The sequence below is a fragment of the Oncorhynchus mykiss genome, chromosome Y, assembly GCF_013265735.2.
Source record: "Oncorhynchus mykiss isolate Arlee chromosome Y, USDA_OmykA_1.1, whole genome shotgun sequence".
Taxonomy (NCBI): Eukaryota; Metazoa; Chordata; class Actinopteri; order Salmoniformes; family Salmonidae; genus Oncorhynchus; species Oncorhynchus mykiss.
Genome location: NC_048593.1, coordinates 28,434,930 through 28,507,018, shown reverse-complemented (window position 1 = coordinate 28,507,018; position 72,089 = coordinate 28,434,930). Strand labels below are relative to the sequence as shown.

The 72,089-nt window shown below is 44.3% G+C and overlaps 1 protein-coding gene across 6 annotated transcripts; it reads right to left on the bottom strand.

The window, feature by feature from the left end:
- Positions 1–13,561: 13,561 nt before the first annotated feature.
- On the bottom strand, positions 13,562–66,942 carry LOC110509928 (lysine-specific demethylase 6B). Of its 6 annotated transcripts, XM_036968029.1 has the most exons (22): positions 66,804–66,942; positions 49,830–50,063; positions 47,654–47,861; positions 45,719–45,874; positions 31,923–32,045; positions 31,765–31,818; positions 31,445–31,667; positions 26,044–26,310; positions 23,348–23,503; positions 20,090–23,262; positions 18,377–18,503; positions 17,988–18,093; positions 17,670–17,875; positions 17,361–17,527; positions 17,176–17,244; positions 16,934–17,082; positions 16,729–16,843; positions 16,387–16,574; positions 16,076–16,217; positions 15,838–15,964; positions 15,384–15,560; positions 13,562–15,273 (listed from the first exon to the last, which is right to left on the bottom strand). In XM_036968029.1, the coding sequence occupies exons 5-22, from the start codon at positions 32,039–32,041 to the stop codon at positions 15,250–15,252; spliced, it is 5,589 nt and encodes a 1,862-aa protein (XP_036823924.1). In that variant the 5' UTR covers positions 32,042–32,045; positions 45,719–45,874; positions 47,654–47,861; positions 49,830–50,063; positions 66,804–66,942; the 3' UTR covers positions 13,562–15,249. The 6 variants fall into 6 exon arrangements, with proteins under 6 accessions (XP_036823924.1, XP_036823923.1, XP_036823922.1 ...); XM_036968028.1 differs by lacking the exon at positions 47,654–47,861 and having other exon boundaries at positions 45,719–45,877; XM_036968027.1 differs by lacking the exon at positions 47,654–47,861.
- Between the last annotated feature and the right edge of the window lie 5,147 nt (positions 66,943–72,089).

The window sequence follows — 72,089 nt, the reverse complement described above, 5'->3', positions numbered from 1 at the left end:
AACCACTACCTTCTGCTGTAGTCACAACAACAACTAACCACTACCTTCTGCTGCAGTCACTACAACCACTCACCACTACCTCCTGCTGCAGTTACTACAACTGTTAACCACAACCTTCTGCTGCAGTCACCATAACCACTAACCACTACCTTCTGCTGCAGTTACTATAACCGCTAACCAATACATTGTTTCACAGTCACTACAACCACTAACCTCTACCTTCTGCTGCAGTCACTACAACCACTAGCTAATACCTTCTGCTGCAGTTACTGCAACAACTACCTTCTGCTGCATTTACTACAACCACTAGCCACTACCTTCTGCTGCAGTCACTACAACCACTAACCACTACCTTCTGCTGCAGTTAGTACAATCACTGACCACTACCTTCTGCTGCAGTCACTACAACCACTCACCACTACCTCCTGCTGCAGTTAGTACAATCACTGACCACTACCTTCTGTTGCAGTCACTACAACCACTAGCTACTACCTTCTGCTGCAGTTACTATAACCACTAACCACTACCTTAAGCTACATTTACTACAACCACTAAACACTAACTTATGCTGCAGGTACTATAACCACCAACCACTACCTTCTGCTGCAGTCACTAACCACTCACCAGTACCTTCTGCTGCAGTCACTACAACCACTAACCACTACCTTCTGCTGCAGTCACTACAACCACTCAACACTACCTTCTGCTGCAGTCACTACAACCACTAACCACTACCTTCTGCTGCAGTCACTACAACCACTCAACACTACCTTCTGCTGCAGTCACTACAACCACTAACCACTACCTTCTGTTGTAGTCTCTACAACCACTAACCACTACCTTCTGCTGCAGTCACTACAACCACTAACCACTACCTTCTGCTGTAGTCACAACAACAACTAACCACTACCTTCTGCTGCAGTCACTACAACCACTCACCACTACCTCCTGCTGCAGTTACTACAACTGTTAACCACAACCTTCTGCTGCAGTCACCATAACCACTAACCACTACCTTCTGCTGCAGTTACTATAACCGCTAACCAATACATTGTTTCACAGTCACTACAACCACTAACCTCTACCTTCTGCTGCAGTCACTACAACCACTAGCTAATACCTTCTGCTGCAGTTACTGCAACAACTACCTTCTGCTGCATTTACTACAACCACTAGCCACTACCTTCTGCTGCAGTCACTACAACCACTAACCACTACCTTCTGCTGCAGTTACTAAAATTGCGAACCACTACATTCTGCTGCAATTTCTACAACCGCTAACCACTACATTATGCTGCAGTCACTACAACCACTAACCACTACCTTCTGTTGCAGTCACTAAAACCACTAACCAATACCTTCTGCTGCAGTCACTACAATCACTGACCACTACCTTCTGCTGTAGTCACTACAACCACTGACCACTACATTCTTTTGCTGTCACTACAACCACTAACCACTACCTTCTGCCTCAGTCACTAAAACCACTAGCTACTACCTTCTGCTGCAGTCACTACAACCATTAATCACAACCTTCTGCTGCAGTCACTACAACCACTAACCACTACCTTCTGCTGCAGTCACTACAACCACGGACAACTAACTTATGCTGTAGTTACTACAACCCCTAACCACTACCTTCTGCTGCAGTAACTACAACCACTAACCAATATCTCCTGCTGCAGTCACTACAACCACTAACCACTACCTTCTGCTATAGTCACTACAACGACTAACAACTACCTTCTGCTGGAGACACTACAACCACTACCTTCTGCCTCAGTCACTACAACCACTAGCTACTACCTTCTGCTGCAGTCACTGCAACCACTAACCACTACCTTCTGCTATAGTCACTACAACGACTAACAACTACCTTCTGCTGGAGACACTACAACCACTACCTTCTGCCTCAGTCACTACAACCACTAGCTACTACCTTCTGCTGCAGTCACTGCAACCACTACATTCTGCTGCAGTCACTATAACCACTAACCACTACCTTCTGCTGCAGTTAGTACAATCACTAACCACTACCTTCTGCTGCAGTCACTACAACACCTAGCTACTACATTCTGCTGCAGTCACTACAACCACTACCTTCTGCTGCAGTCACTACAACACCTAGCTACTACATTCTGCTTCAGTCACTACAACCACTCACCACTACCTTCTGCTGCAGTCACTACAACCACTAACCACTACCTTCTGCTGCAGTCACTACAACCACAGACCACTAACTTATGCTGTAGCTACTACAACCCCTAACCGCTACCTTCTGCTGCAGTCTCTACAACCACTCACCACTTCCTTCTGTTGCAGTCACTACAACCACTAACCACTTCCTTTTGCTGTAGTCTCTACAACCACTAACCACAACCTTCTGCTGCAGTCACTACAACCACTAAACACAACCTTCTGCTGTAGTCACAACAACAACTAACCACTTCCTTTTGCTCTAGTCACTACAACCACTAACAACTACCTTCTGCTGGAGTCACTACAACCACTACCTTCTGCTGAAGTCACTACAGTAACTGACCACTACCTTCTGCTGTAGTCACTACAACCACTGACCACTACATTCTTCCCCAGTCACTACAACCACTACCTTCTGTTGCAGTCACTACAACCACTAACCACTACCTTCTGTTCTAGTCACTACAACAACTAACCACTACCTTCTGCTGCAGTCACTACAACCACAGACAACTAGCTTATGCTGTAGTTACTACAACCTGTATCCACTACCTTCTGCTGCAGTTGCTGCAACCACTAACCAATATCTTCTGCCGCAGTCACTACAACCACTAACCACTACCTTCTGTTGCAGTCACTACAACCACTAACCACTACCTTCTGCTGCAGTCACTACAACCACTAGCTAATACCTTCTGCTGCAGTTACTGCAACAACTACCTTCTGCTGCATTTACTAAGCCCACTAGCCACTACCTTCTGCTGCAGTCACTACAACCACTAACCACTACCTTCTGCTGCAGTTACTAAAATTGCTAACCACTACATTCTGCTGCAGTTTCTACAACCGCTAACCACTACATTATGCTGCAGTCACTACAACCACTAACCACTACCTTCTGTTGCAGTCACTAAAACCACTAACCAATACCTTCTGCTGCAGTCACTACAATCACTGACCACTACCTTCTGCTGTAGTCACTACAACCACTGACCACTACATTATTTTGCTGTCACTACAACCACTAACCACTACCTTCTGCCTCAGTCACTAAAACCACTAGCTACTACCTTCTGCTGCAGTCACTACAACCATTAATCACAACCTTCTGCTGCAGTCACTACAACCACTAACCACTACCTTCTGCTGCAGTCACTACAACCACGGACAACTAACTTATGCTGTAGTTACTACAACCCCTAACCACTACCTTCTGCTGCAGTAACTACAACCACTAACCAATATCTCCTGCTGCAGTCACTACAACCACTAACCACTACCTTCTGTTGCAGTCACTGCAACCACTAACCACTACCTTCTGCTGTAGTCACAACAACAACTAACCACTTCCTTTTGCTGTAGTCTCTACAACCACTAACCACAACATTCTGCTGCAGTCACTACAACCACTCACATCTACCTTCTGCTATAGTCACTACAACGACTAACAACTACCTTCTGCTGGAGACACTACAACCACTACCTTCTGCCTCAGTCACTACAACCACTAGCTACTACCTTCTGCTGCAGTCACTGCAACCACTACATTCTGCTGCAGTCACTACAACCACTAACCACTACCTTCTGCTGCAGTTAGTACAATCACTAACCACTACCTTCTGCTGCAGTCACTACAACCACTAGCTACTACCTTCTGCTGCAGTCACTGCAACCACTACATTCTGCTGCAGTCACTACAACCACTAACCACTACCTTCTGCTGCAGTTAGTACAATCACTAACCACTACCTTCTGCTGCAGTCACTACAACACCTAGCTACTACATTCTGCTGCAGTCACTACAACCACTACCTTCTGCTGCAGTCACTACAACCACTCACCACTACCTTCTGCTTCAGTCACTACAACAACTCACCACTACCTTCTGCTGCAGTCACTACAACCACTAACCACTACCTTCTGCTGCAGTCACTACAACCACAGACCACTAACTTATGCTGTAGCTACTACAACCCCTAACCGCTACCTTCTGCTGCAGTCACTACAACCACTCACCACTACCTTCTGCTGCAGTCACTACAACCACTCACATCTACCTTCTGCTATAGTCACTACAACCACTAACCACTACCTTCTGCTGCAGTCACTACAACCACAGACAACTAACTTATGCTGTAGTTACTACAACCCCTAACCACTACCTTCTGCTGCAGTCACTACAACCACTAACCACAAACTTCTGCTGCAGTCACTACAACCATTAACCACTACCTTCTGCTGCAGTCACTACAACCACAGACAACTAACTTATGCTGTAGTTACTACAACCCCTAACCACTACCTTCTGCTGCAGTCTCTACAACCACTCACCACTTCCTTCTGTTGCAGTCACTACAACCACTAACCACTACCTTCTGCTGTAGTTACAACAACAACTAACCACTTCCTTTTGCTGTAGTCTCTACAACCACTAACCACAACCTTCTGCTGCAGTCACTACAACTACTAAACACAACCTTCTGCTGTAGTCACAACAACAACTAACCACTTCCTTTTGCTCTAGTCACTACAACCACTAACAACTACCTTCTGCTGGAGTCACTACAACCACTACCTTCTGCTGAAGTCACTACAATAACTGACCACTACCTTCTGCTGTAGTCACTACAACCACTGACCACTACATTTTTCCCCAGTCACTACAACCACTACCTTCTGTTGCAGTCACTACAACCACTAACCACTACCTTCTGTTGTAGTCACTACAACCACTAACCACTACCTTCTGCTGCAGTCACTACAACCACAGACAACTAACTTATGCTGTAGTTACTACAACCCGTATCCACTACCTTCTGCTGCAGTCACTACAACCACTAACCAATATCTTCTGTTGCAGTCACTACAACCACTAACCACTCCCTTCTGTTGCAGTCACTACAACCACTAACCACTACCTTCTGCTGTAGTCAAAACAACAACTAACCACTTCCTTTTGCTGCAGTCACTACAACCATAGACAACTAACTTATGCTGTAGTTACTACAACCCCTAACCACTACCTTCTGCTGCAGTCACTACAACCACTAACCAATATCTTCTGCTGCAGTCACTAGAACCACTAACCACTACCTTCTGCTACAGTCACTACAACCACTACCTTCTGCTGAAGTCACTACAATCACTGACCACTACCTTCTGCTGCAGTCACGACAACCACTGACCACTACATTCTTCCGCAGTCACTACAACCACTAACCACTACCTTCTGCTATAGTCACTACAACCACTAGCTACTGCTGAAGTCACTACAATCACTAACCACTACCTTCTGCTGCAGTTAGTACAATAACTAACCACTACCTTCTGCTGCAGTCACTATAACCACTAACCACTACCTTCTGCTACAGTCACTACAACCACTACCTTCTGCTGCAGTCACTACAACCACTCACCACTACCTTCTGCTAAAATCACTACAACCACTCACCACTACCTTCTGCTTCATTCACTACAACCACTAACCACAACCTTCTGCTGCAGTCACTACAACCACTCACCACTACCTTCTGCTGCAGTCACTACAACCACAGACCACTAACTTATGCTGTAGCTACTACAACCCCTAACCACTACCTTCTGCTGCAGTCCCTACAACCGCTAACCAATATCTTCTGCTGCAGTCACTACAACCACTAACCACTACCTTTTGCTGTAGTCACTACATCCACTGACCACTACATTCTGCTGCAGTCACTACAACCACTAACCACTACCTTCTGCTGCAGTTACTACAACCACAAGCTACTAACTTCGGCTGCAGTTACTGCAACCACTACCTTCTGCTGCATTTACTAAAACCACTAACCACTACATTTTGCTGTAGTCTCTACAACCACTCACCACTACCTTCTGCTGCAGTCACTTCAACCACTCACCACAACCTTCTGCTGCAGTCACTACAACCGCTAACCACTACCTTCTGCTGCAGTCACTACAACCGCTAACCACTACCTTCTGCTGTAGTCACTACAACCACAGACCACTAATTTATGCTGTAGTTACTACAACCCCTAACCAATACCTTCTGCTGTAGTCACAACAACAACTAACCACTTCCTTTTGCTGTAGTCTCTACAACCACTAACCACAACCTTCTGCTGCAGTCACTACAACCACTCACATCCACCTTCTGCTCTAGTCACTACAACCACTAACAACTACCTTCTGCTGGAGTCACTACAACCACTACCTTCTGCCTCAGTCACTACGACCACTAGCTACTACCTTCTGCTGCAGTCACTGCAACCACTACATTCTGCTGCAGTCACTACAACCACTCACCACTACCTTCTGCTGCAGTCACTACAACCACTAACCACTACCTTCTGCTGCAGTCACTACAACCACAGACAACCAACTTATGCTGTAGTTACTACAACCCCTAACCACTACCTTCTGCTGCAGTCACTACAACCATTAACCAATATCTTCTGCTGCAGTCACTACAACCACTAACCACTTCCTTTTGCTGTAGTCTCTACAACCACTAACCAGAACCTTCTGCTGCATTCACTACACCCATTCTCATCTACCTTCTGCTATAGTCACTACAACCACTACCTTCTGCTGTAGTCACTACAACCACTGACCACTACATTCTTCCGCAGTCACTACAAGCACTACATTCTGCTGCAGTCACTACAACCACTAACTACTACCTTCTGCTGCAGTTGCTGCAACCACTACCTTCTGCTGCATTTACTACAACCACTAACCACTACCTTCTGCTGCAGTCACTACAACCACTACCTTCTGCTGCAGTCACTACAACCACTAACCACTACCTTCTGCTGCAGTCACTACAACCACAGACCACTAACTTATGCTGTAGCTACTACAACCTCTAACCACTACCTTCTGCTGCAGTCACTACAACCACTAACCAATATCTTCTGCTGCAGTCACTACAACCACTAACCACTACCTTTTGCTGTAGTCTCTACAACCACTAACCACTACCTTCTGCTGCAGTCACTACAACCACTACCTTCTGCTGCAGTCACTACAACCACTAACCACTACCTTCTGCTGCAGTCACTACAACCACAGACCACTAACTTATGCTGTAGCTACTACAACCTCTAACCACTACCTTCTGCTGCAGTCACTACAACCACTAACCAATATCTTCTGCTGCAGTCACTACAACCACTAACCACTACCTTTTGCTGTAGTCTCTACAACCACTCACCACTACCTTCTGCTGCAGTCACTACAACCACTCACCACAACCTTCTGCTGCAGTCACTAAAACCACTAACCACTACCTTTTGCTGTAGTCTCTACAACCACTAACCACTACCTTCTGCTGCAGTCACTACAACCACTACCTTCTGCTGCAGTCACTACAACCACTAACCACTACCTTCTGCTGCAGTCACTACAACCACAGACCACTAACTTATGCTGTAGCTACTACAACCTCTAACCACTACCTTCTGCTGCAGTCACTACAACCACTAACCAATATCTTCTGCTGCAGTCACTACAACCACTAACCACTACCTTCTTTTGCAGTCACTACAACCACTAACCACTACCTTTTGCTGTCGTCACTACAACCACTAACAACTACCTTCTGCTGGAGTCACTACAACCACTACCTTCTGCTGCATTTACTACAACCACTAACCACTACCTTCTTCTGCAGTCACTACATCCACAAACTACTACCTTCTGCTGCAGTTGCTGCAACCACTACATTCTGCTGCATTTACTACAACCACTATCCACTACCTTCTGCTGCAGTCACTACAACCACTACCTTCTGCTGCAGTCACTACAACCACTAACCACTACCTTCTGCTGCAGTCATTACAACCACAGACCACTAACTTATGCTGTAGCTACTACAACCTCTAACCACTACCTTCTGCTGCAGTCACTACAACCACTAACCAATATCTTCTGCTGCAGTCACTACAACCACTAACCACTACCTTTTGCTGTAGTCTCTACAACCACTAACCACTACCTTCTGCTGCAGTCACTACAACCACTAATCACTTCATTTTGCTGTAGTCACTACAACCACTAACAACTACCTTCTGCTGGAGTCACTACAACCACTACCTTCTGCTGCATTTACTACAACCACTAACCACTACCTTCTGCTGTAGTCTCTACAACCACTCACCACTACCTTCTGCTGCAGTCACTACAACCACTCACCACAACCTTCTGCTGCAGTCACTACAACCACTAACCACTACCTTCTGCTGTAGTCTCTACAACCACTCACCCCTACCTTCTGTTGCAGTCACTACAACCACTAACCACTACCTTCTGCTGTAGTCACAACAACAACTAACCACTTCCTTTTGCTGTAGTCTCTACAACCACTAACAACTACCTTCTGCTGGAGTCACTACAACCACTACCTTCTGCTGAAGTCACTACAATCACTGACCACTACCTTCTGCTGTAGTCACTACAACCACTGACCACTACATTCTTCCGCAGTCACTACAAGCACTACATTCTGCTGCATTCACTACAACCACTAACCACTACCTTCTGCTGCAGTTAGTACAATAACTAACCACTACCTTCTGCTGCAGTCACTACAACACCTAGCTACTACCTTCTGCTGCAGTTGCTGCAACCACTACATTCTGCTGCATTTACTACAACCACTAACCACTACCTTCTGCTGCAGTCACTACAACCACTACCTTCTGCTGCAGTCACTACAACCACTAACCACTACCTTCTGCTGCAGTCACTACAACCACAGACCACTAACTTATGCTGTAGTCTCTACAACCACTAACCACTACCTTCTGCTGTAGTCTCTACAACCACTCACCACTACCTTCTGCTGTAGTCTCTACAACCACTCACCACTACCTTCTGCTGCAGTCACTACAACCACTAACCCATACCTTCTGCTGTAGTCACAACAACAACTAACCACTACCTTTTGCTGTAGTCACTTCAACCACTAACCACCAACTTCTGCTGCAGTCACTACAATCACTAACCACTACCTTCTGCTGCAGTCACTCCAACTATTAACGACTACCTTCTGCTGCAGTCACTACAACAACTAACCACTACTTTTTGCTGGAGTCACTACAACCACTACATTTTGCTGTAGTCACTACAACCACTAACCACTACACTCTTCCGCAGTCACTACAACCACTAACCAATAACTTCTGCTGCAGTTAGTACAATCACTAACCACTACCTTCTGCCTCAGTCACTACATCCACTAGCTACTACCTTCTGTTGCAGTCACTGCAACCACTACATTCTGCCACAGTCACTACAACCACTAACCACTACATTCTGCTGCAGTCACTACAACCACTCACCACCACCTTCTGCTGCAGTCACTACAACCACTAACCACTACCTTCTGCTGCAGTTACTGCAACCACTACCTTCTGCTGCATTTACTACAACCACTAACCACTACCTTCTGCTGCAGTCACTACAACCATTCATCACTACCTTCTGCTGGAGTCACTACAACCACTACCTTCTGCTGTAGTCACTACAACCATTGACCCCTACATTCTGCTGCAGTCACTACAACCACTCACCACTACCTTCTGCTGCAGTCACTACAACCACTAACCACTACCTTCTGCTGCAGTCACTACAACCGCTAACCACTACCTTCTGCTGCAGTCACTACAACCACTAACCACTACCTTCTGCTGCAGTTTCTATAACCACTAACCACTACATTCTGCTGCAGTCACTACAACTACTAACCACTAACTTCTGCTGCAGTTTCTACAACCGCTAACCACTACCTTCTGCTCCAGTCACTACAACTACTAACCAGTAACTTCTGCTGCAGTTTCTACAACCGCTAACCACTACATTCTGCTGCAGTCACTATAACCACTACCTTCTGCTGCAGTTACTACAACCACTAACCACTACCTTCTGCTGTAGTCACTACAACCACTAGCCACTACCTTCTGCTGTAGTCACCACGACCACTAGCCACTACCTTCTGCTGTAGTCACTACAACTACTAGCCACTACCTTCAGCTGCCGTTACTACATCCTCTAGCTACCACCTCATTCATAAAAGAAGAAGAATTGGATTATAAAATATGTCCTAAACACAAGAGTACAAACGGAGTGGAACATTCTGAACCTAAATGTTGGTAAATGTAAGCAATTCAAAGAATATTTTTGTAATATTGTGAGATGGTAATAAGATGGAAAGAGAAAGGGTACAGGATACCTAGTCAATTGTACAACTGAATGCATTCAACTGAAATATGTCTTCCACATTTAACCCAACCCCTCTGAATCAGAGAGGTGCGGGGGGCTGCCATTATCAACATCCATATCTAATAAACTGTCAGAAGGTTTTGTACTGTCTCTCCATTGCAAGATAAACCGATACAGAATGTGTATTTTATACTTGCTATACATTTTTTTATTTATTTGACCTTTATTTAACCAGGCAAGTCAGTTAAGAACAAATTCTTATTTTCAATGACAGCCTAGGAACAGTGGGTTAACTGCCTGTTCAGGGGCAGAATTACAGATTTGTACCTTGTCACCAAGGTGGTTTGAACTTGCAACATTCTGGTTACTAGTCCAACGCTCTAACCACTAGGCTATCCTGGCGCCCACATGTTCAGAACATGCATACATGTTTTCTGGGCTAGCTTCTTACATAAGACAGATCTGTACATTCCTATCTGATAATGAGTGAGATCTAGATGATGGGGAGTGAACACACTGACTGCACAAAGATAAGACACACACATTCCCATAGTGCTACAGCATACAGACCCCAAGGCACAACAGAACTGAACAAATGAAGAGAGAGCTGTGTAGAAAGTAGGGGCAGTGCCTGAGTCATTTAAGACATGGTTGTTTTAAAGGTCGAGAAGGAAAGGGGACTGGCCCTCCTGATGAAAAATAGAACACCAGGTTCAGAAAACAAAGTGGAAATGTGGATGGGGAGGAACAAAGTGATGTTGCGGGAGAAGGAGAAGTTCGCCAGACTGATAAGAGACCAGTGGGGGTTTGGTTCAAAGGGGGAAAATGTCTATTTTTTGTTTTTTTCCCCCCTGTTCTTTTATCACAGTCAGAGCAAGTGTGTTTATTTACTTATTTTTTAAAAGGGCAGATAGGCGTTCTCTCTGGAGATAGATGGGGTGATTGGATGAAGGAGTAGAAAGAGGGGTGATTAAAAAAGCCTTTAGGAGTGTGGAAGACCAGCCAGACCAGGAATGTAGGGGGAAATCCTGAGAGGATTCAGAGAATAATGGAGATATATGTTTTCCCTCTGTTCGATGTGTAGCTGCTATTACCTCAGTGCTGCAGCCCTCCTAGAGGTGTGTGTGTGTGTGTGTGTGTGTGACTGTGTCTGTGTCAGAGAGAGAGAGAGAGAGAGACTTACAGTGGGACTGAAATTATTGACACCCTTAATAAAGATGAGCAATAATGACTGTATAAAATAAATAATTTAAATACTGAGCTATATTGTATGCTATAAAAAATAACAGACAAGGGCCCCAGGACCAGTGAAAGCAAATAGCCCCATAACATCAAAGATCCACCACCATATTTTACAGTAGGTCTGTGGTTATTGTCTGCTCCTGTATTCTGATTTCGTGGCCAAAGAGCATAATAATCATGTCATCCAAAAAATCTAAATGCCTGGAGTCTGCTAAAAATGCATTGGCACAGATTGGAAACGGTGTGTTGGTCAGATGCCGTGAAAATACAGCTCTTCAGCGACACACACCAGTGGTGGGTTTGGCATTGAAATGAGAATGCATAAACAGTGAAGAACCCAATACACCTACTGTAAATGGTGGTGGATCTTTAATGTTATGGGGCGATTTTGGTTCCACTGGTCCTTGCTAAGGTAAATGTAATATTTGTGTTGTGGAGAAATGACCAGGCAGGAGACGGGAGTACAGTTAGTTTTCATTTAGTCAAAACCCCTCGTGCTCTACAGCTCCCGGCACCCCAGTGCGCATGTGCATTTCCTATTAGGTGTAGTAACGTAACACTGCCGTAATGCATTACTGCTTAGTAACGGCACAGTAACTAATATAAACAGATGTAGATCCCAGATACTACAGTAAACGCTTCTCACAGGAGGCTGAAATTTGGCCTCAAGTGGATCTTCCAGCAAGACAATAACCACAATGCACACATCAAAATCCACAAAGAAATGTTTAAATGGTCACAAAATCTAAATGTTACAATGGGAATCTCAGTCTCTGGACTTGAAACCCATTAAAAACACGTGGTTTGATTTTAAGAGGATGGTCCATAAGCACAGACAAAGGATATCAAGGACCTGGAAAGATTCTGTATGGAGGAATAGTCTAAGATCCATCCCAATGTGTTCTCCAAAAGGCTCAGTACTGTTATCCTCGGAAGGTGAGGTATTGAAAGGTATTGAAAGCAGGGGTGTCAATCATTTTTACCCTTATAGAACTTCGAAAAAATTAGATCACATGTTAAACAAAATATCTTTCTCTGAGTACAATTTGTGAGCATACAATATAGCTTAGTATTTAAGTTATTTATTTTATACTGTCATTTTTGCTCATCTTTATCAAGGGAGTTAATAATTTTGGACCCTACTGTATGTGTATGATGAAGAACTAGAGCAGGGGTGTCAAACTCATTCCATGATGGGCCTAGTGTCTGCAGGTTTTTGGCTTTTCCTTTCAATTAAGACGACCAGGTGTGGGGAGTTGTGACCTTAATTCATCAGTCAAGTGCAACAGAGGAATGAAAACCTGCTGACACCCGGCCCTCCGTGGAATGAGTTTGACACCTGTGGTTTAGAGGGTTGTTAGAGGAGGAAGGCCAGTCTTCCTATCCTTGGAACCAGGATATCCACTGCTCTATCCGTTTCTCTAGGATGAGGTGTCCCTGCATCCTCTTTAAACTAGAGGTGTTTTGTTCCCATGCCCGTAACAAATAAAAAAATGGACATTGGCAAAACACAGCAGGATTAGTGGGGGAGAGATAAATCTTTACCAGCATTTTAGTAACATTCTCTTCCTTAGTAACTGGGAATAAACCCTTTCAAGTTGCTCTAAATTCACCAGTAATCCAAACACTAACATTCTGTGTGTAATGGAGGACATTATGGTTGATGTACTGTAATAAAACAGGCAAAGTGCAGGAAGAGAAGAATGATATGACAGAAGAAATGATGGGTGGCTAGGCATTAACATCAGCAGGGAATGAAGAGTGGGGTAGATTCTAGGGATGAAATAAATCTCCCTCCATTGAAATGTTTCTCTAAGATAAGTTATCAGCTCAGACACAATACTCAAAAACTATCCAGGCCTCTCATCAAGGCAGCTACACAAATTCGATGACAATAAACATTTCTCAAAACATTTTATTGTATCAATAATACTCACAATAATGTCACAGAAAAATCACAGAGTGTTTAAGAAAGGTCTGGTCTATGTAGGATATTTTTTATTATGTTTTAAAACAGCACAGCTTCAAATAAAAACAGTCAGTGGATGAGGAGCAAGATTACAACCTTGAAATTATACTCATGAGGACAGAACACTGAAGGAACCCAAACCTCACTACACATCAGTCTCATTTAAATGTGGCTAAAACTACAACTACTGCCAATCACAAATGCTTCACAATTTTATGAATTTCGTACAATGCAAAAAAGTTGAAAAAGGTATTGTGTTTATCAGTTAGATACAGTACAAAGACATCATTCTATTAGTTTACCGGTAATTGTAATGACACGGTTCTAAGCACCAACCTGTCGGTTGAAGTTATATTCATTGACTTATATTCATAGATCATTTATACACAGTTAATGAGGAGGTGACGAGGCAAGAGGGGGTTGAGCACCATGAAAATCCAACCTCCCCCTGTTTGCTCTTCCCCGTCCACCCACAATAGGAAACCTTAAAAATATCTGGTGTCCCCAGAGAAGCACCATCAATATGCAATAAATACATTTAAGAAAACAAACATATACAAGTATAAATAAAGTCACAATTTACAATTCTTCATTTTCTCTGTAATCCAGAAAAGGAGATAGCAACCAAAAAAAGAGGTAAAAAACTGGGAGAATGATCCCATTAGAATAAGAATAAGATAAAGGGGATCTTCTTTAGGGCGAATTGTAGCAATCACATCTCTCTCTACCAAACATTATTTAGGATTATTATGCAAAAACTAAAATCACATTAAAACACACCAGATTTTCAACAAAGAGTGAAACCAGATTAGTCCTCTAGTTCTAGTTAACCCGTATTTCAGAGAAATTTTTACAATTTCTTAAATGAATATTCCTAATGCTTTAGAAAGTTGTGCCTGCATGTTTGATTTTCTAATTTCCTTTCATCTAAATACAGTTCACAAGGCCAATGTGGTGTACCTTTAGGCTGGTAAAACTTTAGAAATATCTAGGTCAGAATAAATACAATGGAAATAGCACCCCAAAGAGTATACAGACAGGAATGACAAATGTCAGAGTTCACCTGAATAGAAAACCAAACCAAAACAATGGGATTTCAATGAGACTATCAGCTACTTTGCTTGTGAAGCAATTCCCCTGCTGTTACCATAGCAACACGGTAAATTCATGGACATAGAATAACTAGATTGGTGTAAAAAAGTTCCATTGGATTTGCATAAAAGTACCTGAATTAATGCACCATATACCGGCTACTTGACGCTTTTGAATCACAGCAGTGTCCGTTTTAATTAAGACCTGATTTCCAGTGCTAACAATGTTCACATTTTCTGTAGTTGTCTGACATGTTTTATTAACAAATAGTAGTACCAGTCTAGTCATTCTATCTCAAGACTCAAGTCCAATCAGCAGCTGGTAGGAGGGGAAGACAACAGTGAGCTGGAATTCAATTGGCTGATGGCTGATGGCCAATATCTTATTGTGATGTAAACAATACTGAGTAAACATGGTTGGCTGTTCACCAAGTGTTAGCAGTAGTAGTATTCCTTGAAGACAACGTCTGTGCTGCCACTAAGTAGGAGCTTTGGTTATGGCTGCCAGACAACAGGGAGGATGCTTCACTTGGAGCAGGGTGATGGAGTCTGGAGAGAGAAAGAGGAAGAAAAAGGCAGACAGAAAGGGGGGTAAATATGATGGACATAACTTCATAGCACATAGAAAACCTGTGTGTGTGTGTGTGTGTATGTCTCACCACACAGATGCTGTCATAGGTTCTCATCAGCTCCTCCATGCAGTACTGCTCCAGCACCACTACTCCTGCCAGCGAAGGGCTTTTGGACACGGTCCGGGCACAGTCCTCACAGTGCACCATGTAGGTCTTCCTGCTGCCAGACTCACTAGTTACAAACAGCAGGTCAAACACCTCCACCTGCACACAGACACAACACAATCACTCACTGCAGAAATAACCAAAGGCATACACCAACACTCTGTTGGTAAGATGCTCGGGTCATGGTAGTTCATAGCAGGTCTGATACGGGCATACACCAACACTCTGTTGGTAAGATGCTCGGGTCATGGTAGTTCATAGCAGGTCTGATACAAGCATACATCCACAGGCTGTTGGTAAGATGCTCGGGTCATGGTAGTTCATAGCAGGTGGTTGGATACAAGCATACATCCACAGGCTGTTGAGAGGGACTTACGTCACACTCATTGCAGTAGTAGGCTGGTTCGTCCTTCACACGGCTCTGATAAGAGATCTTCTTCCCTGCAGCAACCAGCTGGTCTCTCAGAATCTGAATGTGCTTAATGGACTGTAGGAGACAATGTCTGAGAGAGATAGAGAGGTAAGGTGTAGCAAGAAACAGACATTCATACTAGATAGATGACGAGGGACATTTACACACACACACACACACACACACACACACACACACACACTTGACCATCTTGTAGGTTTCTTGGTCGGTGATCTTGATAGTGCGGGCTACATTCCAGGTGACATGGATCATCGGAACGATGGACTTGACCTTCTTGACCTCATTCCACTCAAAACGCTCCAGAGCCAGTTGATACTGGTATGCTGCAAGGGCAAAGACGACACACACATACTTTACAGTAGAAAAGCACACAAAAGGATTTTGATATGAATTTGACTGAGGTAAATGATAGTGTAGATTCAGTAGCTGCACTGTGCATGACCCAGCTCCCATTTCCTATCTATGTCCTGCTGGACACTGCTAGTAACTCACAGTTGAGAGGTCCCACGTTCCAGGCGATGTTGTTGCACCAGCCCACAGCCTGCACCCAGTGGACGGACCCTGCGTTGATCCACACCAGGTCCCCTGGTCTCTGGATGAAGCGGTACACTGGGATGTTGGAGCGGTACAGGTCCTCCAGAACAGGCCACCAGGACCCAGTCAGGTAGTCTACTCCATACCTGAAGGAGGGGGTAGAAATGGTAACAAAGTGGTGGTTGCTGGTTCAAATCCCCTTTGAGTCACTGTTGTTATGCCTTTCAATGAGCAGAACAGCTCAAAATGCTTAACTAATTTGAAAACAGACCCTCACACAAAAACAGAACCATGACTCACTTCTCACAGAAATTGTTGATGTGCTCCCAGTAGTGTTCATGGACTGCAAACCACTCACAATCTCCCGGCCCAATGTTGATGTTCACAGAGCAGAAGTTATTATTCTCCTGGTGGCCTGAAAACAGACATACAGATATATTTAAGCCAATGGACAGAGGCATGTAATATGCATATAAACACACACCAATATAACTCAGACACTGACCAGGTGTACGGCTGCCGGGGACCTTCATGTAGAGCTGGACGGTGTTCATGCCCAGGATGGTGTGTCCCACGTGGCTCAGCATGTTTCCATTGTACTCCACACGCATGAAGGCTGGTAGCTTCAGCAGCTCCTGCAGCTGGGGCTTCCACCTGGTAACACGTGTCAAACACTTAACACTTCCTCTCTAATGGTGTCCTTAGCCCTGTCTAAAACAATCAACCACATGTAAAAGCTAATCTCACCTCTTAGGATCAGAGATGTCGATGTTGGTGCCGAATTTGATAATCTTCCCAGTTGATTTCGCCTCCGGCCTATAGGAAAGAAGAAGTGTCTTTAATAACGGCAGAACATTGTTTTGATTAAACGTATTGTATTTGATTTCATAAGGAGTTGACTGCACAGTATGCTGTGGATACTATGAGGTGACCTGAGTGTGTTAGCAATAGGGGTAGGGCCAACTTTGGTAAGAGTTGCTTTGCTAGTAACCACAGTAGGGCTGGTTTTGCTGGTGCCAGATGCAGGGTTGGTTGATGGGTCAGAAGACGGAGTCTTCTTCTCTTCATCCTCATCCTCATCCTCACTGTCCTTCTCTTCCTGTAGACACATTTAGGCACATGAACTTAGCTGGGCAAAGAGAGGAAGTGGGGGGGGGGGGGGGGGGGTATAGGTAAGCATTATGTGTTTCTGTGTGTGATACTTGTGTGTGTGTGTGTGTGTGTGTGTGTTCATCCACAACCTGGAGGCTTTCCTGGAAGCTGGAGGCCTGGTACGCAGCGTACTTGAAGATGGTGGTGTGTGAGCGGCTGCTCTCGCAGGGCCAGGTCTGAGCTGAACCAGTAGCGTCCCAGTTCTCATCAGCAGGCTGCTGTACCTGGGTCCTCACCTCCACAGCATGCTCTGCATTGGCCTCCACCAGAGACTTAGTGGAGAACAGACCCAGGTCTGACAGAGAGGGAGGGAGAGGAAAGAGAGACAAAAGTATAGTGAGTAGATGATAAATTATGTTGATGTTTTAACTTTTAGCCCTGAGAAAAATTGAAATGTGCAAACTCACTGATTCGTAGTGATCCAGCCAGGCCTCTGATGACAGTGACAGGGTTCTTGGGGTCAGTACAGAATTGGAGGAGGACTGGGGAGAAGGCATCTCTCTTACTCTCCAACTGGACACAGACACACAGGACAACACAGGAATACATCAACTGGGCATTGCACAAATACAGAACTGATACATGAGTAATGGATATGAGAATGAAGAAGAAAAGAGGGGGGAAAAAGAAGAAGAAGATTACTTTATGGTCTATTGTCATAAGACAAAGAGCTGCATGTTTTTTTGTTGTTGCTTTAACACCCCCCCCCCCCCCCCCCCCCCCCCAAGAACACCCACACAGACAGGTTGGTGCATAGGGTCAGCCGCAGTGCAGCGCCCCCAGAGTGTGGACTCACATAGATGCTTGGTGTGGGGGGGTTGAGCTTCTCTCGTGGGATGGGTGTGTTGGTGCTAAGGACAGGCTTGACAGAGAAAGCAGGGAGCAGATAGGACTCCCGAAACTTCCCGTTCACCTTCGCCCCCCTAAACAAACAGAGAGAGACAGATGAAGTGGGAGAATTCAATAAGATTGAATTAAATACACTTTTCATTGTTTTGTGCCACAACCTCTCTTCCTCCAATGAAATGTCTTGGTAGTAAATATACAGTACCAGTCAAAAGTTTGGACACACCTAATCATTCAATGGTTTTTCTTGATTTTTTACTATTTTCTACATTTTAGAATAACACTGAAGACATCACAACTATGAAATAACAAATATGGAATCATGTAGTAACCAAAAAAGTGTTAAACAAATATATGTCAAAATATATTTTAGATTTTAGATACTTCAAAGTAGCCACCCTTTGCCTTGATGACAGCTTTGCACACTTGGCATTCTCACAACCAGCTTCATGAGGTAGTCACCTGGAATGCATGTCAATTAACAGGTGTGCCTTGTTAAAAGTTAATTTGTGTAATTTCTTTCCTTCTTAATGCGTTTGAGCCAATCTGTTGCGTTGTGACAAGGTAGGGGTAGTATTCAGAAGACAGCCCTACTTGGTAAAAGACAAAGTTCTATTATGGCAAGGACAGCTCAAATAAGCAAAGAGAAATGACAGTCCATCATTACTTTAAGACATGAAGGTCAGTCAATACGGAAAATTTCAAGAGCTTTGGAAGTTACTTCAAGTGCAGTCGCAAAAACCATCAAGCGCTATGATGAAACTGGCTCTCACGAGGACCGCCACAGGAAAGGAAGACCCAGAGTTACCTCTGCGGCAGAGGGTAAGTTCATTACAGTACGTAACTGCACCTCAGATTGCAGCCCAAATAAATGCTTCACAGAGTTTAAGTAGCAGACACATCTCAACATCAACTATTCAGAGGAGACTGCGTGAATCAGGCCTTCATTGTCAAATTGCTGCAAAGAAACCACTACTAAAGGACACCAATAATAAGAAGAGACTTGCTTGGGCCAAGAAACACTAGCAATGGACATTAGACTGGTGGAAATCTGTCCTTTGGTCTGATGAGTCATATTAGAGAGATTTTTGGTTTCAACCTCCGGGTTTTGTGAGACGCAGAGTAGGTGAATGGATGATCTCCGCATGTGTGGTTCCCACCGTGAAGCATGGAGGTGGTGGTGTGATGGTGCTTTGCTGGAGACACTCTCAGTGATTTATTTAGAATTCAAGGCGTACTTAACCAGCATGGCTACCACAGCATTCTGCAGCGATACGCCATCCCATCTGGTTTGCACTTAGTGGGACTATCATTTGTTTTTCAGCAGGACAATGACCCAAAACACACTTCCAGGCTGTGTAAGGGCTATTTGACCAAGAAGGAGAGTGATGGTGCTGCATCAGATGACCTGGTCTCCACAATCACCCGGCCTCAACCCTATTGAGATGGTTTGTGATGAGTTGGACCGAAGAGTGAAGGAAAAGCAGCCAACAAGTGCTCAGCATCTGTGGGAACTCCTTCAAGACTGTTGGAAAATCATTCCTCGTGAAGCTCGTTGGGAGAATTCCAAGAGTGTGCAAAGCTGTCATCAAGGCAAAGGGTGGCTACTTTGAAGAATCTAAAATCTAAATCTAAATCTACATCACATGTACCGTGTACTCACTTGCAGGACCTGACGACCTCGCTGGCTGTGTGTCTGATGCTGACCTCTCTTAGTGGGATCCTGCGCTCCTCGACCTCGGAGGCGATGAACATCTCTCGGTTTCCACTCTCCACCTTGATCAGACGGATCTTCAGCTCCTTGGGAGAGCCCATGGACAGAGCCTTCAGCTTGAGGAAATCAGCAGCAGCCAGGGGACAGGGGGTCCTCCTCACTGGGGCAGCAGAGGCAGCCGGGGTGGGGGAAGGGGAGGAGGTGTTGATAAAGCTGGTGGTGGATGCTGTTGCCAATATGTCTGGGTTGCTGCCTGGTGTGGACGTCTTGGTTTGAGGCTCACTGCGCCTCTCATTCTTCATCTCTGTTGATTGTGCCCCCTGCTCAGTGTTTCCTGTGTGCGTCTTGTCTTTCTGTCCCTGGATGTCTTTGCTCTGGAGGCCATGGTTCCCCTGAATGGGACGGCTCTTCTTAGTGTCTTTGTGCTGCTTGGCTAGGCGACTGGGGTGAGGTGTAGATGAGGACAGCGTTATAGAGGCTGACTTTCTGTCACACTTTTCTTCCACGTTCTTCTTTTCATTTCCTCCACTCCTCTGATGACTGCTGACGCTGTTATCTTGTTTTCTTCTCTTCCTCTTCCCTTCCCCATCTCGGTTTCCATCCGCACCGCTTGGCTCCGTCTTTCTGTCTGTCTGCCTGCGTGCCTCCCTCTGTCCTCGCTCCTCCTTGGTGGTGGCAGGCAGCCGGTGTGTGGTGGTCAGTCTAAACTCAGCGCTCAGAGACCCGGCCGTCTCCCCATTGTCTACACCCTTAGTCTTCTCTTTCTTTCTCTCATTCAGAATCTCCTCCAATCTCGCGTGCTTCTGTTTTGTGCGCTCCCCCACGGAGAGCTGTGGTTGGTCGAGGTTTAAAGGAGGGCGGGGTTTGGAAAGCGGATCTGAGGTAGTGTGAGTGGATGATTTGCTAGTGAGTCTTGGGGGCGTGGTGGAGTCAGATGTGGGGGAGGGGTTCTGCTGGTCCTGACAATTGGTTTCGGGATCCATGGCGAGGGATGAAGAGTACTTCACTCCTCCCATGGAGCTAGGAGGAGGACGCCCAAACGGACCGCCGCGATATGTGTACCTCTGGCCCCCCAGGAATGAGGCCAAAGACTTGAAGACATCAGCCACTCCTGTCTGGTGAAGGTGTGGCCGACGGGGAGGCAGAGAGCTGGGCGATGTGTCCCCACCACTGTCCTCCTCTTCCTCCTCCTCCTCTTCCTCCACTCCATTGGGAGTATCAGGCAAGCCATAGAGCTTGGCCAGGTCGCTATGGCGAAGGTCATCAGCACCCCTCCCCTCACCGACACCCTCGGCCTTCTCATTGAGCCCCTCTGAGTTCCCATGGGGGGGTGAGAGGGGCGGGCCGTGGGTTGGGCTGGGCTGCAGGACAGGTCTCCTCATCACTCCTCCCTCCTCTTCCTCTTCCTCACTCAGGGCTGATGCTGGGGAGCCTTGCCAACTGAGAACAGGGGGGCTGGCAGGGGGGTTGTCTCCCATCTCCTCCACACTGCCCACCCCCGCCGCAGGTTGGAGATCTGGGGCCCGCAGGACCCCACCTTTTGGACTAACACCCCATGTCTCTGTCTGGATCTGGATGGATCCCCCTGACCCAGCCATAGGGGGAGCTGCTGGGGTTTTGGATGAGAGTGTGGAGGGGGTCAAATCAGCCTTCCTCCCTGGGCTGCATTTAGAATATGTTGAAGGGCTGGTGGGCTGAGGACTGGTATTACGGGTCTTATTGTTCGTGTTGGTGCTGATGTTGTTGTTGTTGGTGGTAGTGTGAGTGGTAGTGAGTGGAGGACAGGCTGGTAGTGGTGAGTCCTTGACTGGGAATTTGGGTTGAGTTGGGTTTGACTTGTTCAGGGTCCCTCCCCTCTCTGACTTTTTGTGTTTGGATGGATGTGGGGAGGGTGTGGGTTGGCTGGGACGGGCTGCAGGCGGGCCAACAAGTGGGATTGTCTCTGAACTATTTGGAGAGCTGTGCTCATGGGACTTTCCACCTCTTTCTTGGGCCTTCTCCCTGTGTATGTGTTTGCCAGGGGTGGATGGTGTCTGGGAGGGTTGGCCTGGCTTACCTGGCGTCCCTGGAACCTTAGATCCAGACTTAGGGGAGGAAGGACATACTGACGGAGGGAGGGATGATTTACATAGGGACTTTGAGGATCCCCTCTCTGCTTTTTCCATATTTTTATCCCTAAGGCTCTTCTCCCTTTTCTCTGTCTTCCTCTCTTCCTCTTTCTTTTTCCTTTCCACTTTGTCCCTCCCTTCTTCACCTTTATGGGTTTTATTCTTCACCCCATCCCCACTTTTCTCTTCTTTTTCCTTTCTCCTTGTCCTCTCCTCCATCTTCCTCTTCTGTTCCCTCTTTCCCTCCTCACCTCTTTCTGCTCTCCTTTCCTTATGTTTCCTCTCTGTCTGTTTGTGTCTGTGAGGCTGCAGCTCTGGCCTGTTGCCAGTAGGTCTGTTGTTGTTGACAGTAGGAGAGCTGGGTGGGGTCTGAGGCTCTGAGGCCCTGCTAGGCTTCATCTCTAACCTCTGAGCGCTTGAGCCTAGCCATGTGGGGGAGGCAGAGAGAGGGGGAGGTGTGGGACTGGGCGAGGGTGTCCTTGGTCCCCGTTTGTGGGGTGTGTCAGTGCCAATGTCAGGGCTCCTCTGATTGGGAGGAGGATCTTTCTTCCCACTGGCCTTACTAGGAGTGGTGGAGCTGGAGAGGCCAGAGGGGATGGAGGAGCTCAGGGTGGTGCAGCATCCATCTCTGTGGTTGCTGTTGCGGTGGGGAGGCTCTGTAGCAGAGGGCTGGGAGGGGGTCTGATCCCTTTGCTGTCTGTGGGAGCGTGGAGCTGGGGGGCTGTGCTGAGGTACTGAGGGGGGTGATGTGGGATGCTGGTGGTGGAGGTGCTGGCTGTAAGGCACGCCGGTGCGGTCTGCTGGTGAGGAGGGGTGCTGGGACTGGCCATCCACCTCCACTCTGGATCCATGGTGGGGGGGTCTTCTGTTGCCACTGGGCTGGGCTGTAGAAGGGTGGCGGGCATAGGAGGAAGGAGGGGGGTCTTGACCATTGAAGAGGGCCTGGGGAACTGGAGAATGGGTAGAATGATGTGTTCTGTATTTGAGACTCCCTAATCCTGACTTGGTGGATTCCTGAAATAACGAGAGAGAGAGGATGGTTCATAGTCTTTAATAAAGCATGGCTTTCTTGAAGATCATTTGCTATTAACTGACTTACTTGTAACTCTATAGACAAGCTCCTCCTGTCAGCATGGGTGCGAGGACCAGGTCTGTCATATGATTGTTTCCAGAAGCCTTGTTCGGATGGGGGGTAGTGGGGTGGTGATTGGTGCTGGTCTGGGCCGGGTAGATACACTGATCCACGGTGAGAGGGCTGGTGAGAGAGAACAGTAATAACAGTCGGTATCCTGGTGATGTATATTTGAACCCTGCCAGAAGGTGGTGCTATTGTATAAATATCACTCAGAGTTGCTTCAAACCACTGTTCCAGGATCAGATAGATACAGTGGTGACACATCATTCAGGGCAGGTGGGGCAGATTTCTACTCCAAAATGCAGGTGTTTCAGCCTAGCTCAGTGCTTTTTGTGGTGGTGGGGCAGGCCAGCAGAAAATAGGAGTATTGCACCGTGATTGGCTCTGTTCACTCTGTTCTGTCACTCATGGGGACACTATGTCACCAGCCTTTAGTAAGGGTAGACATCGAAAATGTGAGCCCTTTGGGTCCTGCATAGACTTAGATTAGAAATCCCCTTCAAGAAGGATTGGCCACAGATTTGATTTATTTATTTATCCGTTATTTTACCAGGTAGGTTGACTGAGAACACGTTCTCATTTGCAGCAACAACCTGGGGAATAGTTACAGGGGAGAGGAGGGGGATGAATGAGCCAATTGTAAACTGGGGATTATTAGGTGACCATGATGGTTTGAGGGCCAGATTGGGAATTTAGCCAGGACACCGGGGTTAACACCCCTACTCTTACGATAAGTGCCATGGGATCTTTAATGACCTCAGAGAGTCAGGACACCCATTTAACGTCCCATCCGAAAGACGGCACCCTACACAGGGCAGTGTCCCCAATCACTGCCCTGGGGCATTGGGATATTTTTAGACCAGAGGAAAGAGTGCCTCCTACTGGCCCTCCAACACCACTTCCAGCAGCATCTGGTCTCCCATTGAGGGACTGACCAGGCCCAACCCTATTTAACGTCAGAAGCAAGCCAGCAGTGGTATGCAGGGTGGGATGGTGCTGGCAAGATAAAATGATGGCAGATAAAATGAGGTCAAATCACATGATATCTACAGTAGCTTTGATTGGACTGATCATGTCAACATCATACTTTCAAAATCTTAGCTAGCAGTCATCATCATAAATCAAGTAGACAAATCTATTAAATCCTTTTTAATCCTTGTCATGTGAAGAGAAATAATGAAGATAAATTATAGATAAAACGTGTCGGTGCTCATCGGCCATAAACATTACACAACAAGTTGGAAATCGTAAATTCAACAATGAGTTGTTTGGAAGGAATCGGTGACAGTGGCTAACCGCAAGCATTGCAGCTGGGAAGTCAGACTGGAAAAATACATTTTTAACGGTCATCCAACTTGGAATTGTAAATCTTTCTCTTATGACAAAATTTGCCAATGAAGTACGCACAACAAAGTGAGTCCAGAAATGTCTTATATTCTGCTGCATAAATTATGTAATATGCCATGGAGATATAGTCAGCCATTTCAGCTATGTTTTTAAAAAAGGCAGTAAACAAGGCTGAATTAACTGTTACGCTGCCAGACAAGGCTCCGCTGATAGCCAGGTGTAGCGGTGGTAAGGATTCACTCCATGGGGCTGAAAAGAAAGCTCTGCTGTTGGGACAGCTTTATGTAGGCCCTAACAGTTTGTGGGTACCGCTTGTCACCGTTGTAGTGCAATTAATGTATTGTTTAGTATTGTGATGTGTAGTGGCTTTGCTGGCATGCATCAACACATTTTGGGGGTGGGGGTGTGTGTGTGTGTGTGTGGGGGGGGGGGGGGGGGGATTTAGATGATATTACCCTAGTGGTTAAGGTTAGCAGTAGAGCCATCTGATCCTAGATCAGGTTAGAGAGAACATATTTCTCAAGCACTAATAGCAGAACCAGCTGTGGTGGGGGACCTTCCACTCCTGGAAAACACAGGCACAGGGAGAATGGCCTAGGAAGAGGTGTAATGTCATGATCACTAGTTCAGGTGGCGACTTATCTCCCCTGGGCAGATTCTGTGTGTAGACTGAAGAATCTGCCGAGACTCAATGGGATGCGTGAGATAACAAGCTGCAGTATTTTCGTTTTTTGTGTTTTTACTACTGGTTATATGGATGTATCAGGTTGGGCCAAGGAAGTGCTTATTAAACTGCTGCGCTTCGAGTGCTTTGCACGAGTACCCACATGGACCCCTTTTCCTCCCCAATGTCGATCTTGTCTCATCGGACTCAGGAGGCGAAAGTTGAGTCATGCGTCCTGGAAACATGACCTGCCAAACCGCGCTTCTTAACACCCGCCTGCTTAACCCAGAAGCCAGCCACACCAATGTGTCGGAGGAAACACTGTTCAACTGACGACCGAGTTCAGCCTGCATGTGCCCAGCCCGCCAGAAGGAGTCGCTAGAGCACGATGACCCAATTAATGCCCCCCTACCAAACCCTCCCTAACCCGGATGACTCTGGGCCAATTGTGCGCCGCCCTATGGGACTCCCGATCACTGCCGGTTGTGATACAGCCCGGGTTCGGCCATAGACCACTGCGCTACTCGGGAGGCCCAGAACTCTTGATTTCTAATACGTATAGACCAAGAAGTTAATCACACAGCTGACCAAATTAACATATTATGGAAGATTTTACTTCTGGGTTAACAGAGAATAGGTGGTGACTGACCTGCTCAGGACAAGAGCTCCTGCTCCTTTTGGCAGGGCAGTCTTCCCTGGGAGGGGGGGGATGCTTTGCGGGTGGGGAGCGGTGTGGAAGTTGGTCACGGTGGTGGTTGTGATGGTGGGAGGCCGCGCGCTTCCATGGTCCTAGTTCCTGGTCCATCATCCTGCCCGGGAAGGCCCTGGAGCGATCTGAAGGTGCCCACCTCTCTGCTGGGGAGCCCAGGTCTCTGCGGGGGTCTCTGGGCAGATGGTGCTGGTGGGGACCCCCATACTGGGAGAGACAATTCTCATTATTAAAGTCATGCAATCAATCATAAAAATGATCTAATATATTTAAGCAATAAGGCACGAGAGGGTGTGGTATATGGCCAATGTGCCATGGATAAGGGCTGTTCTTATGCATGACGCAACGAGGAGTGCCTGGATACAGCCCTTAGCCGTGGTTTATTGGCCATATACACCACAAACCCCTGAGGTTTCTTATTGCTATTATAAACTGGTTACCAACGTACACTACCGTTCAAAAGTTTGGGGTCACTTAAAATAACATCAAAATGATCAGAAATACAGTGTAGACATGGTTAATGTTGTAAATTACTATTGTAGCTGGAAACGGCTGATTTTTTAAAATGGAATATCTACATAGACGTACAGAGGCCCATTATCAGCAACCATCACTCCTGTGTTCCAATGGCACGTTGTGTTAGCTAATCCAAACGTATCATTTTAAAAGGCTAATTGATCATTAGAAAACCCTTTTGCAAATATGTTAGTACAGCTGAAAATGGTGTTCTGATTAAAGAAGCAATAAAACTAGCCTTCTTTAGACTAGTTGAGTATCTGGATCATTATAATTTGTGGGTTCGATTCCATGCTCAAAATGGTCAGAAACAAAGAACTTTCTTCTGAAACTCGTCAGTCTATTCAAGTTCTGAGAAATGAAGGCTACTCCATGTGAGAAATTGCCAAGAAACTGAAGAGCTCGTACAACGATGTGTACTACTCCCTTCACAGAACAGCTCAAATTGGCTCTAACCAGAATAGAAAGAGGACTGGGAGGCCCCGGAGCACAACTGAGCAAGAGGACAAGTATATTAGAGTGTCTAGTTTGAGAAACAGATGCCTCACAAGTCCTCAACTGGCAGCTTCATTAAATAGTACCCGCAAAACATCAACAGTGAAGAGGTGACTCTGGGATGCTGGCCTTCTAGGCAGAGTTGCAAAGAAAAAGCCCTATCTCAGACTGGCCAATAAAAATAAAATATTAAGATGGGCAAAAGAACACAGACACTGGACAGAGGAAGACTGGAAAAAAGTGTTATGGACAGACTAATCTAAGTTTGAGGTGTTCAGATCACAAAAAATAACATTTGTGAGATGCAGAAAAAATGAAAAGACGCAGTGGTGGGCCGTCAGGGCCAGCAAGGCCTTCTTTGCTGGCCTAAACATCATCAGAATATATATATTTTTTAAAATATATTTTCCCACAAATATGTATTAAATTGTTCCCCAGAGTAAGAGTTATACTCTTCATTTCATAGCTTTCCTCTTGGTTGCACTGCTTCCAGCCCCAGGTTGAGATTTGGAGGGCTAGGCCTTTATGTTAGATCTTTTATCCAATCATATTCAGCCATCATGTGTTGCCAGGGGTCTAAAATCTGCCCCCAGGCCTTCAGAATCAACAGTGCGGGCGCTTGTAGCTTAAAGTGAATGGAAATTAAAATTTTGTGTCAACCAATCAGCTTTAGAGTTAACTATTGTATGCCTGCTGGATGGCTCCAGTGTCACACAAGAGCCAGCTAGCAGGCGTAGTGCGTGCTCGTCTTTTCATTGGATTACCAATATTGAGAGGCAGGTCTATGCAGAACCTCAGAACTAGGAAACTGAATTTGATAAATGAATTAATTTGCGTACTACTAAGCTGTTTTTTCAACCCACAATGGCGGAAGGAGGAGAAGATATCGATTTGGTTGAGGATATAATTATAATGCCATTCTCAAGACGAACTTTTCAAGAAAAGTTAGACATTGTAAGGAGAGGTCGCCCGACGCCGACGCTACAAAGCCTGTCACAGGCGGGAAAGGGGTTCGTTCGCCACTTTCAAAGTTCCAACTACGAGCGCTATCAATGGCTCACAGGCTCCTAGAAGCACTGCAAACTGCACTGTTGGGAATGCCTATTATTACAATTGAGCGAGAGAGGCGCGGGTTCAGTCAAATCTACGATGACACAGCGCGCATCTCAAGTTCACCCAGCGCACGCAGAGGCCCAGCACAAGGAGACCCTCGCACATACTACCAACAACTCCACAGCAATATTCTGGACAACATTCTTTGCCAGATAGGAAACAGATTTCAAGACCACGAAAAATGTATGTTTCTCTCCCTCCTGGACCCCAAGCACTTTCAGACCTACCGGGAAAAAAATCCTGCAAACAGCCTTCTCCAGCATAACAGAGAGTCACGGAACACTGTTCGACCTATCCAAGCTAAAAACAGAACTGACTGTAATGTATGCTATGACTGATTTTGAAGGGAAACGTCCCTCTCATCTCCTTGATTTCCTTAAGCAGAAAAATCTGAATGAGGACATGGGGCAACTTTACACATTGGCATGTGTGACAGTGACTGTCCCTGTGTCCACGGCTTCTGTCAAGCAGTCATTCTCGGCCTTAAAGCGAATCAAAACGTATTCCAGAAATGCTACTGGACAGACTCAGCTTTCAGCATTAGCCTCCATGTCGATAGAAAAGGACTTATTGGTGGAACTAAAACGCACAGATAGACTGTACAACAGAGTCATTGAAGTCTTCTTGAGGAAAGAAAGGAGGATGGATATTGTGTTCAAATAATCAGTCTTTGGTGAGTAGGCATACAATGCATTTGATTTTTTATTAAATGTGTATGTATGTTTCGCATTTTATTTAGTTAATATTAAATAGCCTATATATTAACAAAATAAAATGGCAAATAGCCTATGTTGCAAATTATTTGTTTTATTTTTTATTTTCAGTGAATAGTTATGTGTCTTTATCATCACGGTGAAACTGCTTTGGGTGCGACGCAACGCCTGGTTATACTGCGTTTCTGTCTAAATGTATAGTGTCCAGAGCCATGGCATCATAATGATGGTAATAAGAGGTGGATTAATTCGGGTGGGACTGTGTAGGACCTCACTGAAGGCCCAGGCCCCAGGCCCACGGCACGCCACTGAAAAGACGCCATCTGTCAAGTATGGTCGAGGCAATGTGATGGTCTGGGGGTGCTTTGGTGGTGGTAAAGTGGGAGATTTGTACAGGGTAAAAGGGATCTTGAAGAAGGAAGGCTATCACTCCATTTTGCAACGCCATGCCATACCCTGTGGACAGCGCTTAATTGGAGCCAATTTCCTACTACAACAGGACAATGACCAAAGCACAGCGCCAAACTATGCAAGAACTATTTAGGGAATAAGCAGTCAGCTGCTATTCTGTCTATAATGGAGTGGCCAGCACAGTCACCGGATCTCAACCCTATTGAGCTGTCGTGGGAGCATCTTGACCGTATGGTAATGTCGTGTCTTTGGCTATGCCGGATTAAGTGATATGACATGCTATTCATATATATATATATATATTTTATATTGCCTGATTGAGCTAATCCTGTAAATGTAATTAACTAGAGATTCGACACCACAAAATAATATTTATAGAGCTGTTATCTTCCGAATAAACTCTTAAAGACCTAGTAATATTTTACATCAATAGCAGTCAATATTAATCGTCATCTTAATTCAGTCTCATCTGAAAGTTGTAAATTCTTGGTTATCTGCACGAACCCTGGCTAACAAGTTGAATCAGCAATACAAACATTTGGTTAAATTATTTATTTACTAAATACGTAACTAATCACACAGAATTACACATACACATAATTAAATCATAACTTGATTACAAATCACGTCATAAAGGAAAACGTCCCTAGCGGGCGGAACAGATATACCAGCTTGTTACACAAAGGAAAAGGGCTGGGTTTGAGTGAAAGAGCGGGAAGACTGAGGGACACAGGGAGAAGCTGTGCTATCGTAAATACAGTATCTTATGCATTCTAAATTACCGCCCATTTGGAAAAGGAAAATGCAATAAATATTTACTCTGAGCTGCGCTTCGGTAGGTTGGTGGTAGATGGAAGGCCGTGTTGCCAAACCGAGTCTTTGAAGAATGTCTCTGGTTGTCAATTGGATAGGTTGCAGTAACGTCGTTGGGTGATAGACGGGATACTCTGTCTGTTCCTTCCTAACCCTTGTTGCATCTGCTGTTGCTAACTCAACGGCTAGGAGGTGTCACTTCTGTAGTGAATAAGAGTTCAAAGTTCATACCATTCGCAACCAAAGCTCACGCTGATGTTGGCTTCGTTCTGTAGTTATTATCTGAACCATACTGGAAGTAACAGGAAGTTATATTGTCGTCAAGGGCTTATATAGGGCTTATATAGGAAGGGAGAGGAGGGCATGTTTGAAAAGTTTTATTGCCCATGTCCCTTCACAGGGTCGGGCCACTGATTGAGCAGCCCTATCTTATGAAAACCCAAATCTCACATTTTAGAAGCTAAAATCACATTTCATCTCATCACGAATAATTTCATATTCAAACATTTAAATTGAACAACAATTCCATGTGAATCCGATAACTCTGATGTGTAGACTTTCCACTGTAGAGTTTGTCATCTTATCATTGATGAGAACGTCTCAGATGACAACCGAACTGACATCATATTCATTAAGTACCACCGCATACGTTCAATTGATTGGATGACAGCTGATGTTCCCAGAATCTCTATGTTAACCAAGGGTTTTGCAAATGTAACCTCAGTAGGGTAGAGAGAGGAAAAAAGGGTGAAGAGGTATTTATGACTGTCATAAACCTACCGCCCAGGCCAACGTCATGACAGTAAGTAAGAAGTGCCCATCAAGCCAATCCAATTTGTGGGAGGTGCTTCAGGATGCTTGGGGTGAAATCTCTTCAGATTACCTCAACAAATTGACAACTAGAATGCCGAAGGTCTGCAAGGCTGTAACTGATGCAATGGAAGATTCTTTGACGAAAGCAAAGTTTGAAGGACACAATTATTATTTCAATTAAAAATCATTATTTATAACCATGTCAACGTCTTGACTATATTTCCTATTCATTTTGCAACTCATTTCATGTATGTTTTCATAGAAAACAAGGACATTTTGAAGTGACCCCAAACCTTTGAACGGTAGTCTAATTAGAGCAGTAAAAATAATTGTTTCATCATACCGGTGGTTTATGGTCTGATATATACAACGGCTGTCAGCCAATCAGCATTCAGGGCTCGAATCGCCCAGTTTATAAAAAGAGTTATGTACAGTATTTATAGAGTGCTGCCCTCTCCCCATCTCACCCTGGTAGGCTGGTTTTTGTAGGAGTCCCAGCTGGTGAAGGGTTCCTCAGGTCCTGCTTGGTTGCCCCCTTGGTTGCGACCATGGTTGTGAAATGACCGTGGGGAGTCCTGGTGCCAGCCATGGGTCTCATAAGCCTGGTCCTTCTGGTCCCAGGGTCGTGGTGCTAATCTCTGGTCCTGATGAGGGCCCCTGCCCTGGGCATGGAAAGGTGGCCTGCCCCCCCTATGTTCCAGAGAGAAAGAAGGAATCACTACATTAAGGTGACTGTGGACTTTCTACACACAATGTAAGATCTGAACGATTGAGATGTTTCCCTCACCTGACTGAATAAATCTTGTTTAGGTGGTGAGATTGGTTGATTCCTCCATTGAACCTACAGTAGAGAAAGGGGGGTTACCATTGGCTCAGCACAGACTACAGAACAAGAAGAAGGGTTGTGATTGGGTCAGTAGGCAGTGGTGCAAGAAGAGAGCTCACCTATTTGGAGGGCCCCAGGGGCGACTGTTGACGAGGGCCCATGTTCCTCTGGAAGGTCCTCCAGCAGGGTAGGAGTCCCTGGTGTTACGGCCAGAATACTGCTCTGCTGGGTGATACATCCAGCTTGGGAAAGGACAAGCACACACTTAACACACACCATGCATACATAATATACACTTGCACAACTGCTTTAGGAACTTCAGGGAACAGATTTTCAGGAGTTAATAATTGGAAATAATGTATCTATAAACACAGCAACGAATCTACATAACAATGAGTTAAGACAGAACATGAGCAAACATACATGAACACACACTTTAGTATACAAGCAAGACGAATGATTGACATGGACACAAACAGTAAAAAAAAACAACTAAAATAAACAAAAACTTACAATTGTTTTTTCCTGCTAGCACTAACTTTATTGAGAAAAAATGTACTTACTAGCTGTGATATGTGGTATGTGGTTGTCTCACCTAGCCATCTTAAGATGAATATACTAACTGTAGACGCTCTGGATAAGAGTGTCTGCTAAATGAATAAAATGTACTGTACACAGAGGTAGAAATACTCCCCACACTTGGTCTGTGTCTGGAAAGCCCTCCACTATAAAACTGAGGGTTACACAACCCGTCTGTCTTTCTTATACTAACTTTAATTCACAACCTAGAGAGAGAGAGAAAGGGTGACAGACTGTTCAGTTGCTAAACCACAAAAACAACATGTATAAATCAATCACGAGCCACATCATGCTTGACAATCAGTCTCTGTACAGAGTCTCTACACCAGGGGTACTCAACTCTTACCCTACGACATCCAGAGCCTGCTGTTTTTCTGTTCTACCTAATATTTAATTGCATACACCTGGTGTCCCAGGTCTAAAGCAGTCCCTGATTAGAGGGGAACAATGGAAAAATTCAGTGGAACTGGCTTAGAGGGCCAGAGTTGAGTTAGAGGGCTCTACACTGTCAGTGGTGGGAAAAGCACACAATTGTCATACTTGAGTAAAAGTAAAGATACTTTAATTAAAAAAAGTGAAAGCAACCCTATAAAATACATTTAGACTTTTACTCATTTAGTATTTGGTTTTAAATATACTTAAGAATCAAAAGTAAAAGTATAAATCACTTCAAATTCCTTATTAACTTGTTATGGCTGGGGGCAATATTGAGTAGTGTCATGACCTTGGCCTGGGGGTAGGTTTACGACAGTCATAAATACCTCTTCCCCCCTTTTTCCTCTCTCTACCCTACTGATGTTACATTTGCAAACCTCTTGGTTAACATAGAGATTCTGGGAACATCAGAAGGTGGGGGGAAATTAACTATATTCTGGTAAACCGACCAATTGAACATATGCGGTGGTACTTAATGAATATGATTTCAGTTCGGTTGTCATCTGAGACATTCTCCTCAATGATAAGATGACAAACTCTACAGTGGAAAGTCTACACATCAGAGTTATCGGATTCACATGGAATTGTTGTTCAAGTTAAATGTTTGAATATAGAATTATTGGTGAAGAGAGGAAATGTAATTTTAGCTTCCAAATGAGAGATTTGGGTTTTCAAGGTTAGGGCTCTGCTTAATCAGTGTCCCGTCCCTGTGAAGGGACATGGGTTATAAAACTTTTCAAACACGCCCTCCTCTCCCTTCCTATAGAAAGCCTTGACGACAATATAACCTCCTGTTTCGAGGATGTGAGGACGACGGTCCGATGTCAGAATGGTTCAGATAATAACTACAGAACGAAGCCAACATCAGCGTGAGCTTTGGTTGTGAATGGTATGAACTTTGAACTCTTATTCACTACAGAAGTGATACCTCCTAGCCATTGAGTTAGCAACAGCAGCTGCAAACGAGGGTTAGGAAGGAACAGACAGAGTGTCCTGTCTATCACACAACGACGTTACTACAACGTATCCAATTGACCACCAGAGACATTCTTCAAAGGACAAAGGACTCGGTTTGGCAACACGGCCTTCCATCTACCATCAACCTACCGAAGCGCAGCTCAGAGTAAATATTTATTGCATTTTCCTTTCCAAATGGGCGGTAATTTAGAATGCATAAGATACTGTATTTACGATAGCACAACTTCTTCCTTCAAACCCAGACCCTTTTCTTTTGTGTAACAAGCTGTCATATCTGTTCCGCCCACTAGGGACATTTTCCTTTATGACGTAATTTGTAATCAAGTTATGATTAATTATGTGTATGTGTAATTCTGTGTGATTGGTTAGGTATTTAATAAATAAATAATTAAACCCAATTTTGTATTGCTGATTCAACTTGTTAGCCAGGGTTCGTGAAGATAAGCAAGAATTTACAACTTTCAGATGAGACTGAATTAAGGTGACGATTAATATTGACTGCTATTGATGTAAAATATTACTAAATCTTTAAGAGTTTATTCGGAAGATAACAGCTCTATAAATATTATTTTGTGGTGCCCCGACTCTCTAGTTAATTACATTCACATGATTAGCTCAATCAGGTAATCTTAATTACGGATAAATTATTTTATAGAATAGCATGTCATATCACTTAATCCGGCATAGCCAAAGACACAACAGTAGTTTAGATGAATAAGGTGCCCAGAGTAAACTGTCTGCTACTCAGGCCCAGTTGCTAATATATGCATATTATTAGTAGATTTGGATAGAAAACACTCCGAAGTTTCTAAACTGTTTGGATGATGTCTGTGAGTATAACAGAATTCATATGGCAGGCAAAAACCTGAGAAAATATCCAACCAGGAAGTGGGAAATCTGAGGTTTGTAGTTTTTCAACTCATTCCCTATCGAATGCACAGTGGCTATGGGGTCAAATTGCACTTCCTAAGGCTTCCACTAGATGTCAACAGTCTTTAGAACCTTGTTTTATGCTTCTACTGTGAAGTGGGGGCGAATGAGAGGGGAATGAGTCAGAGGTCTGCCAGAGAGCCACGAGCTGGCCACGCGCGTTCACGTGAGGGTTAGCTTGAGTTCCATTGCATTTCTGAAGACAAAGGAATTCTCAGGTTGGAACATTATTGAAGATTTATGTTAAAAACATCCTAAAAACATTGATTCTATACTTCGTTTGACATGTTTCTATGGACTGTAAATGTACTTTTTTACTTTTCGTCTGGACCTAGTGATCGCGCATCATGAATTTGGATTACCGGGCTAAACACGCAAACAAAAAGGAGGTATTTGGACATCAATTATGGACATTATCGAACAAAACAAACATTTATTGTGGCACTGGGATTCCTGGGAGTGCATTCTGATGAAGATAATCAAAGGTAAGTGAATATTTATAATGCTATTTCTGACTTATGTTGACTACACAACATGGGGGATATCTGTTTGGGTTGTTTTGGTCTCTGAGCGCTGTACTCAGATTATAGGATGGTGTGCTTTTTCAGTAAAGCTTTTTTGAAATCTGACACAGCGGTTGCATTTAGGAGAAGTGTATCTATAATTCCGTGCATAGTAATTGTATCTTAAATCAATGTTTATTATGAGTATTTATGTAAATTGATGTGGCTCTCTGAAAAAATCACTGGATGTTTTGTAACTACTGAACGTAACACGCCAATGTATACCAAGATTTTTTTATAGAAATATGAACTTTATCGAACAAAACATACATGTATTGTGTAACATGAAGTCCTATGAGTGTCATCTGATGAAGATCATCAAAGGTAGTGATTACTTTTATCTCTATTTCTGCTTTTTGTGACTCCTCTCTTTGGCTGGAAAAATGGCTGTGTTTTTCTGTGACTTGGCTCTGACCTAACATAATTGTTTGGTTTGCTTTCGTCGTAAAGCCTTTTTGAAATCGGACACTGTGGTGGGATTAACAAGAAGTGTATCTTTAAAATGATGTAAAATACTTGTATCTTTGAGGAATTTTAATTATGGGATTTCTGTTGTTTTGAATTTGGCGCCCTGCACTTTCACTGGCTGTTGTCATATCGATCCCATTAGCGGGATCTCAGCCCAAAGCAAATCAGACGGTACGATTTTCTTGTGTTTTTAATTTACGGATAGCCAGCGGCAAACTCCAATACGCATAATTTACAAACAAATAATTTGTTTTTATTGAGTCTGCCAGATCAGAGGCAGTAGGAATGACCAGGGGTGTTGTCTTGATAGGTGCATGAAAAGCATAAAAAAATGTAACGAGCATTCAAAATGTACCGAGTACTTTTGCATGTCAGGGAAAATGCATGGAGTAAAAAGTACATAATTTTCTTTAGGAATGTAGGGAAGTAAAAGTAGTCAAAAATATAAATAGTGATTGTGGAAGGACCAAGCTAACCCGTCTTCAGCCGTCAACATGGGAGTTGTTAAAAGGGGACAAAGAGGACCGGAAGGACTCTGACAAGCCCGTTCCCTGACTAATCCCGGCACGTCCGCCACCAAAATGATCGAACCCACTCCGGAAGAGGGAGAAATCACACAACAGGGTCGGTGCTATAAATGCCAGTGTCCGGACCATTACGCCTGACAATGTCCAAGAAAGGAGAAGTCCATGGCCACCGAGTCAGCGCTGGCCGTCCCGGCGCATCCTGGTCCGAGACGGCAGGATTACCCCTCTTGGTTAGCAGAAATAGCCCCAGCCCCGGAGATTCCGGCTTGAATAGAAGGACGAGACGTGGTAGCCATTCTCGACTCGGGAAGTATGGTTACTTTAGTGGAGGAGCAGGTGACCATAGCAACACTGCTGCCAGACAAAGTAGCCGTCTCCTGTATCCATGGAGACACCCACTATTACCCCACCCTGAGTCTGTCCATTCTCACCCCGAAAGGAAGGTGTACAGTCAGGGCGAAAGTACCCCAGCTGAAGGTTCCATTATTGACCGGGAGAGACTGTCCCCTATATAAGGAGCTTCGGCAGGTGACGTTACGCACCGGACAAAGGGGACCAGGTCTTCCTATCACAGGGGGGCAGGAATGCAGAGAAAGAACAAAACCAATGCATGCCTGAGATGCCTAGCCTGAGATGCAAAACCAATCCAAGCCTACAAGGAAACCTAGCCTCGGCCTCGTCCTCTGGAGCAGAGGAAGAAATACAGACACAACGCCATCTCTACGTTCGACAAGTATCCCATGCCCCATGTGCATAAACTCCTGGAGCGCTTAGGAAAGCCAAGTTCATCACCATCCTGGATTTGATGAAGGGCTATTGGCAAGTGCCGGTGGCTCCCAAGGACAGTCCAAAGACTGCCTTCGCCACACCGGAGGAGCTTTTTCAGTATGAAGATGCCCTTCGGACTGCATGGGGCTGCAGCAACTTTCCAACGCCTTATGGATGCCATTCTACAACCCCATCAATAGTACGTGGCGGCGTACATAGACGATGTGGTCATCCACAGCGAGGACTGGGATAGCCACCTCCTGCGACTACGGGCAGTGCTCGTGAGCCTGGAGGGTACAGGGCTGACTGCCAATCCCAAAAAAACACTGCTTGGGTCTGTCTGAAGCAGAATACCTGGGATACACTGTGGGGAACTGAAAAATATGCCCACAGGCCATTCGGGACTGACCTCTGCCCCAGACAAAGCGGGACGTCTGGGCATTCTTGGGGATAACGGGATATTATCGCCGTTTCATCCCAAGATATGCAACCATTGCCAACCCCCTCACAAACCTCACCAAGAAAAACTTGCCAAACCGGTTAGTGTGAAAGGACGAGACGGAAGACGTCTTCCAGTTGCTAAAAGATAGCCTGTGCTCTGATCCCGTCCGGCATGCTCCTGACTTCTCCCAAGAGTTCATTGTGCAAGTAGACGCCTCAGATACGGGGCTCGGCGCCGTCTTAGCTCAGGGTGAAGGTGAAGCAGAGAGGCCTATCTCTTTACAAGTTGGAAGCTCAGTGATCAGGAACAGAGATATGCTACCGTAGAGAAAGAGGCCTAGCCATTAAGTGAGCCCTCGATTATCTCCGGTACTACCTACTCGGGTGTAGGTTTGCCCTCGTTACTGACCATGATCCCCTCGCGTGGATGGCCAGCAAGAGAAACAATAACAACAGAATAGCCAGATGGGAATGCAGACGCGCGACCAAGATGGTGCGTCTGGTGCCCGACCCTCCAGTCCGGTCCTGAGGGGGGAGGTATGTGGAAGGACCACCAGAGGGCAGGCTGCTCCCACTGACAGTAGCCCAGCCCGGCATGTGAGTCAAGGTGATCAGAGGCAATTAAGCACAGCTCATGGTACTAATGAGCTATTCTCTTCCCCCTACAAGAGAGAGGAGAGAACTGGCAGAGGGGGGAGAAAGAAAAGAGTGTTTGCTTCTCCAAGGGAGAGGACGTACCTTTCAGAAGGGAGATGAAGGGGACAAACTACCTCGATCCGGACCACCACCCGAAGGGACCTCTTCACGGACGGATCGTTAAGGCGGTGACACACCCATGATTTGTGTTATAGTTTAAAGATACTCTCCTTATGTTCCTTTTTCTTGTAAAGAAGATTTGTGTTTTCCTTGGGAGATAATCCTTGATTGTGTTGTAGTGTTTAAGAAGAAATAAATACCTCAATAGAGAACTTTGTTCAATTAAGAATTAATTAATGAACAATTACCTGTACCTGACTCGTTTATTCCACCTTTCCGCTTTAGAGCAACCTCAAGGTACTTGGTCCGCTTACATAATGTAAAGTACAGATAGCCCAAAAATATACTTAAGTAATTTACTTACACCACTGTACATGTTAATGCACCTCCAACACTGCACTACAAATCCCTACAATGGTTCACATTATAACTGCTATCGTCCACACGCCTACTTACCTTTAGGCACTGGTCCAAGATCAGCTTTACTTTAATAACAACAAAGAAATTAGTTGCAGCTACACACACACAACACTATCCTCTCCTCTCTCCTTTTCTGTTTCACTTTCTCTCCGTGTCTGCCTCCTAATCTGCTGGAACAGTAGTTTGTTTGGGGTGAGCAGGCAGGCAGTTTATCACCAGTCAACCAGACCTGCACCCTGCAAACAGCCCCTCTCTGATCACCAACTCCCAGCAGCAACTGCAGCCTGTGGCCAGCCACTGATAAAGGCCTGCCTGCCTGGTTCTCTTAAGAGGACGGATCATAGCAACCGCTTTAGTCTCCAACCATTCTAGTCTGGACATAAAGAGGGCCACAGAGATAGCAGGGAGGGAGAGAGAAAAGGAGGCAGAGCTGATTTTCAATTTATAGATGGAATATGCATGTGTGAGACAGCAACAGAAATGGAGAATGTGTGTGTATGAATGTACTTTATCTGACAGTGAAAATGACTTTCCCATTTTTTTAATCTTATTTTTATTTCACCTTTATTTAACCAGGTAGGCCAGTTGAGAACAAGTTCTCATTTACAACTGCGACCTGGCCAAGATAGAGCAAAGCAGTGCGACACAAACAACAGAGTTACACATGGAATAAACAAACGTACAGTCAATAACACAATAGAAAAGTCTATATACAGTGTGTGCAAATCTAGTAAGATTATGGAGTTAAGGCAATAAATAGACCATAGTGGTGAAATAATTACAATTTTGCAATTAAACACTGGAGTGATAGATGTGCAGAAGATGAATGCAAAGAGAGATACTGGGGTACAAAGGAGCAAAATAAATGAATAACAATATGGGGATGAGGTATTTGGGTGGGCTATTTACAGATGGGCTATGTACAGGTGCAATGATCGGTAAGCTGCTCTGACAGCTGATGCTTAAAGTTAGAGAGGGAGATATAGATATTCAGCTTCAGTGATTTTTGCTATTTGTTCCAGTCATTGGCAGCAGAGGACTGGAAGGAAATGCGACCAAAGGAGAAGTTGGCTTTGGGGGTGACCAGTGAAATATACCTGCTGGAGCACGTGCTACGGGTGGGTGCTGCTATGGTGGCCAGTGAGCTGAGATAAGGCGGGATTTACTTAGCAAAGACTTATAGATGACCTGGAGTCAGTGGGTCTGGCGACGAATATGTAGCGAGGGCCAGCCAACGAGAGCATACAGATCGCAGTGGTGGGTGGTATATGGGGCTTTGGTGACAAAACGGATGGCACAGTGATAGACTACATCCGATTTGCTGAGTAGAGTGTTGGAGGCTTCTTTGTAAATGACATCGCCGAAGTCAAGGATCAGTAGGATGGTCAGTTTTATGAGGGTATGTTTATAGATTTAATTTTGGATTGGAGATGCTTAATGTGAGTCTGGAAGGAGAGTTTACAGTCTAACCAAACACCTAGGTATTTGTAGTTGTCCACATATTCTAAGTCAGAACCGTCCAGAGTAGTGATGCTAGACCGCGGGCGGGTGCGGGCAGCGATCGATTGAAGAGCATGCATTTAATTTTACTTGCATTTAAGAGCAGTTGGAGGCCACGCAAGGAGTGTTGTATGGCATTGAAGCTCTATGATGTTATGATGTTTATAATAATGATAATACTACTCTGTACTAAAGCACAATGCAAACACACATGCACATAAGGAATTTGTCTCTTATATGTTCCATATGGACAGCTGTACATTGCAAGTTATTACATGTCCTAAATTATCTCTCTGACTAAATTGTGGTTTGCAAATCAGCTCCATTCCATTCAGATGTTTGGTACAGTAGTTGCAGTGACAAGGGAAAACAAGGCCAGTCAGCTGTGTGTGGCCATGCCCATGTCTGACCTACCTTTGAATGAGTCTCTCCTTTCTCTCTCTTAATCCTCATCCTTTTCTCTTATCCCTAGATACTATGATGCTAAACTGAAACGCCAGTTTTGCCTGTTATGGTTTCACTACTTTTCTTATACACTGAATAAATAACTTAAAGCGCTGCCCATCCATAGGATCTGCTCAATTAATACAATTGTGTGTGCGAGTGTGTGTGTATGCTTGCATGCGTGTGTGTGTGTTTGCGAATGCGTGTTTGGAGTCAAGTCAAATTGAGGTAAACATGCTGCCTTATTATCAGTAAAACCCAAACATTCCGACCCAGGGAACTGGCCTGTGACTTAGTGAATCAGAGTAAACACACATTGTACTCATTGTGTAAAGCAGCCAGAAACACAAATTCCTTCCTTCCTTCCTTCCTTCCTTCCTTCCTTCCTTCCTTCCTTCCTTCCTTCCTTCCTTCCTTCCTTCCTTCCTTCCTTCCTTCCTTCCTTCCTTCCTTCCTTCCTTCCTTCCTTCCTTCCTTCCTTCCTTCCTTCCTTCCTTCCTTCCTTCCTCACTGCTCCTTCACTTGTGTGGCCACTCAATCAGCCACACCCCTCCCCCAACTTCTGTGCACTTCATTCTGATGAATGGACAATCGCTCTTTCAAGCAGGGGTTATGGATGGACGAGGGGGGGGGGGGGGGGGGCTGCTCAAAGTAGTCCTTGTGCATAGAGTTGTATGGTTTGTTAAACTCTGAAATCAATGGTTTTTGTTTGACATACATTTTAAAGTGAAAGATCTGAGTCAAAGTGTAATTCCGTTACCGTGGAATTGCCCAAAGCGATATAGACTTTAGGTAGAACAAGAACTCAGAACATTTTATGAGACAAAGTTATCAAATATATGGTAAGAGTGTTTGTGAGGGCTGCAACTATGCATTATAATATCTTGATTCTATAGTGTTCTTCCAAGTTACATATTCAATAATCTAGCACTTCTAGAGATCTATGCTCCATGGATGCATTCTTCACCATAATGTATGTCAGATCTAGTGAGTCTACAGGTACATGTCTGCCTCCAGGCTTGTGCCATTAATGAATTAGGACAACAAAAGGAGGACAGGTGAGAGGGGTAACATGATATCAGCCCTGTGTGTGTTTTTTTTATGTATTAAATTGTTTTTTTAACCTTTATTTAACTAGGCAAGTCAGTTGAGAACAAATTCTTATTTACAATGACGGCCTACCGGGGAACAGTGGGTTAACTGCCTTGTTCATGGGCAGAACGACATATTTTTACCTTGTCAGCTCGGGATTCAATCCAGCAACCTTTTGGTTACTGGCCCAACGCTCTAACCACTTGGCTACCTGCTGCCCCAATGTTTGTCTATGGAGTGTGTGTGCATGCACGTGTATGTATGTGTGTGTGCACGTGTATGTATGTGTGTGTGCACGTGTGTGTGTGTGTGTGTGTGTGTGAGACCGCAGAGAGATTATAGTATGTCAGCACACAGGAAATCTCTCTAATTCAGGGGGTGAGAGGGTGTAGGGGAAAAATAGCTGTTTTTACATCCTCCTTGTGTCCACAGGCAGAGAATAGACTTTGCTTACTCATCTACTGTAGCTGTCAATATACAGCAAACACTGTATACACACATACACTAACCCTCTCTCACACAGATACCAGTATGCAGCACTGTGCATTGTCCCTCACAGAAACATTATGCACACAAACAAATGCACACACACACACTTAGAATAATAAAGAATGTATTGTTTATACAAAATACATGATAGATAGACCGCTCATACACTGTATATACAAAAGTATGTGGACATCCCTTCAAATTAGTGGATTAGACTATTTCAGCCACACCTGTTGCTAACAGGTGAATAAAATCGAGCACACAGCCATGCAATCTCCATAGACAAACATTGACAGTAGAATGGCCTTACAAAAGAGCTCAGTGACTTTCAACATGGCACTGTCATAGGATGCCACCTTTCCAACAAGTCAGTCCGTCAAATGTCTGCCCTGCTAAAGCTACCCCAGTCAACTGTAAGTGCTGTTATTGTGAAGTGGAAATGTCTAGAAGCAACAACGGCTCAGCCGCGAAATGGTAGGCCACACAAGCTCACAGAATGGGACCGCCCAGCGCTGAAGTGCGTAGCGTGTAAAATTAGTCTGTCCTTGGTTGCAACACTCACTACGGAGTACAGTGCCAGCACAACAACTGTTCGTCCGGAGCGTCATGAAATGTGACTCGTTTCAGGAAACTAGGCGTATGTTGCGAGTCACTACTTCACTTTCTTTTTAACCAAAATGCGTTTTTTGGCAGAAATGCCTTCTGGAACATGTGAACTTTCATGTGCCTTAATAACAGACTTGTATGCCATCTGTAAATACGAATAAAATTGTTAAATTACGAGCCTAGTTGGATTAGCCACAGAAAAAGACAGCAATCTTCCCGCTAGCCATGATTTTGCTGAGATAATGAATGGGCTGGACATGCCGAGAGATGAGTTCAGATTGGTCTGCAATATAACACACTTCTGTCTATTTGAGCTGGTCAGTATGTGTAGGTAATCCTGTCTAACACTGCTTTTTTTTAAAGTATTGCATAGTAGAACTGCATAAGTGTTGCTCTCCACTTTCTGAAGGACCAAGTTTTGAAATCAGTGGAATTAAAGTATGATAGCTAAGGAGATTGAGAAAACAACTGTATCTGGATTACATCTTCAAACTAAGGGCAACCATGGCATTTGTGAGGCATCCATCCATGATGTATAAGGGTAAGATAGTCTAGCTAGCTACATTTTCAGATATTAGACATTTCTAATTATGACAAAGTCGTTTTCATTTCAAGTTAGTATACTGTTAGCTAGCTAGCTAACATTAGCTGGCGGGTTTGCAAGCTAACATTACATGTATGATCTTATTATTCGTATCTCAAAGCCATTTGCTTTGCTAGTTATAGACTAATGTTAGCTAGCTAACATTGAACCGGGTTGGTTAGCTACCTGCAGATTAATACAGGGTAGTAACATCATGAGTTGGGATTATGGTTCATTGTTGACCTAGCAAGCTAGCTACATGTCTTAACAAAAGACTCCACTATGCAAGTAACCATTTCAATAGATTGTCACTGCGACAACTGTTGATCGACGTAGCTGGTAAATTTGCTCTGGCTATCTACTCCGATTTCAGAGCACTCTCATCTGAGTGTGCCAGTGCGCAGAATAACTGACGAATTTACGAATGCTCAACCCCCAATGAATATGGCCGGTGTCAGTAAACGTTGGCAAAAAAAGTAAATTGCTGCTAGCAGCACAATTAAAGACACCAACGCTCTGGATAACATCAAAACAGCCTAACCAGCTCTGCAAGGGTGAGTAAAATGGTCAGTTAGCTGTTCTCTCATTTGTATCTGGAAGTAGCTAGCAAGCTAGCCAATGTTAGCTTTGTTGTTAGACTGTTGTTGTTAGGACAGAACGCTCGGATCAACCCTTAAAGAGATGGGTGGGGCTAAAGCTTAAGAGGGTGTAAACGATGCTGAAACATTCAAAGGCCCTTTTCTCAAAAGTGAGGTTACAAGTTTATCAATTTTCGAAGCAGAATTACTTTCCCATTGTTCCTCAAATACAGTGTATGATATACCATTTTGTAGCTCTGTGTCTCTGCTTTTATCCAATGTAAAAAACACAATTTCAAATTGCTACATAAGACCAAATCAAGGCGGTTGGTCACAAACGGGTTTCAATGGCCGAGCAGCCTTACACAAGACCAAAAACACCATGTGCAATGCCAAACGTCGGCTGGAATGGTGTAAAGCTCACCGCCATTGGATTCTGGAGCAGAGGAAACACATTCTCTGGAGTGATGAATCACGCTTCACCATCTGGCAGTCCGATGGACAAACCTGGGTTTTGCGGATGCCAGGAGAATGCTACCTGCACCAATGCATAGCGCCAACTGTAAAGTATGGTGGAGGAGAAATAATGTCTGTGGCTGTTTTTCATGGTTCGGGCTAGGCCCATTAGTTCCAGTGAAGGGAAATCTTCACACTACAGCATACAATGACATTCTAGACGATTCCGTGCTTCCAACTTTGTAGCAACAGTTTGGGGAAGGCCCTTTCCTGTTTCAGTATGATAATTCATTTGTGCACAAAGCAAGATCCATACATAAATGGTTTGTCGAGATTGGTGTGGAAGAACTTGACTGGCCAGCACATAGCCCTGACCTCAACCCTATCGAACACCTTTGGGCTGAATTGGAACACCGACTGCAAGCCAGGCCTAATTGCCCAACATCAGTGCGCGACCTCACTAATGCTCTTGTGGCTGAATGGATGCAAGTCCCCGCAGCAATGTTCCAACATCTAGTGGAAAGCCTTCCAAGAAGAGTGGAGGCTGTTTTCGCAGCACAGGAGGGGACCAACTCCATATTAATGCCCATGATTTTGGAATGAGATGTTCGACAAGCAGATGTCCACATACTTTTGGTCATGTAGTGTATCTCATCTCTATCTGGTCCACATCACACACACAATACAGTATACAGAGTTGCAATGGTCAGCGTGTCTCTAGTGCTTCCTGCCTGGTGCCTGAGATCACCATAGCAATCAATAATGATTCCATTTCCTCCACAAATACCTCTATCTGTACTCCCCCACTACTATTCTACCCCAAGCCGTGTCTCACACATGACCTCTAACACACACATGCAGGAATTCTGTTTCCAATGCACAGAGAGGGAGTAGAAGGAGAGTCAGAGAGAGAGAGACAGCGAGAGAGAGAATGGACATTTCATAAGACAAATGGAGAAGTGTACTGTATAGCTGAGTGAGTGGAGGGTGGAGGAAGGGGGTGGCTCCACATTTCATCTTTAGTATCTCCAGCAGCACAAAGAGAGGGACAGTCAGTCAGTCAGTCGCTTCAGTCTGCAGCCCTCCATCTGTGTCTGTCACCAAGAAGACTGGTGTCTCCATCCATGACACTGTCACCAGAGAAATCACTGTCCTCAAACCTTACTATATCTCCACGGTAACTGGTGTCTCTGTCACCAGAGAAATACATATCCCTCTCCGGGGCAACCTCGGTCTCATACTGTGACCCCCTGCCAGTGTGTGTGTGTGTGTGAGAGAGGAGAAGGAGCATTCTAGTCTTACCTTGCTGCTGAGTGCTGTGAGAGAGAGAGAGAGAGGGGGAGACAGTCTCTCTGGTCCCAGCTGTGTGAAGATGCCACTCACTCAGGGAGAGCGAGACAGCAGCCCACTTCAGCTTCAGTCTGACGTCCCGTTAAACAGAACGGGCATCCACTACCTCTGCTAGCCGGCACACACATACACGCACAGGAGAGAGGGAGGAGAAACCACTGTCAGGTAGGACACAGATGTGAGGACATGAAAGGGGTTATTGTCTGAAAAGAAGGTATGTATTGCCATTCCATTCTTCCATCTTGTCATTCCTCTCTTGTCCTCCCCTCTCCCCCCTCTCTTTCCCTCTTTCTCTCCCGCTCCCTCTCTGTCACAAACACTGTTTTCTCTGGCGTTTCTCCCCTCAGTAGACAGACAAAGAAAGGGAAGGAATGGCTCAGTAGAGAAGGCAGAGAGGAAGAGCGAGAGAAGCGAGAGTGAGGATGGCCCTGCCCCCTTTGACCAACCAGTCGGATTTAATTTATTTTTGCCTTCCTTTCTCTGGCCACTCACATAACGCCTCGTCACATCTCCTATTCCAGCCCCAGTCAACAAGACTAATTCCTGTCTACCTCACTCCTTCTCTCACTCTCTCTCTCCACATGTGTCTCTCACTCTCTACACATGTCTGTCTCTCTCTCTCTCTCTCTCTGTCTCTCACTCCACATGTCTTTCTCTCACTCCACATGTCTGTCTCTCACTCTCTCTCCACATGTCTGTCTCTCTCTCCACATGTCTGTCTCTCTCTCTCTCTCTCTCTCACCACATGTCTGCCTCTCACTCTCTCACCACATGTCTGCCTCTCACTCTCTCTCTCTCCACATGTCTGCTTCTCTCACACTCTCTCTCATCCTGTATCCTTGGCAACAAATGATATAATTTACCCCAGAGTCAAGATCAAGACTCTGCTTTACAGAGACACCTTTCCTTCACTGTGTGCTTGTGTGTGTGTGTATGTGTGTGTGTGTGTGTGAGGGCTGCACCTGACTGTCTGCATCCCCCTGCTATTTGTGTGTGTGTGTGTGTACATTTGTGTAAGTCTGTGTGTTTGTGCATGCATACACCAGTTTCTAGGGAAATGAAAGCATAAGGAAGGTTTGTATGCTCTGGCGGCTGACTTGTTTTTCAATTAGCATGTGGATTTCAGTGCAGAGGGACTGTGATTGTGTATCTCTTTGACACTCTCTCTCTCTGTGTGTGTGTGTAGGTGTGTGTGTGTGTGTGTGTGTGTGTGTGTGTGTGTGTAAATGGCCCTTGAGATATGAGTGTCAATGATATTATGACATTCCCATTATTAGTACCCATTCATTAGTTCAGATGTCGTTATGTGGGTTGTGTTATGTGGCTTGTTATGTGGGTTATGAAAAGGGAAAAACGTCTCAAATCTGTTATTAATTGCATCTCCTATTAATCTGGAAAGATAAACATCTAAGAGGATAAGTCGCCTCTAAACTGTGATGTGGGCCTATAGATGTTCATAAAGAACTGAAGTTCTTAGTCAACTCCTCCTCATCCACTATCTAGATTTTCCCTCCTCCATCCCTTCCCTTCTCTCCTCTCTTCCTATCTCTTCTCTCAAGTCAGGTGCCAGCTCCTGGGGTGAGACTGACCATCCCACTCCTTCAGAATTAGTTTATACTAGAAGACATGTTGGCCTCAGTGACCAACCAGCCATGGTGCAGAATAACACTGAGCACAATAGACATCTGCCAATGGAAGTCATATGCTTTCAAATCTCCTATTTTAGTTGCCTCAATAGACAATAGTCTCAACGTTTGCAGCAATGTTGAGGTTAAAGCAAAATGTCAAACCCTGGCTTTGAACTTTTCTGAAAATGACTCAAGAACAGTAGTGTCCCTCAACCAAAGAGGCAGAGACAACTGATTCCAATACAGCAATAATCCTCACCTGTTACGCTACACTGACACACTGTGTTTGTATCAGCCTGCTGGTGGCATAGCAACCCAGTGCAGATGTGTTTCCCTCTGTGTGGGTGAACATGGCGGAGCCTCTACAGTCAGTGCAGGAACCACAATGATACTATCTTATATGGGGGGGATGAGCTGCACCACCACACCACACCTGGCTCTGATCACACCTAAACAAATAGAACAAACTGACAGAGAGAGAGCTGGGAAAGTGAGGGCTTTCACTTCTCAGCACTTAGAGTTGCAACATTCTGGTAACGTTCTCAAATTGCCCAGGTTTTCCAGAAATCCTGGTTGTAGGATTCTTCCAACTGGGATTTCTGAAAAACCTGGGAATTTTGGAAAATGTACTGACATTTTGGCCCCCTACTTCTCAGTCAGACCTATAATACAACACTATACAAATCAGCCTGAAATACAGACGGACACGGTAGCAAACAGGCAAACTGACACATACATCCTCGACACCACAAACACTGATATGTATGTAGCCTACTGTAGGTAATCCATGTTTTTAAGACAATGTAAAGGCTGATGTTGACCTGAGTTGACACAAAGCAGAAAGCAGGAGATTAATATAAATTGCTTTTCTAAAAATAACTTTCTACAGCTCTGCTCTCCGTCCCCTTCTTTCCCACATCTACCTTCTCCTTCTCTCCAAAATGGAGGCTTCTTCCTCTGTATGCTCCAGAAAGCACAGACCTCAGAGGGGTACTGGAATGTACCACTGCAGGCTTGGAACAGGGGGGGCGGAGGTGAGCGTCTTTTTTTACCAACAGACCAGGTGGCAAGAACACCAACAGACCAGGTGGCATTTCAAAGACGACAACAGTGAAGGAGTGTGTGTGGTTGTGTGTTAGTGAGCGAGTCTGTGTGTGTCTGTGTGTGTGTGTGTGTGCGTTAACGTGTCAGAGAAAGTGTGTCTGGGCGAGTACATCCAAATGGCTGGTTGTCATGGTGATAATCACTAGGAACATGTATTGGCAGGGCAGGCACTGTATGATCTGTGACACTGCAGGGGGTGGAGGGGCTGTTTCCTCAGACAGCCATCACACTGACCCCTCACCCCTGACCTCTAACCCCAGCCTCTAATAACAAATACAAACATTTACCACTAAATTCCTGCAATGAAACACAAACACCCACACAAATCTGACCACCTGGAATCTATTTGGGAGGAAATTAAAACAGACAGCTGGTGTGTGTGCTGAACATTAACCTCATAATAGAATCACCATGGTCAAGTGGTTGGGTGTACTGGTTGGTAACCAGTGGTGGACACAGAAGAAACACACCCTGATGCCCAGAGTGTGTGTTAGGGTGTTAGTATCCACGTGGGTGAGTTGTTGTGGTTTAACGAGGGGAAACAAGGCTATTCTTTACTCATTCTATTTGCAGCCACCAGAGGAGAGTGAGTCACTGTACTGTATAAATACTGCACTAAATGTAGGTCAACGATGCCCAACCATTTTTAGCACAAGGAAGACACCAGCGTCTTTAGCCCACTATCAGGCTCCCTGTCTGGGCTGTGCACACTAGGAAACCCCCTGGCAAGCTTGAATCTAAAAGGCCTGCATTGTCATTAAACTTCTGAACAATACACTGGGTATATCCAATTCATTTTAACCCTATAACCTTTTAGCCTTTTAGCAATAAACTGGCAAGCAGCACTCCCTATCGGAAAGCTTTCTATTGACACTATGTTAATCACCTCCAGCACGGGAATATAATGTTACTATCTCTGTTTTACTACCGTGTCACAGCAACCAAACACACTCATCAACACAGACCAAAAACACTGTTGCTATAAAGTACAAGTCGATGCCTGAGTCTAAACAGAGGCTTAGAGACAAATCAGCTGACTGTGTTTAAGTACAGTGTGTGTGTGGGCCTGTGTGCATATGCATGTGTGTGGGTGTGCGTGTGTGTGTGTGTGTGTGTGTGCATGCTTAAATGTGCTGCACAATCTGCAGACATAGACAGAATACAGTATGTACACATTAAGCTACAGTTTGTGCATTGTGCTGTAGTCCGATATGAACACAGACTTACAGACATGTCCCAACACACAAACACCAGTAGACGTACCATAACAATATTTGCAAAAAGGCAATTGCACACCTACTGAACACACATACACACATTTCTTGTTTTACCTGTTATTTCCTTTGTTTTCACACCTTGGCTCCTCTCCCTTTTCCTCTGTCCTCCTCCTCGTCTCCCCCAATCCTCTCCTCTTTCTCTCGTCCCTCTCCTCTTCTCCTGGTTTCCTCTTCTTTCCTCTCTGATGCTCAGGCTCTAACACCAGACTGATCCACGTGCAGAGACCGGAGGGGCGGGGCCACACACCGCCATTTAATTCACACCGGCCAATGAGGAAGAAGGTTCTCCTGTCAATCATCCAACATTAAAAGGGGGGGGGACAAAGACAGAGTCGGCAAGTTCGTTTTGCATTGCCTGGTGCCCCGGGTGGGAGAAGTTTGTTCATTTTAGACCATTCCATTGGTCCTTAACTGAAATCTCCTCCCACCTGGGGCACCGGGACATGCAAAACGAACTTCACCAATGAAAGATAGAGGGTGTGTGTGTGGATTTGGAATAAAGCCAACAGAACTAAAAGCTATTTTTAAACCACCACACTGAGGTAGCAAAGACTCCATTTTCTCTCTGGCAGATATTGCCCAAATCATACAGCATCCTCCATACTCAGTAATGACAACTATAAAGCTTTCCATCAATACATTTATTTAAAGAAATGACAGAAATGCTCCTACTGTTCCCTTACTGTATTCAAGTGCTGGAATCAGTTGTATTGTGCTCCAATCAGAGGGACTAACTCTCTCCTTCCATACTGTATGAGACAAGCACTTTACATTTGAGTCATTTAGCACACTATTATTCAGAGTGACTCACAGTAGTGAGGCCATACATTTTAATACTGGTCACCCATTGGCATTGAACCCACAACCCTGTTGTTGCAAGAACCATGCTCTACCAACAGAGCCACACGGGACCCCTTTTTCATCCAAACATAAGATTCACATGCCCTGAATCTTGTCTCGACTACTGCGTGAGCTCACAAAACCTTCCATGCAAAAGTGCCACACGAGAGCAATGAAGTGCCATGGGAAGCTAACGACTGGGACTTCAATTATGTCAGAGGGTAAGACATTACATATGTCACGATAAATCATTTGCAGACAATATATTGGAGGAATATAGATTCATACTGGCAAAGAAGGAGGCTGCACAGACTGTCCTCTGATGGCTGTGTAGAAATGTATGTCTGTGTGATTCATCCGGAGAGAGGTGATTATGTGCTTGGCTCTGGCAGACGGACATTGGAATGAGGGATGACAAATAAGTAGTAGAGGGCGGCTGACCAGGCCAGCAGCACTGGACCCACAGGATGTCAGGTGACTTCTACATGGTCCGGGGGAGGCGGGGCAGGGGGCACTGGGTTTATGTAGGGAGGGTCTTGGTTACATGACTCACAGCCCATACCCTCTAGAGCTGCCTCTCACTGGCCCCTTCTCCTCACCTCACCCACAATCAACCAATACACCAGAGACACAGAGAGAGTAAGAGTAGTAGATAGACACATACCGCCTGAAGGACAGAGAGAGAGAGGGAGAGTCAGTGAAAAACACAGAAGGAGAGAGAGAGAGAGAGAGCGTAGATTCCAATGAGTCCAGCTGACTCCCCTTAGCAACAGCCCCAATGCTGTCTCTACCCTATTGGCCAGCCATCTACTCACAGCACAACCCCAAGTGGGCATATCAGCCAATCAGCAGGCCTTGCCGCAGAGCTGGATTCCATTTTCACCATGGAAACTGAACATTACACTCTCCATGTGTGAGTTGTGTAACATGGACCCTTACCCTGGCACTCACACATACACACAGCTTGAATGGTATCTGTCCCTTTCGACCACTTGGCCATCTTGAAAAGCAAATCCAGTGGCTACTTATTTGTATACACTATACATACTGCATATAGCATAGTGGCTCCCGTGCTGTGGCTGCATAATGTGGATGGTGAAATGCTGTGAAATCAGACACAGTATCATGAATCTGTGGAGGTGAATATGGTGTAGTAATTGAAGAATAGATACTTGTAGCAAGAGATGATTTGTGAATGCAAATGAGAGCTTGCTTCATTTACTCTCATGGATTTGTTTATTTTGGTCATCAATGCTAAAGGATGCAAATAGTGTCTGTGTGTGTACACAGGAATGTGGTTCACACAATCATAGACTATTTGAGTAATATTCATAATTTGGTTGAGCTATCTCTTTAAAGGGATACTGCGAGATTTCAAGATGTAGGTAGTTTTCTACTTCCCAGAGTCAGAAGAACTCATGTATACCATTTTTATGTCTCTGCGAGCAGTTTGGAGATTTTTGAAGTTAGGATATCATTAGCTTAGCGCAATAGCTTGCAGTCTATCGGTACAGTAGCCAGCTCCTCTCAAAAGCAGAGAAATATACCTTTAAACTACTGCAAAGCTGTGTGGTTGGTCATTTATCGTCTTACAAAGCTATACACAGTAATCAATATTTTATTAATATGTTAATGTTTAATCCTGGCTCTTCATCCCTTTGTGGTTTATGTGTCGGTCTCTACTTGCCTGACTACCCAAACTCCTTGCTCTGGCCAAACGCTACATGACGCCCATGGATGTTAGTTTCTTCTCTGCAATCAGTCTGGACTACATCTGATTACATCTGATGATTTCTAGAATGAAAATCCATTTTAGTGTCACATCTGCTCCTGCAACGCCCTCTACTGCTCATCCTGTGTCTCCTTGATCTGCTGCCACTCCACCAGTACTCTCTCCCTCTCCCTCTCTCTCTTTGTGTGTGTGTGATTGTGTGGGCGGAGACAGGTGTGCTGGAGTCAGAGCAGATCCCCACCAGCTGCAACCTGTTCCATAATCAAGACCTCTACAAATAATCAGCCCTGCCACTTCCACTCTGCCAGATTGTAATCTCTGCTCTGTCAGTCTACGTTTCTAGTCATTTGTTACTATTCAGATCCTGTTGTGCCTGTTTTCCTTGCCTGACACTGTTATCCTCTCTGCTACAGTTCTGCCCGCTCTGACTCTGGTCCCTGTCTCCAGTCATCCTGCTACTCTGTCCTGGATTTCCCACTCTATTACTCCCTTGGATTCCCCTCCGGACCTGCTTACCCTGTCTCAACCCCTCTCACTCCAGCCTCAGCCTCCGCACCTGGTTTCCAGCAACCCGCCCGAGCTTCCACTGACCTGCCCCTGGGGGGGTACTGTCACATCTGCTCCTGCCGCCACTCCCCCAATACCCTCTCCCATTCTCTGTGTGATCCTGTTGTGCCTGTTTTCCTCTCTGCTACAATTCTGCCTGCTCAGACTCTGGTCCCTGTCTCCAGTCCCACGTCTCGTCATCCTGCTACTCTATCCTGGATTCCCCACTCTACTACTCCCTTGGATTCCCTTCTGGACCTGCTTACCCTGTCTCAACCCCTCTCGTCTCAGCCTCCGCACCTGGTTTCCAGCAACCCGCTTCCCCTGACCTGCACTCCATCTCCCCCCTGTGTGTCAAATACCTGTTGGCTACTTAATCTCAGATTCTTGGCTGAGTCTGCTCTTGGGTTCCACTCCCCATAACATTTAGAGTGGTTCTTTCTGTCCAGGACCCAGAAACTGTTGGGTTGGGCCAGAGCCAGAACACAGGTGGGTAAAGGGGCATTTTTTAAAAATTGTCATTGGCTTTGATACAGATTAGTTAAAAAAAAAAACACATTTTGACACATCACCATAAACGACTTCAATGACGGAAGTCTCAGACTGAAGTATGTAGAGAACGATATAGATGCGGAAGAATTCCATTTGAGTCATCAGGCAAGGTCTCTATCCCTCTAGTGGTCTATACCAATCATAATCCTCTCGTATTCCTGCAAAAGACTAGTTCCACAAATCGCTGACTCCTTAGCTGGTGTCTGATATTGAAGGAGTTTCCCCTTGAAACCCATCATGTCCGTGGCAATGAATTTGGTGGTTGATTGTCTATTGTGGGTGGGCAGACAATATAAATTATATTCAGCCAGTGAGACCTGGCGATCATTTGTTTGGCTGCATGATTTGCCGTATCGGATATGTAAGGTTTGTTGGTGCTCGTCCCGAGGGAATAAGTATAATAGGAAAATACAGTGCCATTGGAAAGTGTTCAGACTCCTTGACTTTTTCCACATTTTGTTACGTTACAGCCTTATTCTAAAATGGATAAACAAAATAAAAATCCTCAGCAATCTACACACAATAACCCATTATGATAAAGAGAAAACAGGTTTTTACAAATGCATTAAAATGACCCTTTGCTATGAGACTCGTAATTGAGCTCAGATGCATCCTGTTTCCATTGGTCATCCTTGATATGTTTCTACAACATGATTGGAGTCCACCTGTGATAAATTCAATTGATGTGATTTGGAAAGGCACACACCTGTCTATATAAGGTCCCACAGTTGACGGTGCATGTCAGAGGAAAAAAACAAGCCATGTCGAAGGAATTATCTGTAGAGTTCTGAGAAAGGCTTGTGTCAAGGCACAGATCCGGGGAAGGGTACCAAAACATTTCTGCAGAATTGAAGGTCCCCAAGAACAAGTGGCCTCAATCATTCTTAAATGGAAGAAGTTTGGAACCACCAAGACTCTTCCTAGAGCTGGCCGCCTGGCCAAACTGAGCAATCGGGGGAAAAGGGTCTTGGTCAGGGAGGTGACCAAGAACCCGATGGTCACTCTGACAGAGCTCTAGAGTTCCTCTGTGGAGATGGCAGAACCTTCCAGAAGGACAACCATCTCTACAGTACTCCACCAATCAGGCCTTTATGGTAGAGTGGCCAGAAGGAAGCCACACCTCAGTAAAAGGCACATGACAGCCTGCTTGGTGTTTGTCAAAAGGCACCCAAAGACTCTCAGACCATGAGAAACAAGATTCTCTGGTTTGATGAAACCAAGATTGAACTCTTACGGTGAAGAATGGGGGTGGCAGAATCATGCTGTGCGGATGTTTTTCAGTGGCAGGGACTGGGAGACTAGTCAGGATCAAGGCAATGATGAAAGGAGCAAAGTATAGAGAGATCCTTGATGAAAACCTGCTCCAGAGCTCTCAGGGCCTCAGACTGATGTGAAGGTTCACCTTCCAACAGGACAACCACCCTAAGCACACAGCCAAGACAATGCAGGAGTGGCTTCGGGAAAAGTCTCTGAATGTCCTTGAGTGGCCCAGCCATAGCCTGTATTTAAACCTGAAAATAGCTGTGCAGCAACGCTCCCCATCCAACCTGACAGAGCTTGAGAGGATCTGCAGAGAAGAATGGGAGAAACTCCCCAAATACAGATGTGCCAAGCTTGCAGCGTCCTACGCAAAAAGAATTGAGGGTGTAATCGGTGCCAAATATGCGTCGACAAAGTACTGAGTAAAGGGTCTGAATACTTATGTAAATGTAATTTTTTATTTGAATAAATTAGCTAAATGTTCTAAACCTTCTTTTGCTTCGTCATTATGGAGTACTGCGTGTAGATTGATGAAGGAAAAATTTGATTTAATCAATTTTAGAATAAAATAGATCAGTGACGACAAATATGAATTTAAATCATTTTAATTTCAGGCTGTAACACAACAAAAAGGGGTCTGAATACTTTCCGTAGGCACTGTATAAAAAGTGAAATGTTCCCTCTGTTTCAAATCTTCTGAGCTTTACTTAGAAAAACAAAACACATGTAATTCATGAATTATGTACAGTGCCTTGCGAAAGTATTCGGCCCCCTTGAACTTTGCAACCTTTTGCCACATTTCAGGCTTCAAACATAAAGATATAAAACTGTATTTTTTTGTGAAGAATCAACAACAAGTGGGACACAATCATGAATGGAACGACATTTATTAGATATTTCAAACTTTTTTTAACAAATCAAAAACTGAAAAATTGGGCGTGCAAAATTATTCAGCCCCTTTACTTTCAGTGCAGCAAACTCTCTCCAGAAGTTCAGTGAGGATCTCTGAATGATCCAATGTTGACCTAAATGACTAATGATGATAAATACAATCCACCTGTGTGTAATCAAGTCTCCGTATAAATGCACCTGCACTGTGATAGTCTCAGAGGTCCGTTAAAAGCGCAGAGAGCATCATGAAGAACAAGGAACACACCAGGCAGGTCCGAGATACTGTTGTGAAGAAGTTTAAAGCCGGATTTGGATACAAAAAGATTTCCCAAGCTTTAAACATCCCAAGGAGCACTGTGCAAGCGATAATATTGAAATGGAAGGAGTATCAGACCACTGCAAATCTACCAAGACCTGGCCGTCCCTCTAAACTTTCAGCTCATACAAGGAGAAGACTGATCAGAGATGCAGCCAAGAGGCCCATGATCACTTTGGATGAACTGCAGAGATCTACAGCTGAGGTGGGAGACTCTGTCCATAGGACAACAATCAGTCGTATATTGCACAAATCTGGCCTTTATGGAAGAGTGGCAAGAAGAAAGCCACTTCTTAAAGATATCCATAAAAAGTGTTGTTTAAAGTTTGCCACAAGCCACCTGGGAGACACACCAAACATGTGGAAGAAGGTGCTCTGGTCAGATGAAACCAAAATTGAACTTTTTGTCAACAATGCAAAACGTTATGTTTGGCGTAAAAGCAACACAGCTCATCACCCTGAACACACCATACCCACTGTCAAACATGGTGGTGGCAGCATCATGGTTTGGGCCTGCTTTTCTTCAGCAGGGACAGGGAAGATGGTTAAAATTGATGGGAAGATGGATGGAGCCAAATACAGGACCATTCTGGAAGAACCTGATGGAGTCTGCAAAAGACCTGAGACTGGGACGGAGATTTGTCTTCCAACAAGACAATGATCCAAAACATAAAGCAAAATCTACAATGGAATGGTTCAAAAATAAACATATCCAGTTGTTAGAATGGCCAAGTCAAAGTCCAGACCTGAATCCAATCGAGAATCTGTGGAAAGAACTGAAAACTGCTGTTCACAAATGCTCTCCATCCAACCTCACTGAGCTCGAGCTGTTTTGCAAGGAGGAATGGGAAAAAATGTCAGTCTCTCGATGTGCAAAACTGATAGAGACATACCCCAAGCGACTTACAGCTGTAATCGCAGCAAAAGGTGGCGCTACAAAGTATTAACTTAAGGGGGCAGAATAATTGCACGCCCAATTTTTCAGTTTTTGATTTGTTAAAAAAGTTTGAAATATCCAATAAATCTCGTTCCACTTCATGATTGTGTCCCACTTGTTGTTGATTCTTCACAAAACAATACAGTTTTATATCTTTATGTTTGAAGCCTGAAATGTGGCAAAAGGTTGCAAAGTTCAAGGGGGCCGAATACTTTCGCAAGGCACTGTATGTATATACAGTGCCTTTCAAAATTATTCATACCCCTTGACTTTTCCACATTTTGTTGTGTTACAGCCTGAAATTAAAATGGATTCAATTAAGATGTTGTGTCACTGATCTATACACAATAACCCATAATGTCAAAGTGGAATTATGTTTTTGGAAAAGTTGACAAATGAATCAATTAAAAACTGAAATGTCTTGAAGTATTCAACTCTTTTTTTTTATGGCCTAAATAAATAAATGAGTACAAATGTGCTTAACAAGTCACATAATAAGTTGCATGGACTCACTATGTGTGCAATAATAGTGTTAAACATGTGCAGCTATTCCCTCCGCAAGGCTATCAAACAAGCTAAGCGTCAGTACAGAGACAGTACAAAGTAGAATCTCAATTCAACGGCTCAGACACAAGAGGCATGTGGCAGGGTCTACAGTCAATCACGGACTACAGGAAGAAATCGAGCCCAGTCACGGACCAGGATGTCCTGCTCCCAGGCAGACTAAATAACTTTTTTGCCCGCTTTGAGGACAATACAGTGCCACTGACACGGCCTGCAACGAAAACATGCGGTCTCTCCTTCACTGCAGCCGAGGTGAGTAAGACATTTAAACGTGTTAACCCTCGCAAGGCTGCAGGCCCAGACGGCATCCCCAGCCGCGCCCTCAGAGCATGCGCAGACCAGCTGGCCGGTGTGTTTACGGACATATTCAATCAATCCCTATACCAGTCTGCTGTTCCCACATGCTTCAAGAGGGCCACCATTGTTCCTGTTCCCAAGAAAGCTAAGGTAACTGAGCTAAATGACTACCGCCCCGTAGCACTCACTTCCGTCATCATGAAGTGCTTTGAGAGACTAGTCAAGGACCATATCACCTCCACCCTACCTGACACCCTAGACCCACTCCAATTTGCTTACCGCCCAAATAGGTCCACAGACGATGCAATCTCAACCACACTGCACACTGCCCTAACCCATCTGGACAAGAGGAATACCTATGTGAGAATGCTGTTCATCGACTACAGCTCGGCATTCAACACCATAGTACTCTCCAAGCTCGTCATCAAGCTCGAGACCCTGGGTCTCGACCCCGCCCTGTGCAACTGGGTACTGGACTGGGTACTGGCCCCCAGGTGGTGAGGGTAGGCAACAACATCTCCCCCCCGCTGATCCTCAACACTGGGGCCCCACAAGGGTGCGTTCTGAGCCCTCTCCTGTACTCCCTGTTCACCCACGACTGCGTGGCCACGCACGCCTCCAACTCAATCATCAAGTTTGCGGACGACACAACAGTGGTAGGCTTGATTACCAACAACGACGAGACGGCCTACAGGGAGGAGGTGAGGGCCCTCGGAGTGTGGTGTCAGGAAAATAACCTCACACTCAACGTCAACAAAACTAAGGAGATGATTGTGGACTTCAGGAAACAGCAGAGGGAACACCCCCCTATCCACATCGATGGAACAGTAGTGGAGAGGGTAGCAAGTTTTAAGTTCCTCGGCATACACATCACAGACAAACTGAATTGGTCCACTCACACAGACAGCATTGTGAAGAAGGCGCAGCAGCGCCTCTTCAACCTCAGGAGGCTGAAGAAATTCGGCTTGTCACCAAAAGCACTCACAAACTTCTACAGATGCACAATCGAGAGCATCCTGGCGGGCTGTATCACCGCCTGGTACGGCAACTGCTCCGCCCTCAACCGTATGGCTCTCCAGAGGGTAGTGAGGTCTGCACAACGCATCACCGGGGGCAAACTACCTGCCCTCCAGGACACCTACACCACCCGATGTCACAGGAAGGCCATAAAGATCCTCAAGGACATCAACCACCCGAGCCACTGCCTGTTCACCCCGCTATCATCCAGAAGGCGAGGTCAGTACAGGTGCATCAAAGCTGGGACCGAGAGACTGAAAAACAGCTTCTATCTCAAGGCCATCAGACTGTTAAACAGCCACCACTAACATTGAGTGGCTGCTGCCAACACACTGACACTGACTCAACTCCAGCCACTTTAATAATGGGAATTGATGGGAAATGTAAATATATCACTAGCCACTTTAAAGAATGCTACCTTATATAATGTTACTTACCCTACATTATTCATCTCATATGCATACGTATATACTGTACTCTATATCATCGACTGTATTCTTATGTAATACATGTATCACTAGCCACTTCAACTATGCCACTTTGTTTACATACTCATCTCATATGTATATACTGTACTCGATACCATCTACTGTATCTTGCCTATGCTGCTCTGTACCATCACTCATTCATATATCCTTATGTACATATTCTTTATCCCCTTACACTGTGTACAAGACAGTAGTTTTGGAATTGTTAGTTAGATTACTTGTTATTACTGCATTGTCGGAACTAGAAGCACAAGCATTTCGCTACACTCGCATTAACATCTGCTAACCATGTGTATGTGACAAATAAAATTTGATTTGATTTGATTTATATACAAAAGTCTGTGGACACCCCTTCAAATTGGTGGATTCGGCTATTTCAGCCACACCCGTTGCTGACAGGTATATAAAATCGAGCACACAGCCATGCAATCTCCATAGACAATTGGCAGTAGAGCTCAGTGACTTTCAACTTGGCACCGTCATAGGATGCCACCTTTCCAGCAAGTCAGTTCGTCAAATTTCTTCCCTGCTAGAGCTGCCCCGGTCAGCTGTAAGTGCTGTTATTGTGAAGTGGAAACGTCTAGGATCAAGAACGGCCCAGCCGCAAAGTGGTGGGCCACAGAAGTTCACAGAACGGGACATTTTCTCTGTAGTGATGAATCACGCTTCACCATCTGCCGAATCTGGGATTAGCAGATGCCAGGAGAACGCTACATGCCCCAATGCATAGTGCCAACTTTAAACGTTTGGTGGAGGAGAAATAATAGTCTGGGGCTGTTTTTCAAGGTTTTTCAAATCTTAATGCTACAGCATACAATGACATTCTAGACAATACTGTGCTTCCAACTTTGTGGCAATAGTTTGGGGAAGGTCCTTTCCTGTTTCAGCATGACAATGCCCCCGTGCACAAAGCAAGGTCCATACAGAAATGGTTTGTTGAGATCGGTGTGGAAGAACTTGACTGGGCTGCACAAGAGCTCTGACTTTAACCCCATCGAACACCTTTGGGAGGAATTGGAACGCCGACTGTGAGTCAGGCCTAATCGCTCAACATATGTGCCCGACCTCACTAATGCTCTTGTATTTCTTGCCCCACTGACTTGTTGAAGTAGAAATCTTCATCCAAATCGAGGTTAGTGATTGCTGTTCTGATGTCCATAAGCTATTTTCGGTCATGGGAAAGGATGCCGGAAACATTATGTTCAAAAGTTAAAGATCAGCCCCCAAAAAAACACAAAATACCATCTATCCATTGCAGCGCCATTCTTTGAAGCACATTGGCGCGCACTGACTGGAGTCACCTTGTTAGTCAGGGTGTGTTTCACCTGTGCAGGCCCAGCTGGTATTTAAGACCTGCTGGCCTAGCACATCAGTTGGAGAGGAGACGATTTACAGCTTTTTCACTTTAGGTAGCTAAACAAAGCCTGAGTCTGGTGTTTTCCACTGTTTAGTGTGGTCCATATTCTTTGTTACTCTCTATCCTAAGTTTGAGTGGGTTTTTCCTTCAGTTTATCTTTTCTGAGGCACATTTAGTGGGCACCCATGGTGGGTGTCTTTTACGACCCCTTTGCTAGTTGTTTTGCAAACTTATTTTCTTTTTCAGAAACACTTATAAAACCCCTTCTTTTTTTGTTTGTTTATATAAGTGACCCTTTTGTTAGTTCCCTTTTCTGCTGAGCGATGACATTTTAGGTTTGTCTTTGGGGATAGAGATTGCAACGTTGCATCTGTCTCAATAGCTCTGCCCATGAGCTCACAGACGCCATAACGTGATCTCTATAAATCTATGCGACAACGGGGAAAGAATGAGGGAGTGGATAGAATCTAATTTCTTATGATTATCAGTCAAATGAACAAATGTATAAAATATTGATTACTATGTATAGCTTTGTAAGACTATAAAGGACTAACCACCCAGCTTTGAAGTAGCTAGAAGGTCTATTTCCCTGCTTTTGAGAAGAGCTGGCTTGGAGACTTCCAATAATTGCACGAAACTAACGACATGCTAACTTCAATCATCTCTAAACTGCATGCAGAGACAAACTCATGGATACCATTTTTATCTGACTCTGGGTAAAAAAAATAAAAATACTTAAATCTCAAAATCTTGCAGTATCACTTTAACTTGTGATAATACATCCCTTCCCATTGGCTTAGCAGATTTGGACACCTATCTCATCCTATTGGCTTTGTTGGGCAATCATCTTCTGCAAGTCAATCAAACCATGACTTCCATTGGCTACAGCTGACACTTCATCTTCTGTCCTCTTCTCCTATGACACACCCTGTCCAAGGTGTGGATGCATCGCTCTCTGCTATTGGCCAACAGAACGCACTACTCGATTGTAGGTGTCTTATAGGGTGTATACAAAAGCTGAGACATTTTTCACCTCTCATTACCTGCCACCCACTGTCAAGAGAAAATAAAAACCTATTAGCATGTGTCAATAGCATGCAACTGACTAGCAGGGCTTCCCAATTCTGGTCCTGGAGTGCCCAAAAAACGTCTGGTTTTCATCCACTCTTTCTAATCAGGGACTATTTCTGACCTGGGACACGCAGTGACAGCAATTAACTTCCAGGTAGAAACAAAAACCAGAAGTGGTCTGCCCTTCAGGACCAGGATTGGGCAGGCCTGGGTCACTAGAGCAAACATTGCATTGTTAATTTAATCAGAGAGTAACACATAGAGAGATGGGTCGTGTTCAGGAGGGCACAATGGCAGAAGCCTCATGTCTGTTCCAAGCCCTACTGATCGCCACCCTGGAGTCCATTTGATATGACAAACATACAGAGAAGTACTAGATTGACACCTGGTTAGAATTCCACTAACTGAACATACACTATCTACAGCAGTATCTGATTTGAGAAATATGGCTCAACTGGTCAATGACCAGTGACTGAGAAATGTAGTTAAATTACAACCATTAATTGAGAAAAAATAAATAATAATCTAAATTAGACAATAATCCATAATATATTATTTACACTAAACAGACCTACATGTAACTGTATAAAAAATGAACTCTATTCCTCGACACAAAAGTAGGTTGTTATATCCATGTACAGATATCCCCACCTTGTGGACAATAATCCATATTGCATCACAGAAACGAAAGGGATGTAGGGATGTTTCATTGTGTGTGTGTGTGTGTGTGTGTGTGTGTGTGTGTGTGTGTGTGTGTGTGTGTGTGTGTGTGTGTGTGTGTGTCAATTCTGTATTCCTCTTATTTCCCAATTCCCGCTTTAACTTCAAGTGATATTTAACGGTGATAACATTTTCATAACGAAATGGACATATTGAGAATGGTAATAAATTCATATTATTGCCAACTAATTAATTGAATATTTTACACCATCAGTAGCATGCATGGAAATGTCCTCTAGTTCTCTTTTTGGGGTGTACATTAGAAACATAATTAGCATAATTTACGTTTAAAACTACAGAATGATAACACAGCATCTTAGACTAAAATGTGTTGGCGTTATAGGCTAAATTGACATTTTATGTAACTTTAATGAATATGCTACATTTTATAGCCTAATTGTAGATCCCGATATACAGTAAATCCCTTACATTTTAATATATGTATATTTTAGTCATTTAGCAGACGCTCTTATTCCTTCTCATGCATTGTCCTTTTAACATTATGGGTGAATATAGTCCGTTGGCTTTTCAACCGCATTATGTAAGCTTTTCAACAATCAAGTTATGGATCAGAGATATTTTTAATGAGAGTATTTGCTAGACAAGGTTAGTTGCGTAAATAATATACAAATATCCTACAAACCAATTGAAGCTGTTCCTTGTGCTTACCCCTGAGAAACGAATAAATAAATCATCATAGAGAAGCAGAACAGATGTAAGACACTCTATACGCACGCCTCTGTCTATGGCGCAGCATTTTCCCACGATACCGCTCGCGACACAGTGCACCATCACTCTTTATGAAATAGAAGACAAGGGCCACGGAATTTGAATAAGACGTGTGGTAAGGTCATTTGTCAAAATCCCCCAAATAAGCCCTGTGTGGTGCTACACGTGTCCACAGTGGAGACAAAGTTAGAGAACTTATATTATATTTATGAATCACCTTTCACTGTTGTCACAAAGGGCTTTACAGCAACTGGGCCGAGATCCCAAAGCAGCAGTGGCAAGGAAAAACTCAGAAGAGGACAAAACATGGAAAGGAACCATGAGAGGAGGCCCATTCAGATAGTTGAAGAAATGTAATAACTTTTAAAAAGTTACTATAACACCCAAAGGTTCTAGATAGGGCAAAGAAGCCACACAAAATATAGATTTTATTACAGCGAAGTAAGATTAAAATTGCACAACAGGTCCATAGCTGGTGGACTTGGAATTACATTGAAAATGTTTTTTTTTTCAAGTTTAAAAAAAAAGCCTTGCAACATTCCATTGTCAAGTACATGTATCTCAAAAGGCACAGCAAATCTTAATGGATGAATATCAAAGCAGTGTTTGTACAGAAAGTGGCAAGTCAAATTCAAGGACTTTCAAACACTTTTTCAAGCACTAATATTTATTTTCAAGGACCATCAATTTGTAATAGTTCCTGTTCCCAAGAAATGAAAGGTAAATGACCTAAATGACTATCACCCCGTAGCACTCACTTCTGTCATGAAGTGCTTTGAGAGGGTAGTTAAGGATCATATCACCTCTGCCTTACCTGACACCCTAGACCCACTTCAATTTGCTTACCGCCTCAATAGATCCACAGACAATGCATTTGCCATCGCATTGCACACTGCCCTATCCCATCTGGACAAGAGGAATACCTATGTAAGAATGCTGTTCATTGAATATAGTACCCTCCAAGCTCATCATTAAGCTTGGGGCCCTGGGTCTGAACCCCACCCTGTGCAACTGGGTCCTGGACATCCTGATGGGCAGCCCCCAGGTGGTGAAGGTAGGAAACAACACCTCCACTTCACTGATCCTCAGCACAGGGCCCCCACAAGGGTGGATGCTGAGCCCCCTCCTGTACTCACTGTTCACCCATGACTGCGTGGCCACGCACGCCTCCAACTCAATCATCAAGTTCGCAGATGACGAAACAGTAGTAGGCCCAATTACCAACAATGACGAGACAGCCTACAGGGAGGAGGTGAGGGCCCTGGCGGAGTGGTGCCAGGAAAATAACCTCAACGTCAACAAAATGCAGGAGCTGATCGTGGACTTCAGGAAACAGCAGAGATAGCATGCCCCTATCCACATCGACAAGACCACAGTGGAGAAGATGGAAAGCTTCAAGTTCCTTGGCATACACATCACTGACAATCTGAAATGGTCCACTCACACAGACAGTGTGGTGAAGAAGGCGCAACAGCGACTCTTCAACCTCAGGAGGCAGAAGAAATTTGTCTTGGCCCCTAAGACCCTCACAAACTTTTACAGATGCACAATTGAGAGCATCCTGTCGGGCTGTATCACCGCCAGTTATGGAAACTGCACCGCAGGGCAATCCAGAGGGTGCCCGACACCTACAGCACTCGATGTCACAGGAAGGTCAAAAAGATAATCAAGGACATCAACCACCTGAGTCACTGTACACCCCCTATCATCCAGAAGGCAAGGTCAGTACAGGTGCATCAAAGCTGGGACCGAGAGACTGAAAAACAGCTTCTATCTCAAGGCCATCGGACAGTTAAATAGCCATCACTAGCCGGCTACCTCCCAGTTACTCAACCCTGCACCTTAGAGGCTGCTGCCCTATATACAAAGACATGGAATCACTGGCCACTTTAATAATGGAACACTAGTCATTTTAATAATGTTGACATACTGCTTTACTCATCTCATATGTATATACTCTATTCTATTCTACTGTATTTTAGTCAATGCCCCTCCAACATTGCTCGTCCTAATATTTATATATTTCTTAATTCCATTCTTTGACTTTTAAATGTGTGTATTGTTGTGAATTGTTAGATACTATGGCATTGTTTGAGCTAGGAACACAAGCATTTCACTTCACCCGCAATAACATCTGCTAAATATGTGTATGTGACCAATACAATTTGATTTGGATTTTAATTATACAATTGTTTCAAGTCACCACCAGATGGCAGTCTATCGCCAAAACCTCATAAAAAGAATGTACTATTCATCACTACCTTACAAGTTCTATTCAATAATATGTGTTTCACTACTTATTTACTGCATACATGAGTGGTAAGTCAGAACTGATGCTGTTGACTGATTTCCTTATATGAACTGTAACTCCAGTACTATTAAATTGTCTTTATATTAAAAATGTTATAGTTCACAAATGTTTTGGTCCCACAGGCTGTCCCAACACATAATGACATGGAAGTGAATTATTATGGTGTAAAAGGCCCTTAGTTTACTCTAAAATGTTGTATTCTATACCCATTTGAAGATAAAAACGTTATTAATGTGTTAGATAAGGTTCGAGACTCTCTCAGGGGAACCTATTTATATTTTAGGATAGCCCACATGGGTTCCGGACCCAAAGTTTGGTAACCACTATACTACTAACCTCTCTCCCTGCTTGCGTCAATGCGCCCCCTCTCTGCGTAACTCTTTTGCCTTCTTCATTGCAGCCAGACTCACCACTGTCTCCTACTACTCTCTATAAAGAAAATGTATTTTGTTATGAGAACTTATAGTAGCCCATGTTTTGATTAAAGCTAGCTTCATTTCAGTTAACTGCTCCTGCAAAGGTCAGGCCCTGTTCAACATTAGCTTCTAACGTCATTATTTTGCCAGCTAGTTATAGCTAGCTACCTAGCTAGGTAGACATCTGACTGAAATATCAGCGACCAGTTAGTTGTACACTGTTTAATTTCTCCGCCTATGTCGTGGGCAAAGTTTCCTTTTGGATAGGACAGAATGGTGAGTGAATGCGCTGCTAACAAGGTAAATACGGGGGAGCAGGGGAACATAACGAACACACATAAATGATTCATGATTCCACTAGTTCGCAGATGTATAGGGGAGTTATATATCTGATCAAGCAGCCTTCTGGTCGTTGATCAACGGTGTGAACGCAATAAGTGGGTACGCGATAATTAACAAAATAAAAAAGGTGAGTAAACGGCGTTTAATTGTTCCCTGGATGGGTCTGGCAAAACCAATTAATTGTGAAGTTTGGCGACGCATAATCAGTCAGTTCTGTACCTGCCTTGCTGAGTGGCAGTGTAGGTGGAATGAGTGGGATCTCCTGGCAACCACATCGCGAAACACGTGAGGAAATAATAGTCGGCAGTCTGCCTGGAAATTAATTTGCAATACCAATACATTTTTCATATTAACATATTTGATCATTTTCTGTTCTCCACTCATTTGAATTCAAGTACTTTTCAAGTACCAACTTCATAAAATGTCAGATTTTCAATGTATTGCAGTACTTAAAATTCACAGTGCCAAATTCAAGTACTTTTAAGAACATTGTGCGAACCCTGCCAAAGGTCTAAAATGCTAAAATGTTCATGCAATAAATAAGGCATTTGTATAAATACAAAACAAAACACAAGAAAAGCATTTGCTGGCGGTCTCCAAGTTGCACACAGCCATAAAACAAGTTGTACTTAGAATACTCACAATTAGCACTTACAAACACACCAAGACTGAAAAAGGATTGTCAGCTACAAACTTGAATGTTATTTCTCAGACTATGGCTGGTGACTTGGACAGATACAGCTGCTCTAATTTGGGAAGAAGACAATCCTATACTTAGTCCTCTCTCCTCCATGACCCGGAAACTGATAAGTGGTCGAGGAGAATATAATTTCAGTTAGTGGATACCACAAAATTGGGGTGAAAAAAAAAGAAGACTGCTGTGATCATTGGCTGATTGCTCCCATTCCATAGGAATCTCCACCCAGTTGACTACTTTAAAAATGGTGGAAGCCCTCAATGGCAATGTCCACAGGTTACATAGAGGGTGCCAATTGTTGGCTATTCATTTTCTATCTCAAGGTCAATTAATTAAAATGGTATTCAGGTTACTTCACTTTGAAGGCAATGCACATATTCCCTTATTCACAAGATGCCTGAATTTCAATCAAAATTCTAAGATGTATTTTTCCTCTATAGAAGTATTACACACAAACCCTGTCACACCACATCGCTTATTCCCTTTTCAATTGTCCTTCCAATTAAGGAGTACATAGAGAAAGCCTATGTACTCCTGATTTAAAAAAACTGTAGAAGCAAAACAGGGTTTTCAAATAACCTGAAAATGCCAACTGTAATTATTAGTATTCAAATTTCCTTCATTGAAGTTTGTATCCAGGAATACACGTCATACCATAATCTTGACATGACAACAGTGAATGCTCAGTAAAGACATACATAAAACGTGTTGCAGCCCAGCCAGCAGGACATAACTGTCTAAAGTATCACTACTCTCTAAAGCAACAGTCTGAGAGCGCATTCGATTGTCCAAGGAGGACTGTGCTCAGGGATAAGTGGAACAGTCACTTTTGAGGAAATTAGTTTAGCCTAATAATGGCCTCATTTGCATTATGTAACATGTGAGTGTGTTTTAGCAGCGAAGGTCAAGAAGCTAGAAGTGGGCTATTCTAGTGAGATACTGACACCCCATTTGCTGGCTGTCTGGAGGGCTGCCGTCGTCATGGCAGTGTGTGGAGCGGAGAATACCAAATGCTTCAGGAAATGAGAGAAACAGCATCTTCAGCAAAGAGACACACTCTTGACCTCCAGCACAGACGAGGCACACACACAGGTAAACAACTCATACATAGGGAGAAGAGACATTGATGAAGACAACATACAGAACCTCATGTTACATGTTATCCAACCTGAGCATGTTACATGCAAACCTCCCCCCCCACACACAGCCTCCCCTCAAAGATATTCACAGCACACTGCATATATTCACATTCCCACAGGTATGCTCTACTAAGCACAGTATACTTATTGTGAATGGTCATAATGTGGTTGATAATGTGAAATAACATTTCTAAAAACGAAATTCCACTTTGACATTATGGGGTATTGTGTGTACAGTAGATCAGTGACACAACATAAATTCAGGCTGTAACTACAAAATATGGAAAAAGTCAAGAGGTGTGAATACTTTCTGAAGGCACTGTGTTTACCTGTCATGTGGTGCTCATTCTAAACACCAGGAGGCAATGTTACACTTTGAGTAAGACGGTAGTTGTCCCGTGAGGGAAAGTTTGTGGCATCCTCAATTTGAACGTTTATGCCTCTTAGAAAGAGATTATCACAGAAACCGGTAGAAACCCATTATTGTCGCTCCTTCATCCTCCTCATCGTCAGCATCATCATCATCCTTTCGTTATTATGACCCAGTGTGTCTTGTTACATCTCTCTTGCAGGCACGAATGCTGCAGGTATTCTTTTCCACCAGCAATGCCTCATTGTTTTTAGAATGCTTTTACAGCTCCCCTTTAATATCCTCTTACCCCAGTAGCACAAAGAGAACACATGAAAGTTATGGCTGATATTAGACTGTAGATCCAATCATCGAACCAATTATAGCGCAAGGTCAGTTAGGGCTGTTAGTTAGGACAGGAATTTGAACCCTGGCTGGGCATGGGTTCTGGAAAGAACTCTATGACTGTCTCTGTCTGCTGTGGTTGTTGTTGAGATCAGACTTTACGTTGCTCTTGGGATAGGTCTTGCTGCTGATTGGTAGGAACATTTTCTGGAAACACCTATGTACCATGCTAAACACTGAAGCAAATACACATGATTTCTATTCCAGTCTCAACTCCACTGTGTTGAATAACAAAGTGTTCTTAAATGGACAATATTTTCATCTTCTTTCTCTCATCTTCACAGCTCTCTGACCCTGGCTAGGGAGATGATCATGTTCATGTTGTTTCCAAGCTGCTGACTCGTGCAACATTTTGACAAAACATGATATCTTGTGATGTCTTGTGGTATGAATTATGCTCAACTGTCAAAACATCATTGTGTAGTAGAGCATTCATGAATAATGAGTAATGTATGAATATGAATGTGGACCTCCACATGTCAAGACAGAGTATACCTTTCCTGTAGACATTCATGTGTCCATACCAGTTGAGAAGGTCAAGCCCAGGCTTCATGGTGCTCTGTGTGGTCATCATTTCCAAGGCTACAGCTCCATGGTGATTTGAAACTCATGCTGGAACTCGCCTGGATCCAAGGCTCCTAACAGAGCTACGGCTAGAGCCAAGGGTCCTTCCTAACAGAGCTGCTGTGGGTTTGGGAGACAAGACGAGTGCCTGCCCTTGAATGAACCTGCTGTAAAACCAACATTTGGGCTGAATAGATAGGAAAGGAAATGCTTGATGTGCACAACTGCCTCCCTGGATCAGGCTCATTGGACCAGTTACCATATGAGTGCAGCTGCTGCAGGCTGCCATCCACCTAGAGACACACTCGGGCTCCCGCTCCCCTAAACAATTTTTCCAAGCCAATTACTGACACTCTCTGCAGGCTGAGGGACGACTCCTCTGCTCTCCAACAGCACTTCTTTCTATTTAGCCCTTCATCAGCCTGGATATGAGTAGCAGACGCACCGGGATTTGGATGATTGTCTTAAACCATCTTAAATATACCTTTTTATATCTGCGACGGAAAGGCTGCATCCCATTTGTGAGTGGCCAAGATTGCATCAGACATATCTATATGGGGGAGCCACAGCCTCTCTAATTCGGCCTTCAGGGGGGATAATCCAACAAATCCCGGTTATTGAAACCTCAGCAAATATGAACCCTCTTAGACAGGAAATGAAAAGACAGAAATCAATTGGAGGAAGTCAGAAAAGTAGATGGGCACATACGAACAGAGACACAGAAACAGACATCGGGGCAAGCAGAGAAAGAGATTGGCAGATGTCAGGGAAAGGCAAATACTGGGAGAAATATTGAAATGAAAAGTGACTGGGGAGAGAGAGTGTGACAGTCGATTATGTCCAGTGCCAGGTTTATTTGGAGCTGACGTTTGGTATTGATTTCCTTGCCTGGCCCGGGCCTGCCTGCGCTGGCATCCAGAGAAACTGCAGCGGATTGGAAACAGCCGGGAGCCAGGGCTTTAGAGGAGCTCTCCACATCCAAACGCTTAACTCTCTCCACATCAAACCCACTGCACAGCACACTCATACACTCTTTCAGCTCCACACAGATGTTAAATTCCCACAGCTATACGCTCCACTCAGAAACACACAAAGATATTTGTCCTCTGCATCAAAAACAGGTTTTTAACTCCTTTTATCAAAAAGGAGAGATGTTTAGTATGCAAGACATCGGCCAGGTGATTTGCATACTGTGTGTTTGTGTTGGAGAGAGGGAGGCCCGCTCAATGTACTGTATAACTGTCCAGTTTTAATTCACTACAGTATAATCCCTGTGAAAGGATAAAATGCCCCTGTGTGGGTTAATATGAATCAGAAAGAGTTGCAGTTACCCACATTTAATGATCCAATGTGAGTCCATCCAAGTGTAATTATTAGGGATTTGGATTGGGGTTAAGCCCAGCCCAAAGTAATGGATTCTTTTTCTCTGTCGCTACCCAACTCTAGGATTACTGCCTTACAGAATGCCTGGCCTCTTCCAGTCTCCCTCTCTCTAAGACATCACCACAGGCTGCCACTAGGTTGAATTAGCCTAGCCAGAGATCTGTATATGGGTCTCCGCCCAAACAATGGGAGCTGTTGTCCCAAAGGCGAGAAGGCAGGCCTGCATATTAAGCCCAGAGAAACGCATTGTGTTTATTTTGTATACATTTTGGCGAAAGATAACCATTATCACTTCGCCTCTTCCTCTCTGGCCTAGCTAGGGTTCCTCCAGGTCTGTGGATGGCTGCCATCTTAGTAAAAATTGTATGGTCTGTGCATGAGTGTGAGAGCATGTGTGTTTGTTTGTTGGTGTGGTGCATGGTTTATTTGTGTGAATGTATGACTGTGTATTTGTGTGTTTATGTTGGTAGTACAAAATCCTTTAGGCTTTTAGGATTAGAGGAGGTTGTCAGGTTATCAAATTGGTGCAAAGAAAACCAAGCCCAAAGCGAGGAATAAGGATACAGACAGAAAGGTGAATGAGAGATGGATGAAGGAGAATGATGGATAAGGGCTGTGCATAAAATGAGGAATGGCGATAAGGGATTGAGAGATATAGAGAGAGATAGGAATATAGAAAACATGTTCACCAGCCATGTGTTTGGTAGCTCACTAGCGATAACACAACCCATCCCATGAAATATTCCTGGAACCAGTGGTGACCCGTCATTCACGGCAACCCCACCTGTTTTGAGCTCCACATTTTTGAGTGTTTTTTATTTTCTTTTGCCATTAATACGTGTCACATATCAGTTTGGAAACAATGTTTAAAAAAATCAGCATTGAGTTTAGTAAAGCTGCACACAAACATGGTCTCTTTTTTACTTTCTTTCCAAAATGCAGATGTTCCAGTCTAGCTCAGTGCTTTCTGTGGGGGTGGGGCAGCCAGTAGGTGTTCTCTACTTGTGCCATGATTAGCTCAGTGTTCTGTCACTCGCGTGGACATTACATCACCACCAAGTCTATGGATAGACCTCGAATATTCAAGCCCCTTGGGTGCTGCCATAGAGTTACATTAGAAGTGCCCATTCAAGAAGGCTCAAGGTCATTGGCCACAGATAAAATGAGGTCAAATCACATTATATCTACAGTAGCTTTGATTGGACTGAGCATGTCAATGTTATACTTTCAAAATCTTAGCTAGCAGTCATCATCATGAATCAAGTCAACAATCTACTAGCAAATCCTTTTTAATCCTTGTCATATGAAGAGAAATTATAGATAAAACGTATCGGTGCTCATGGGCCATCGGCCATTGGAACATAAACATTACACAACAAGTGAAAATCGCA

What these genes read in the sequence shown, in the direction of transcription:
- LOC110509928 (XM_036968029.1), bottom strand. Translation starts at nt 32,041, where the DNA reads ATGTATCACCCAGCAGAGCAGTATTCTGGCCGTAACACCAGGGACTCC. An exon ending in AACAAGATTTATTCAGTCAG is followed by an intron (nt 31,668 to 31,764) that starts GTGAGGGAAACA and finishes TCTGGAACATAG; the next exon opens with GGGGGGCAGGCCACCTTTCC. An exon ending in GGCTGGATCACTACGAATCA is followed by an intron (nt 17,876 to 17,987) that starts GTGAGTTTGCAC and finishes CCTCTCTGTCAG; the next exon opens with ACCTGGGTCTGTTCTCCACT.